The 65,558-nt window shown below is 34.9% G+C and overlaps 1 long non-coding RNA gene across 1 annotated transcript; it reads left to right on the top strand.

The window, feature by feature from the left end:
* The first annotated feature begins 31,648 nt into the window (after positions 1-31,648).
* Positions 31,649-57,872, top strand: LOC126753793 (uncharacterized). The gene is made up of 3 exons (XR_007666212.1): positions 31,649-32,057; positions 52,066-52,912; positions 56,213-57,872. It is a non-coding gene; the product is annotated as an uncharacterized LOC126753793 (long non-coding RNA).
* The last annotated feature ends 7,686 nt before the right edge of the window (positions 57,873-65,558 follow it).

Consider the following 65,558-nt stretch of genomic DNA (forward strand, 5'->3'; position numbering starts at 1 on the left):
GTGAAAATGTTTCTTTATAATTTACGTCTAATTGCTGATTACAACCTTTAGCAACTAATCTGCATTTAAACCGTTCTATAGCCCCATCAACTTGGCGTTTTACACTAAACACCCACCTACATCCGATCGCGCGTTGCCCTTCTGGCAAATTCTCAAGGCTCCAGGTTTTATTTTTAATTAAAGCTGCATGCTCTTCTCTGATTGCATTTTCCCACTCTTTAGCGTATCTACAATTTAATGCTTCTGCAACCGTTTGAGGAATGTCAATATTTGTTGAGCTTTCAATTACGTTTAATAAATGTCGAGCTTTCTTCGGCCTACCTCGCATACCAGTTCGTACAAACCTTGGTCTGCCACGACCGAAACGCACCTGCTCCTCCTCCTCAAACTCGGCTTCATTACCAACATAATCATCGTCAGTATCATCGTCTTCACGATTACGTTTTTGATTGCTTACAACGTCTTCTTTAGCATCACGTTCATCTAATGACTGGTCAAATATGAAACTTTTTTGAGTATAGTTTACTAAATCTCTAACAGAATTCTCTTCGCCTTTAACTATCTCAGAAAACATAACATCTCGTGCCTCAATAACCCTTCGGCAATCCGGGTCGTAAAGTCGATATGCCTTTGAGGTAAGTGAGTAACCAACCATCTTAAGCTCTTTACCTTTTGCTTGTAATTTATTGCTAGATCGCTATCGCTTACGACGGCTGCCTGTCCACACTTCATAGGGAGTCATACCAGTTAATGCTTTTGTTGGCGATCTATTTCTTATATACACAGCTGTAGCAATCGCCTCTGCCCACAGCATTTCAGAAATATTCGCATATGCCATCATCGTTCTCGCCATCTCCACTATCGTTCTATTCATGCGCTCCGCTACTCCGTTTTGTTGCGGGGAGTACGGAACAGTGAGTTGTCTCTTTATACCACACTCTTTAAACAAATTATCAAACCTCTTATTGACAAACTCAAGCCCGTTGTCACTTCTCATGCATTTAATTTTTCTTTCTGTCTGTCTTTCAACTAGGTTCTTAAATGTTACAAATTTATCGAAAGCTTCGTCTTTGCTTTTAATAAAGTATATAAATACACGGCGAGATTTATCATCAATAAAACTTATATAGTATTTCGCACCGCCTAGTGAAGTTGTTCTAAATGGACCACAAACGTCTGTGTAAATCACATCAAGTAAACCTTTTGCCCGCTCACTAACTTTCTGTGGGAACGGCTGTGTGTAGATTTTACACTTCATACATGTTGTGCAATTCATAAATTTTGGAAATCTAACATCTTCCAAACCATGAACCATTTTTTTGGAAGCAAGTTCTTGTAAACTTCCATAATTCAAGTGACCGTATCTTGCATGCCACTTCTCACAATTATCTCCATTTATATAAAAGCATTTATTGTTCGCTTTACTAATAACAAATAAACCACCACTTTGTTTCGCTTTTAATATAATTCTTCCGATATTATCGCATACGATAGCATGTTCATGCGCAAACTTTACAACAAAACCTCGCTGTATGATTTTGCTAACTGATATAAAATTTCCACCTAGCTCAGGTACATATAAAGCATCGGTCAGTAATACATCACCTTCATTTGTCGTTAACAACACGTCGCCTATTCCTTCAGCATACATATAATTACTTCCAGCGAGTGTAACTCTCTCTCTGCGCTCTTTCGTAAACATCTTACGATCGCTGCACATGTGCGCTGTAGCTCCACTGTCCACGCACCACTCAGAGGAATTGAAGAACGATATATTTGTTGCTGCTAACATGGTATATGATTTCTGTTCTCTATCAGCGTGTTTCTTCTTTGCTTTGCACTTTGATGCAAAATGCCCTGGTCGCCCACATGCATAACATTTCAACTCTCTGTTGCCTTTGCTGTTGTTGTTGTTTCTGCTTGCATTCACCTGTGCATATACATGGATACCGCTTGACTCGCCTGATTCGCCTCGCTTACGTTCACCTTCTTCTATGATTTTAGAGTTCACAAAACTGAATGATGGTAAATTGTCTCTAGTTTCCATAGCTACTACGAAATTATCAAAACTTTTAGGCAAATTTGACAATAACATAATTACCAACACCTCATCAGGTAATGCTATATCCATCTCAGCGAGCTTGTCTGCTACCTTGCTAAAATCATTCAGGTACTTCAAAATATCATCATTTTCCTCCATTTTCATGTTGATCAGCTTTCTATATAATGACACCTTACGTACGGGACCAGTAGCTTTGTACAAAGTATCCAGTGCTTTCCATGCCTCCAACGACGATTTGCATTTCCTTATATGCATAAGCTGCGACGTCTTTACGCCAAGTGTAATGGTAGCTAGAGCCTTCTCGTCAAGCTCATCCCACTTATCTGCAACAGCTATATTTCGCACGAACTTTCCGCTGACGATTTTCCACAATTCCGTGTGTATAAGGATGCTCTTCATTTGGGTACACCAACTGTCGTAGTTATGGCCATCCAGCTTATCTATTTGCATCAGAGCCGCTGAACTCATTTTACTTGATGTTGAATTTTGTCTTTACAAAATAAGTCTTTCACTTTCACTAACTATAGTTATATCGCAATTATATATGTCGTTTTAAATCAAATATTAGATTAGTTCCCCGATCTCTCATTTGTCTCTTAGCAATTCTTTAACTGCACGTGTCTTTGCGAATTCTTTTTGTCTAAAAATCCACGTGGCTCTGGGCCCATAACCTATGTTGGACAATGTGTAAGCACTTAATTCTATGTGCAAGCAATACATAAGCGTTGCCATATGTTTTTATTTTCAACACTTTTATTAATACAACCAAGTTGAAATACGGTCTCCTTATTTACGGATGGAGTAATAATGCCAACATAAAAAATTCAATTCCTCTATCACGTTGCTACCACCACTATACCAACAAAATGTATTCTCGCAATAGCAGGATTACCATCAATAGAGGATAGATTGTTTGAAACAACTGAAAATTTAATCCCAAAACTTAACAGCGCTCCGAAACTACGACTTTATATGTAAATGTTTCACAAATGCAATCAAATCAATGCGCACTTATAAAGTTTCATCCACTGCTTGTCGCTTTGCATCAATGCATAAACAACTTAATCTACAGTTGCCTATATTAATAAGAAGAAACCCCTGTTTTCGGCCAAGGGTATTGCAAGACAAGTCTATAAACTTGAATCTTCATATACTTGTACATAAAAAAACAACACTAAAACTACGCAATCTATTTTTGGAAGAAAGATATAAATAATATTCAATATTCACCGCGAAGGCTTTTAGCCATACCAAAGGCATACTCGTTTGCATACAATAACACAGGAATTTACGTAATATGTTCTGAAAGTCTATCAACAATATCTGCTGTAAAAAACCTAAACTGTCGTAACAACTTAATTGTTCAATTTTCGACTTCGTCGGAAAAGTACCTCCAATACTATATATCTGAATACATACAACAAAAAATGGCAGCTAATTGGAAAAATTTCCGCCACACGAATGCGGTAATACTCTAACAACCGAACATATCTTAGATCACTGCCCGAGCTTGGCGAGAATTAGAGCAATCTACTTCAACCAAATCTACCCTACACATTGTCTAAAGCAGACTAACTAAAAAAAATATTAATGTAATGTACTTACTCATAAAATAGGTGTCAAAGGCCGCTGCAGTTAGTACGCCATTCTACGTTAGTTATATAATTTAATAATGTGTATAATAATAAAAATAATAATTAAATAAATATATTATTTTCATTAGCTGTAATATTATTGTATCTTCTTTAGTTTTTTACGAAAATAATTGCTCACCACTTAAGGATGTTATGGCATATTGATATTTTTTAAATCGTTTAGAATAAAAAATTGAAAAGAAAGTGGGAGAAAAAGCCAAAAGATCATGTTAAGTTTCTTAAAAGACAGAAGAAATAAAATTAAATCTTAATATTTAACTAAATCAAATTATATTAATATAATAATATCCTATAATGTAACCACATAAATATGAAAAATTTATGATAATTAACACACTACTATTCAGAAGTTATATGCAGCTTTGTATATTTTGAATCAGCATTTCACAACTTGGAAATAATATAATCCTAAATTAATTGGTCTTAGAGACCAAATTTATTGCAATTATAAACAACGACTTCTTAGACATGCGGAAATATGTGACGGCAAGGAAAGAAATTAAGTGCATATATGTATATATACCTAAATTCATTACTGCCAATATGCCAAAATATATAATTTATTTAAGGTGCATTTTGGTCTTTTATATCAATTATTCAATATTTAATTGATTGATTATAACATAAACACATGTATATAAGCTAAAGTACAAACGCACACACTGAAAACTCACTATCATTGGAGCTACTGAGTGCCCTGCGATTCTCTGAAACTACAGCATTTGTACCACATTAATTATCATTAAATTGAGTGCTCTCCTCAAAACTCAAACTTAAAGCATAAATATACCATATATGTTATACAAAATTATGCCCGTGCGAGTTGGAGTTATTCAATTCGTCATATACATTTTCGTTCATTTATTGACAAATTTAAGTGTTCAAAGGTGGTGCTGCCCAATAATTAGAATTAAATTATTCATATTCATTATTCTTGTTGTTGTCAAATATCAATGTCGAAAAATTGGCTCTTCACTAATTATGAGTGCATAGAATCGTAGGTTTGTCCTCTATACCGCGTTACTCATACGTACTGTACATCCCGCGTGTGTTACGTAAATAATCATATTTTGTATATATTAGAACAAAAATTATGTGTTACCACAGAATATGCATATGGGTCACATAAAATATATTATGTAATAAATAAATTAACAAAATTATGCAAAATTATTTGCTTCGTATCTTGCTGTAGTTTATCTGCCTTAATAAATTAATAATAGATCTTAGCTTACACGCATATATGGGTACTAATTCCCAATATTAATAGTTTTGTTTTTAGGCTGAGTTCTGTTTTTATGGTCCATGGACATGTTCACGTTTGGATAAATATTTTGTGCCGTCGTCTGATTGAAATTGTGGCATGCAATTCACACAATATGAAAATAAGTTTTATTACTTTTTTAGGTATACATTGTGTAGTTTAATTTTACTTACAGAAAAGTTCACATATGCGGCTACAGAAGACTTTATATACATTATGTAAATAATATTATTGGTACTGATTTCCACCTTTAGTCTAAGAGTTCAGTATTTTGTGCTAACATGGGAAATTTATAGCCATATTCGAAGAATAAAAAGAAAAAGCATTCTAGGTCACTTGTCTACTAAACGGGATAATGTAATATTTTAGGAAAGACCCTGTATCAGTGAGAATATCTATCTTAAACAATTTTGTTAGACACCATTGCGAAGATTAACTTCCTTCTTCTTAATTGGCGTAGACACCGTTTACGCGTTTATAGCCGAGTTAACAACAGCGCGAAAGTCCTTTCTTCTTTTCGCTACGTAAGTGGATATTCCAAGCAAAGCCAGGTCCTTCTCCACTTGGTCCTTCCAACCGAGTGAAGGTCTTCCTCTTCCTCTGCTTCCCCCGGCGGGTACTGCGTTGAATACTTTCAGAGCTGGAGTGTTTTCGTCCATTCGGACAACATGACCTAGCAAGCGTAGCCGCTGTGTTTTAATTCGCTGAACTATGTCAATCTCGTCGTATATCTCGTACAGCTCATAGTTCCATCGAATGCGATATTCGCCGTGTCTAACGCGCAAAGGACCATAAATCCTTCGCAGAACTTTTCTCTCGAAAACTCGTAACGTCATCTCATCAGTTGTTGTCATCGTCCAAGCCTTTGCACCATATAGCAGGACGGGAATTACACTGTGGAACATTTTTGGGATTATTGTCTGGGGGTGAGAAATTCCAAGTCAGGGTGATGGTACTAGGTCAGTATAGTAAAACCCGCAAAGGGTTTGGCGTTCGTATGTGTCAGCTTTTTTATGACCTTTTAAATTTTTTCCTTATCTTGATGTTTTTTCGCTTAGTAGTAACATTTGGGCAAAAACGTTTTTTTTTTTTTTTGTTTTTGCCAAAATGTCATTTTTTATAAATTTTCCCCAATAACTCCAGACTTCTGGCCATAAACTACTAAAAAAATAAAGTAAACATTTTTATAATTTTTTATTTTTATTTTATTTATTTTAATAAATATTGCCTAGACTTTTTTTCTACTAAGCGATAAAACATCAAGATAAGGAAAAAATTTAAAAGGTCATAAAAAAAACTGACACATACGAACGCCAAACCCTTTGAGGGTTTTACTATACTGACCTAGTACCATCACTCTGACTTGGAATTTCTCACCTCCCAGATTAGCTGTTGTACTGTGTTATGAGTGACTTATAGAGTTTGGTTTTTGTTCGCCGAGAGAGGACTCTCTTAGGATTAATCGGTTCTATATTATAAGCAAAATCTTTAGTACGTACTACATTGAGACGAAATACTGAAGCTTAACGTTAAAAAGCTTTTTCTCGTGGCTTCCACCTACTCATGTTATGTATATTGTATGCGAAGTATCAAAATACGAGCAAATATTAGACTAGAAAGGTGCTTTGTAATTTTCTAATTGCTTTCCTACTCAATAAATTTACTTCACTTTCTCGCCTGGTTTTCACTCATTTCGACGGGATAGAAAGCTTTCATGGAAGCCAAACATCGAAAATAGAGAAAAATTGCTCGGCTTATACTGCTGTAGATAAGCAGTATGATTTATTCTAAACTGTTGGTCCACAACTCGAGTACAGCATAAAAATAGCGAAAGTGGCAAACGACCTATTCATTGATACATATGTATGTGTTAACCGTTTACAAATTTGAAGTGGCTGTCAAAATTTTCAGCTATGTATGAGTGAATTTGTACATACACATAACATCTAACAATCTGTTCAAAGCACATACAAGTATCAGTAGTTTGTAGAGGGCATTACTAGAATTTTTCCACATGATTTTCGTTCAGTACTAACCTTCAGAATAGGGGTATAACTTTGACAGCGCTCTGACTATTGATTCGTTAGATATTGCATTTTGGGTAAAGAAAATTTTTTGTGGTTAACAGACGAACAAAAAAAAAACAACGAATTGATGCTTAAGATGAATGCTTGACACTGTTTAATCGCAATAAATTGGTCGGCGTGTAACAATGAACGAAACATGGTAGTCCACAGACCGAGACTAAAGCAAGCAGAGACGCAACTGTTGGTCGGTAAGAGGATGTATATTTTGCAATTCAAACGGAATAATATTCATCGACAATATCTGTCAACAGCGGTTATTATTTTGCACTTATTAAGAGTTTTTTACTCCGTAGAAAACAATAATTTGCTCGAGTGAGTTTTTTTTACCTTACCTTTGATATTTTCAGTATCTAATAATTGAAAACTAAACTAGCGTGAAGCTCATTCGAATGCGGTCCAACCGCTCTCCTCTGATGCTTAAAATAATTCTGAGTCTTCAGTTGAATGCGTATATGTATGTGCAAGTGCTTTAGTATGAACAATTTACTCCTGCCATTAAAAAACCCCAAATACGAGATTTTGGAACCAATTTTGCACAAAAATTTCTAAAGAAAACGTGGTATTGATCGAAAACAATTTTCATGGCACAGAACATTTTGACAAATGACAGGAATATTAAACGTTGGCAGCCTCACAGTTGCAGCGAAAAGCGAAGGTATCACTAATCTTCACCGAAATTATAAAGAGGGCAAGACGAAATATCTCCAGTCATCAAACAAACTATCGTCGCTCTCGCGACTGGCACGTCACTGCTGAGAGTCATAACTTCGAAATCGCATATAATTCCGTCTATCTTGAAACCAGTATCAACACCACCAACAACGTCAACCTCGAAATTCAACGCAAAATAACTCTTGCCAAGAGGTGCTACTTCGAACTGAGCAGGCAATTGAGAAGTAAAGTCTTCTCTTCACGAACAAAAACCAAACTCTAAAAGTCACTCATAATTCCCGTCCTGCTATATGGTGCAGAGGTGACAACATCTGCCAATACGTTACGAGTTTTCTAGAGGAAGATTCTGCGGAAGATTTATGGTCCTTTGCGCATTGGCCACGGCGAATACCGCATTCCATGGAACGATAATCTGTATGAGATATACGATGACAATGACATAGTTCAGCGAGTTAAAAGACAGCGGCGAAAACTTTCAGAGCTGGAGCAAGTTATGACTGTCAACAGTGACGTGGGAGCCAGTCGCGAGGGCGACGACAGTTTGTTTGATGACAGAAGATATTTCGTCTTGCCCTTGTTCACTACCAAACCCATTTGCTTTGATTCTTTGTCCCATCTGGAGAAAACAGCACAAACGGCGCGGTTTTTGAGGCCAATGATATAGAGGTATTTAGTTCTGCAGCTCAAATTATTTTCTCCAAAATCAGATTGACGAGTAGCACGATAGCAAATCGCCTTGTCTAAATCGCTGTTTGGTATCGGACGGCTCGAGGACGTTCTTCCCGGTCATGACGGAGTTTTTGGTATTACTCAATTTTGAGGGGATACCAAATTCAGTCATAGCAGCATACAGGCAGGTCATTTTCGTGCTATGAGAGGTGGAGTGTGTCGATCCCCAATTGTAGATTTTCCAGGCTTAAAGGCACACTGATAAGATCCAATAAGTTTGTTGACAGTGAGCTTTAATTTTTCACAAAATACGCTCGATAGAACCTCCTACGCGATGTTGAAGAGGCTTATCCCACGGTAGTTGGCGCAAATTGTGGCATCTGCCTTTTTGTGTCTCTGTTGTTCCTTAGACGGGTTTTCTTCAGAGCATCCAATTATTTTAATTTTCATATCTTGAATGTTAGCTCAGTTAGTGTTTTGTAGGGTTCGTGCCCATTATTGAGTAAATTCAATACTAGGGTGGGTCGATTCCGGACTTTTTTCGATTCGCGATTTCTAATCGTGCGGAAAAGTTGCCTTCGTACTTCCTGATTCCAATGCAACTTTTTGTTTTGAGATCGGATTGCATCTTCAACCCCAACTGCGGCCTTGAAATTTCGGAAATTCGCCTAAAATCGTGAAATTGTCTACCTAGCGCCTGAAATACGCATCTCATGGCAAAATGTATAAAACAAAAGTTATTTGTCACGTCATTTGCTACCGAAGCGAGCGAAAATGCAGGGCCACAGCGCAAGGTGAAAATCGGTTTGCGGCCACACTTCTTGACGTTGATTTCGCCGAGTACTATCACTCACATTCATTCACCTACGCCAAAGGATATGTTCGGGTAGGTCTCCACATAAATATTTTTTCATCGAGTTCCTTCACTCTTGTCGTTGATTTCGCCGAGTGCTATCACTGCGAATTTGCGGCCGGAGTTGGGGTTGAAGATGCAATCCGATCTTAAAACAAAAGTTGCATTGGAATAAAGAAGTACTAAGGCAACTTTTCCGCACTATTAGAAATCCCGAATCGAAAAAAGTCCGGAATCGACCCACTCTAGTGCTCTCACCAAAATGCACGCCAGTTAAGAAATTATTATACCATGCCACCATGCGTAATGCGAAATTACGCCTCTGCGAGTTGGAGTTATCCAACTTACATTTATTTTTCTTGTTATTAGTGTTTGCACTTATTGAATTACAAGTAATCCGATTAATTAATGCCGAACATTTGTTTCTTCATTAGTAGTCTCAACTATTGAACTACCGCATTACTCATACGCCCTGTAGCATATGCGTTTACGTAAACAATACTATTTTTTTATATTAGAACATAAATCACGTGTTATCGAAGGATATACTTCACTTCAGATATGTATATTACGGAATAAAAAATTTATTAAAATTATGTTATGATTATTTTGTGCCGTACCTTGTCTTTTTGTTTATCTGCTATCATAAGTTCGTATCCTTGTATGTATTTCAATATATTTCAGCACATCATTCAAATAAATCTTTCTAACTAACAAGCACATATGGGTACTTATTTCGGCATTATATTATTCAATTTTTACACTGAGTTTTGTAAACCTTGGTTTTCTAGCCAACAGGTTTGTATCTATTTGGTTAGACCGTCGCCTGAGTGAAATTGTGGTATGCAATATGCACACTATGAGACCATAATTAATTATCTTCATTCTTTTGCATTGCCCAATTTATTTAACTTACAAAAAAGTTAACTCATATGGTTTTTTATTTCCCTCATGTTGTCTCTGGCTTTGTTGGTACTTTGTTAAACAATTATAAGTGGTCTCGAATATCGAGTGCTCTAGTCTGCCAAATATTAAAATAGACAGCAGCACGATTTTACGGCAGTAGGTTTACAGTTGTTGAAGGTTTGTCTGCCGACGTTCACGGGCAGCTGTAGTGCTGCCACCAATATTTGAAAATATTCGAAACTCTAAGTCAGTTGTTGTTTAACCAACCGAAGTATAAAAGAGCTTTGGTATAGTTTGGTGATAATAATTGTATGGCCGAACACACACAAAGCACACATATCATGTATAATTTCCTGTAACGGCAACACACACACCGAAAAACTCTGAATAAACAAGTCGCACTCGTTGCATAACAACTACTGCCTTGTATACTCTGAGCCAAATGTTACATCGAAATAATCAGTGGTGTTTATTATACGATTGTCTCTCTGAAGTACTATATGCGAAAGTGTAATTTAGTTCAACTTATTGAATATTTTTTTTTTAATACAACTTTTTGTAAAATGCTGCTTAAGAGGTTATATTAAGACATCACATAGAGCTGCGGGTTACCCTATGATAAATGAAACCATTTTTTTTAATACGCATAAAATAATAGTCATATGTATAGGGGTATTCAAACCAGATTTTTTAATTTATGAATTTTTAACTTAACATATTACCGTTTTACCGAGTAAGTAAGCATGATAGTTTTTTCGTTACTTGGTAACATCACCCGGCTGTTTGGTTTTCGCTGTTGCCTCAAAAATTAACTTGATTCATTGCGAAAAAATACAATTGCTGCCCACAACAAAGTAGTTTTTGACAAATTTTTCAAAAGTAAGTTTTTAATAAAATTTAAGCAGTTTGCGTTATGCATTTTCACAGAAGTATCAACTAACGAATTACCAGATTAACAACTTCGGTCTTAATACCCGTTATATAAAAATAAATTATCACAATTCTAACAGCAATTCTTCCTGATTATTTATGTGTTTTTCGTTTCTTCACACAATAACGTACAATTCGTGTACAATGTTCTACAAGGTGCGTTCTAAAGTAAAGAGGACTTTTTGCATCTAGCGCCCCCTTGTGTGTTAGAATCTGCTATTTTTATCGATTGTCCAGTAAGAATTTCAAGGCATTTTATTGATTGGAAGTGAAGTTATTGCGTTTAAAGTGTCAGTATGTTTGTGTTATCGGTGCGAAAATGAGTTTCGAACCAAGAGTGAACATTAAATTTTGTTTTAAAATTGATAAAATTGATGAAACAAGTTTATGGCGATGATTGCCTATCCCGTAGCAGAGTGCACGAGTGGTTTCGACGTTTTCAAAGTGGTCGTGAGGACATAAATGACGATCAACATGTGGGCAAATCAAAATCCGTAATCACCGGAAACTGAATCCATCAAAAATTAGCCGAAATTATCATTAAAATTCATGGAAATGGAATTGAACATCTCCAGAACATCGATTTATCGCATTTTGACCGAACGTTTGGGCTTACGAAAGGTGTTTGCACGGTTTGTTCCACACAAATTGACAGACGACCAAAAATTGCTCGGATCGATCTATGTTTGTGACCGATTATTTCACCAAAAATCACATTTCAACCATTAACCACTCCCCATATTCACCTGATATGGCACCGTGCGACTTCTTCCTTTTCTGAAAAATGCATTTGCTCATGAAAGGAAAGCCTTATGCCGACGTAGAGGCCATTCAAAAGGCTTGCACCGGCATACTGGCGGCCATACCAGCCAACGAGCTAAAACACTCGTTCGACATACTTTTGAACCGTGCAAAAAGCTGTATTGAAGCAGAAGGAGACTATTTTGAATAAAAAAAATTGATTTTGCCGAAAAACCATTTGTTCTGTTTTTTTAAGTCCTGTTTACTTTGGAACGCACATTGTATGTACTATATCCAACATCTCCATTTACCACTGCGACCGCCATTTTCCTGCGCAAGTTAAATTCGAGAAACGTCAAGGGAAGTACGCACCGTTTGCCTGCCGGATGCTTTTATTATGTTAGGCAAACACCATTCTGACGCCTGTTGACTGTCATTTCCTGTTGCTTACGTTCAGTTGGCTAGCCTGTTCGAGTAGGCTGCCTTCTATTAATTGTAATAATTTCTACTTTAGCTAAAATGGTTAACATAAGCGTCAAATGTTGTTCTCTTACTTGCTCTCAATTGTTTGTATTTGTTTGCTATTTTGTGGTTTACCAATTACCCTGGTAGTTATGTGTACTAAAGTGTGGATGTCTGAATGTACGAAAATACTATATGTAAACTATAATATAACAAATTGTTCATAGAGGATAGGAGTTTGGCGAAAAGCAATTATGCTGATGATTTCGTGTTTATAAAATAACACGGTTATTCTAAATAATCTGAAAATAAAAATCGAGAAATTACTCTCTGAAAGGCGCGCTAAGTTTAATAGTAATTGTTGACCTTACGTTTTTGATAATATGAAAATGTCATACTAACTCTACTTAACCTTTTACTAATTCAATTTTCATTTGGATACATTTTGTTGCAAATCCTTCATTATAAGCATTTTTATGAGCAATGGGTAAATTACACAAAAAAAATTTTAATTTAGAGTTACACTGCATAAGACATTTTAATAAATTTTATTAAATGAAATGTAGAAATTTGAATACAAAAATCGTTTCCTTCGGGTTTGATGTAGGTTGATTTCTCATTGTGGTGTACGTATAAATAGCAGCAAAAGGCATATGAATCGATACAATGCCTAGTATTAATAATAATAGAGTAATAATGTAAATTAAAATAGATGTATGGTTGTAGCAAATTTTAATGAAGAGCAAAACAAACGAATGCGACAATAGAGGTGAGAAGTGTAACTTCACAAGCAATTTATTATGTTTTAATTACTGTTGACAAACGGACGTTGAAATATCTTACCCAAAATGTTGCTTAAACCATTTTAATAATTTATGAAGCCAATAATAGGGGTGCCTTGCAGAATATTTAACTAAAACTGTGTATCAGATTTTGTAACGTAAATATGTTTATACACAAATAACTGCATTTATGTTACACCCCATATTCCGAGCTCATTTTCAGTTTCTGAAAGGCATACATAGATATCTCACATATGTTAATAAGTGTGTGCAAATTGTCAGCAACAGATGTTTTCTTTTATTAACCGAATAATTTCATGGCAGTTTAGGAGTGAAATATTAAAAAATGTGGCTGAATAAATAAGTGAAATGATTAATATTACAGTAATATATTAGGCAATTTTTGAAAATTTGCTAAATATATCTTGCTGGTTGGTGTGCTTTCATTCAAATACGTTTTTCCTTAAAGTTTAAAGTGTTTTAAAAGTTCGGCTTGTTTAGGTTGAAAATTTAAGTGAGTATAACCAGTTCAATATGTTCTGAACAAATTATGTAATTTTCTCTTAGAACTGGATTAGCTTTTGCCAAAAATTTTTAAGTGTAACATAATTCCACTGAAATATAACGATTAACAAGAGTTTATTTTCAGTGGGCTGGTGCGTATGAGTAACATTTTCGCTCTATATACGAATAACAGAAATATTTTCACAAAATAGAAAGACTTTAATTTATGAATGTTTGACTTTTATTGGTAAATTATATTGGAATCAATTTACCTAATTTTTAATATATACTTACAGTATTTTTTAGTAATTTCCTAATTAATTTTCATTTCCTTTTACTGTACTTTTCTAAAAATTTAAAAACTCAAAACAATTTCTTATATAATACACATATTATGCTAAAAACTTAAACATTTTTATAAAAACTAAAAAAAATTTACTCCAGCTACATTATTAACATGTATAATTACCATTAAAATTCTACCCATGGTATTTTCCGCCGTGAGCGTGCTGGAAAATAAATTTATTTACGAAATTGCCAATTCTATTTGCTGACTTGCGTAAATATTTTTCGTTTTCTTAGGCGACCAAAGAAAAATAATGGAAAAATACCACCCAGACAGGTGAGTCCGTAACGAGGGTAACTCAGTGCGGCAATACTTGCAAGTAGTCATACAAGAAAATAAATATTAGTAAAAAGTAATGTGGCAGATGCTGTAAAAAATTACCTAACTCTTATAGGCCATGTGGTTACTAATTTTTTGACAATTTCGTGTTTGGCGGCATTGGAGAAGTGGTGCTGCGAAGTGTAAGTGAAAATATTTACTTATATGTTGAATGTATGAAAGAGTTCTGCGTTAAATACAAATAACTGTCTAATTATTTAAAAGATTTAACATTTAAGCTCATATGTATTACTGGTAAATAATGTGTTGTTGTGATAATGAGTCGCCAACTCTTTACTAGCCAAAACAACTTTACGCTGTACTTGTATTGTGGACAAGCATTGCGCTTTCAACAACACGTAAATCCAAAGGCTCCAGAGGTAGTAATAGCTTATTTACAGAGTAAATAAAACGGACACATATGACGATATTTACCAGAAACATTGGTAATAGGCTTTTCTTTTCACTTTGCGCTGAAGTGATAAGTCGACATGCGCTACTGGTTAAATTTCCAACTTATTTTCTGAATTCTTCAAATCAAATTATGTACGTGATGAGCCTGGAATTACTTTAACTTTTTCTGCTAATAACTTTCTATTTTTCTTTCCTTCCTTCAAAATTGACATTGATTGGCTACCGCTTGTACTTATAAAAAATTGCTCTGGCTTTGTATATCCTCCCATGCTTAATTTCTATAAATGTCTGTCATCTGGTAACTTCATTTCAGACTGGAAATTGATATTCACTATATCTATCCTTAGGGGTGGTAGAAAGGATGTAGTCTCAGATTATAAGCATATTACTAAACTCTCTACCATTTTCAAAATTTTTGAGGGCTCAGTTGAAAATAAATTCTTTTTTGCAATTAAGTCAGTATGACTGTCGAGAGTGGATTGAACCCGTTCTAAAGATTCTTCATAAATTTGCCTTCTGCTTGTTAAAGTTTTTCGACCCCATACCGTCTTATAAATCTCGTTTATGCCATTACAGTCACTTGAAAATCAACGATTCATTCTCTGCTTTTCATTTGTTTTTGATGTTATTTGGAGGTATTGACTGCCCTTATTTGTTAAGAAAAATAAATTTCGATATTCCTCAGTGTTGTCTCAGATCTATTTCCCCATTTTATTGTAAAAATAAGAAAAACAAATTCTCAATATAGTTTAACTCGATTTCTGAGATAGTTCTACTTGATTTTTCTCTCTTTAGGGGTTTCTTTATTAATACTCTTAATTATGTTTTTTAGCTAACTTACCTCTTCGTTGAACTGTAATTTTAAATTTTTTGAATTCTAATTTAAGTCATAATTTGCTAATAGTCTGTAAGAACTAATGTTCGTAAACTTAAGTAACTAAATAAATATGTAAATAAATATATTGCTCATATAGGAGCATTTTCGATTTTTGGACAAAATCAATATTACTAATGAAGTAGTTACTATATCAGATATAATAACAAGATATCTAATAAAAGTTACAAAAGTTACGTGAGACCTCTAACAGCAGAAGTTGAATACATGTGACCTGGTTATTAGTTAGTTCATCAAGGCTTTTATTTGAAACAATTACTAACGATTTGCATACTGAAGCTGCCCTGATTAAATATTAAAATTTCGCTGTCATAAATGCTAAAAAAACCAAATGACTTTCCTATTCCTATTCGAATATGTTGTTGCTTAAATTAAAGTAAATAATATAGAGATAGGATCTTCTAAAAAAAATAGTAGCCCAAAAAGATCATGTCTTCAGCATCATTAATGGCAATCCCATAATCTTAAAAAAAAATGTTTAAAACCATTGGAAATCTTTACAAAAGACAGGGAATATAAATAAGCTAATTGTAATGAGAATAAGATTTTATTTAAAACTAGAGGACCCGTCCACGCTTCACTGTGACTGATGCATAGATAATACTACTCCTACCGTCTATATGATCTCTATTATTTGGATTAGAACTAGTAGTTAATAAGATATAGCATTTTTGTGAAGCAACTTGTGGTAGTTTACAAAAAAAATGATCATAAAACATTTCGTGTGTTAATAAAGCATTGCTTTTTTTGGGAAAATACTGTTGAATTTTGGCTTAGGGAAATCCACCTTTGAAACGATTTTGCTAAGCTGAAAACAGGCGAATTGAGCACCGAGGACAATGATGCTCTAAAGAGGCGAAAGCTACGTGCAAAGTGGGTGCCTCGCAGGTTTATAATCCAATAAAACAACGAATAACTGATTCTGAGAAGTGCTTGAGTGCTCTTTAATCGTAATAAAACCGAATTTTTGCGTCGGTGTGTGACAATAGAAACACCATTTGCCACTGGAGTCCAATCGTCTGTCATTCTAGAGAACTGCACGTGATGAACCGGTTCTCAGGCGTAGAAAGACGAAAAAATCGGATGGTAAGGTTATGGATGCACGTGGTATAATACATACTCAACGACTGATTACTGATCCAGTTATAATCAATTTCACTGTGTATTTGGTTGCAGTTCTTTTCTACTATTCCAAATACTTAGCAATTGTATTATTTTTGAAGAAGAATCTGTTTAAAATTGTACGCATATATTCAAATGATTCCTACAAACATGAATTTTGAACAAATACTTATTATTTGAAACATAAATTTTGTATTTATGAGTTGTATTAAATTTTGACATAAAGAGATAAAAGGTATCCTATGTCCTTACCCTGGTTCTAAGCTACCTCTCCACCAATTTTCAACCAAATCGGTTAAGCCGTTCTTGAGGTTTAATGGTGTAACTAACAACAACTTTCTTTTATATATATAGCTGTTGTAGGAAGCAGTAAAGTAGATGTCTCCTCATTGTGAAAATAAAAAATAAGTTTTCATATTCATAAGACAAAAATATAAATAAATTAGAAAAAACGACTAAATATCCATTTTATTTGGTAAGTCAAATGAAATCTCATCATGAAAAAAATGACAAAGTGATTTCTCATTTAAAAGACATATTTTTTTCTGCATGCCTTGGAGGCAACACAGGTAAATTTTTTTGTAGTTTTTCCAAATACGCCTTTTTATTCAGCGCATTAAGAACCTAAAAGTGAATTTAATAGTAGCATACCTGCCATTGAGTATACCGCAGTGGACAATTTATTGTATAGATGGACAACAACAAAACAAGCTAAAATCGAATTAATAAACCCCCTACTCGGTGCAATTGATTGCAACAAAAACCTGACAAATCCAGCAACAACGCAAGGCCTGCGTGGTAAAAAAAGACCAAAATATTGATTCTATATGTTGAATGAGTATTCTTCCTCTTTTGGAAAGCGCTGAAATATTGTAATAAATATTGCACGAAGAAAAAATGTTTCTATAGACATGCGTGATGTGTATGCACAAAATTTGAAAGCGTTCAAGTTACTAGTAATTGCAATGCCTCCTTCCTCAGTTTATGAGCCCAAAACAGCAAACAAGCTGCAGATATTCTGTTATACACATATGCTCAAAATTATACACAGACATAATTTTTCAATCATAAATATGCCACATGAATCAAACTGACATATATACTTTCACAGTTGGCAGCTTTACACTCCAATATGTATGTATATTTAAGAATAAGCGCATAAATAAGTGTATGAAGTGAATAAATGAAACTTAAAAAATTTATGTAGCATTTACACTGTTTGTTGTGACCTGCAATAATATATGAATGCACAAATTTGAAAACGCTTTCTTGTGAACGTAAATGTATTCGGATGCTTATGGGAAAGCTTACTCTGAGTCTCTGCTCTATTGAGAAGCTACTCTGTAGGAAAGTACGTTTCTCAAAATTATTACACTAAAATATTTTCAATAGTTTGTGCTTTTACTATTTTTTTAGCGTTTCACACTCAAGTGCATCAATTTTTTACACAGTGAATGCTTTTCTTTTTTCAAAGTGTTAAATTGTTTAACTTAACACCCAAAAACCAATACTCTTAATCCATATTAAACCTTTTAATAGGCTATCTTTAATACACATAATAGATTAAATTGTTAGTTTCAACGCAATGTCACAAAATAAAAGTTCAAAAGCTACTTATTGATCACTCTGCAAAGAATTTCAATCTCTTCAGGGTTATATGGCCTACGCAGTTATTTATTCTAGTATATGCAACATTAAACGCAAGTCATGTTCACTTTAACAGTGAGATTATGAACAAAGAATATGGCATAGAGTAAGCCTCCATTTATTTTATATTATGCAGTAATCAACGTCGCTGCATTTACATGATTTTTGTCAGAAATGATTGTCAGTTACAAAGGAGTGTGCAATACAAGACACGCATACAATAGCTGTTTCCACCAAGCTTTACTCTTCAGCGAATCGTACAAACTATTGTATATCACCTCAAAGAAATGGGCACCATTTGTTGTACAACACTGTGCTAACATGTCTTCTGATATGAAAAATTCTGTTTTTCGTTTCAAAAAAAGTTTTGCTAACCCTTTAGTTTTATTCTTTCTTTAAATTATTTAAATTGATTACAAACTAAAAAAAAAAAACAAGAAAAAACGTTAACTTCGGTTGCACCGAAGCTAAATACCCTTCACAGTGTTCATGCTATATGCTATAGTAATCCGTTCTAAACAAGTTTTTTAAAGATTACATTGTTGCCTTAAAAAATAACATATACCAAATTTCGTGAATATATCTTGTCAAATGTGAAAGTTGTCCATACAAGAACTTGATTCCGATCGTTCAGTTTGTATGGCAGCTATATGCTATAGTTAACCGATCTGAACAATTTCTTCGAAGATTACATTGTTGCCTTAGAAAATAACATATATCAAGTTTCGTGAATATATCTTGTCAAATGTGAAAGTTGTCCATACAAGAACTTGATTCCGATCGTTCAGGTTGTATGGCAGCTATATGCTATAGTTAACCGATCTGAACAATTTCTTCGGAGATTATATTGTTGCCTTAGAAAATAACATATACCAAATTTCGTGAATATATCTTGTCAAATGTGAAAGTTTTCCATACAAGCATTTGATTCCGATCGTTCAGTTTCAGTTAAAATTGCTAAATATTGGGAATGGTAAAAAAGAACTGCAACCAAATACGCAATTCAATGAATTAAAACTGGCTCAATAATCCTTCGATCAATAACCAACCACGTGCATCCCAAAAGACTGGTCCCATTATCTTGCCAGCCGATTTTTTTGTCTTTCCGCGCTTAAAAACCGTTTCATAATATGCAGTCCACTAGGCTGACTGTCGATTGGACTCGGTTGATTTCACTGGTGCACAGCCCAAATTCAACAGTATTTTCTCCCCAAAAACCAATGCTTTATTAACGCACGAAATGCTTTTTGATTCGGTTTTTTTAAACTAACACAAATTGGTTCACCAAAAATAGTAAATCTCTTTAACCAATAGTCATAATGTAAATAATAGAAATCATATGGATGGTATTAGTAGTACTCTTTATATGCGGCTAGGTCAAATTTTCGCCCAATTTTATCCATTTTTGGCACAAAGCCTGAAAGATGCAAAATAAAGCTGTGGAGCAAGGGACAACGCATAAACAACGTACCGGTATACAAAATTATTGAAAATAATAATGAAAGAGAATTCACCTAGTTGACACCCAAACATCGACAGCTACTTGTCGCATATTTATCACAAAATTTGATCGAAGAATTATAAACATGGCGTCAACCACATGAATACAAACAAGAGGACCGAAAATAAAAAAAGCTTTATAATAATTACGATATTTTCAATTCGTGTACACGAACCTACATATCTTTTTGACACACATCAAGTTGAGAATTTCGCAAATTCTTCACCTGTATATACAAGTTTATTTTCTTCTTTGCATTTATATATTACTCTTTCTTGTCTACCCGTGAACTTCTAAATTGCTTTATTAATTTTATACGTGTTTGTGCTGTTCCGCTTCCAGAAGGATCCTGCGGTACCGGAAAGATCACAAATGAGCGGTAGACAGACGGCGGAAACACCATAGCGGTGGGTTCAAGGTGCTGAATACACCAAAAAAGTGTTATGTTGACCAATTATGACTTTTCTCGTACTCTGATGAAATGTTATCGACAAAATAAAATATAAGGTCTTAAATATGTTCCGCTTTTTTCGTTTGGATTAAACTTATTCTTCATAAACGTATGCCAGCGCTTTATAAAGCTAACTTTATCACATTTTCATTACGCTGATACACAATATTTAATTTTATTGAGATGTGCTGATGCTGCAAAATTTAGTACATTAATATAACCCTCTTTCATAGAATTACAAAACAATTTAAAATACATGAGAAGTGCGTTATTTATACTTAAGATATTTAAAAGCTATTTATATCTGTATGATATCGGGTGATTTTTTAAGAGCTTGATAACTTTTTTAAAAAAAAACGCATAAAATTTGCAAAATCTCATCGGTTCTTTATTTGAAACGTTAGATTGGTTCATGACATTTACTTTTTGAAGATAATTTCATTTAAATGTTGACCGCGGCTGCGTCTTAGGTGGTCCATTCGGAAAGTCCAATTTTGGGCAACTTTTTCGAGCATTTCGGCCGGAATAGCCCGAATTTCTTCGGAAATGTTGTCTTCCAAAGCTGGAATAGTTGCTGGCTTATTTCTGTAGACTTTAGACTTGACGTAGCCCCACAAAAAATAGTCTAAAGGCGTTAAATCGCATGATCTTGGTGGCCAACTTACGGGTCCATTTCTTGAGATGAATTGTTCTCCGAAGTTTTCCCTCAAAATGGCCATAGAATCGCGAGCTGTGTGGCATGTAGCGCCATCTTGTTGAAACCACATGTCAACCAAGTTCAGTTCTTCCATTTTTGGCAACAAAAAGTTTGTTAGCATCGAACGATAGCGATCGCCATTCACCGTAACGTTGCGTCCAACAGCATCTTTGAAAAATACGGTCCAATGATTCCACCAGCGTACAAACCACACCAAACAGTGCATTTTTCGGGATGCATGGGCAGTTGGCCACCAAGATCATGCGATTTAACGCCTTTAGACTTTTTTTTGTGGGGCTACGTCAAGTCTAAAGTCTACAGAAATAAGCCAGCAACTATTCCAGCTTTGGAAGACAACATTTCCGAAGAAATTCGGGCTATTCCGGCCGAAATGCTCGAACAAGTTGCCCAACATTGGACTTTCCGAATGGACCACCTAAGACGCAGCCGCGGTCAACATTTAAATGAAATTATCTTCAAAAAGTAAATGTCATGAACCAATCTAACGTTTCAAATAAAGAACCGATGAGATTTTGCAAATTTTATGCGTTTTTTTTTTTTTAAAGTTATCAAGCTCTTAAAAAATCACCCGATATATGTATATAGATGATTTTTCTATCATAAAAATAACACTTAAATCATATCGACATATAGAGGGCATCAATGATTGTCGTCGGATCTTTGAGCTTCGTCAGCCGAACAGATGGAAACAGAAATATCTAGACGAATGCATAAATGACCAAATGATATGGTTGAAAGAAACGTGACAAAAGCAGTGTATAAAAAAATTTTTGAAGACTGTGTTATGATACACAATTTCCTAAGACAATCCGCTAAACATAACCTACTAACAACTTCAGATTTTCCCACGGAATCACCTGATTAAGTATTACTTCGTGGAAATGGTACGACATTTAAATCTCCTCTATGCTCTATATGTGTCATTTTTGTCATGATTGAGGCTGCCGCTTCGCTGACAACTTTCCAGTTCTCTATGGACTGACACATGAGTGTCCTCAAATTTTCCACCGTAAAACTAGAATTAGTATAGTTTTAAGTTTTTCTCTTGTATTTAAAAATCGAAGGCAATAAAAGAGTACAGAGTCAAACTCTTCAGAGCTCTATATACACGTCGCACAATTTGGTCTAAAGTCTTGCTCAATCAAATGGTCCAATTTTCGACTACTTTTTACAGCACTTGGGTGCATATATTAACAATATTATTTTCCAAGGCGTTAATCGCCTCGAACTTTTCCACGTAGACAAGCAATTTCAAATAACCCTACATGAATAAATAAATAGTCATGCGATGTTAAGTGCATGATCTTGGAGGCCACGGCGCAGTCCAAGAGTTAATGAGTTTACCAAGAGCTTCCCTCAATAAATTGACTCTTTCGTTGACTGTATGGCATGTAGCGCCGTCTTGTTGGAACCGAAGGTCCACATCAAGATCCTATAACTTAAGAAAGAAAACGTCATTAATCAATGCTTTACAGCGTTCCTTCGAAGAAATATGGACCAGTGATTCCCTCTGAGGATAATGAGGACATAACGGTATCTCAACATCGCTTGTGAATTGTCCACACTCCAAAAGCAAGCATTTTTTTTATTAACGTGTCAACCAAAAGTGAACATCACCGAATATTGAAATGCCACATTTAGTCTAAAATCTAGTGATATTGGACGGAAACTTGACCTAGCCCCATAAAACTAATATCTGGATTTTCGAACATCCGGCTGACTTTACTATATATAATTAAGTTACTAAGAATTATACATAATATTGCTTGCAAAATGTTCGATTGCAATCGTACTTGCCCTTTCCTTATTTGTTTTTAAATTACTCTCTCTTGATGTTTTCCGTCTTCTCGTTGGTGGGGTTGCAGCATATGCTGATGACTATTTATTTGGCTAACTTCATGGCTCTTAGTGTTTATGTTGATGCTATTAACTAGTGCTTTATAAAGAACGATAAAAAAGAAAAAAAATCCACTTTACATTCAAGGAAAAAAAATAAGTAGGAAAGCGAGTTAAAGTAAATATCTACATGCTAGCGCGGAAGTTTTCGTTCAGTTGACATGGCGGCGTGTGAAATTTTTCACATTTCTCTTCTCAGAAAAAAACTAGCAAACGTGCAAGCTTTTTGAAACCACCGTAGGAAACTCAAAATTGAGTTTCTCTACATACATATACATTCATATATAGATGTTATGTGTGTATATTTGTGCTGAGTTCATGTTTTAATTAGTGAAAAATTATTTCGCACACGTGGCAATTTAATTTCCAACAGCATAGTTGCGTAATTATTGTCATGGAAGTTCCTACTATTTAGGAACGTGTGAATTTGTAAGGGGTACTGTTAATTTGACTGTTAATTTTTATACCCTCATTTTGAGATACTTATTTTATCTCAATTAAACTTTTACTTCGCTCCATCCTTTTTTTCAAAATCTTTGGTTTGTCATTTCTTTACCAAATTTTTTACAGAATCAGGGGCAATTAGCATCGGCAAGCATACAACTTCACGCTGTCTAATATTTTTTTCCACCAAAGTTTTCTACACGTCGTCGGAATTTCAACAAAGCTGATTCATGTACGTCTTCTTCTTCTTTGCCTCTTGTCGTTACTCTCTCCTATTGAAATGACTTTGAGCACCACTGTGCTAAACTTCTTTAGCTGTCACACAATTCGTCAAGTAAAGTATTGCTGCGGTAGCGTAGCGTAGCAGCAGGCGGCAAAACTGTCAAGCTTTAACACCACATCTATAACAACAACTGGAATAATGACTGTAGCAAACAAGTATAACTGAGACTTGTCGTAAATGTTTTCCTGTTGTCGTTTAATATTTGATTGCTGAAACTATATGTATGAACGTTGATCATATTAAAATGTTTTAAAAAAATATAATAATAACAATACAATTTAATAAACAATTTATAATATATTTTAAGCTCAAAATAAGATTGTTAATGAATAAAAATTTTTGGTTGCAATTTGATTTGAATATAAACACCTATAGTACGTAAGGTGAGGTTAGTCTGGTAGGGCAATGAGCTACGCATAAACCAGTTTTGGTCTTTTGCAATACCAGACGGAGTTCAGTTACTAGGTCCATGAAGAGTAGTAATCTTTTAGGATACCAGCGCTTGACGCGAATTTCAGCAGACTCTGTGGCTACCTTCTTTCCTCCTTCAGTTTGTCATACCATAGGGACCCCTGATGCTTACAGCGTAGTCTTGCCAATGTGAGACAATTGAACAAGAGATTGTTTCCCTGGTGCCTTGTTATAGACGTTTCCTGTAGTCTTTTCGATCTGTCAGCCCCATTCTGCGGACGTGTGTCGCCACAAGACAGTGACCAGTTAGTATTCTTAGCAATCTCGTCCACTATTTCATTTGTAGGTGCTAACTCTGGAATTGCCTGTGTAGATAAAGAAAAAAGAGTCTTAATGAATTTTCAAGCTTTGAAGGTTTTTATACAAGTGACTCCTATTTCCGCAAAATGTACTGCGGGGGGCAATAATAGTAAGACTTTTTAATTTAAATTACGCGTGAAAAACAATTCGTCGAAATGTTTTTTTCCACGTTGATATGACTGTCAGTGCCATCTGAACCAAATGTCACATAAGAACAATCATTAGTGCGTTCAGTGATTTTTACAATGAGTGAAATTATGCAATAAAGAAGAAAAGACTTCCGGTAATAATTGTTTGTCGCGAGCAAGTGTTTTGTACTCAAAGAGAGTCGAGAACGCGTTGATGACGAATCGCGTCCAGGACGGCCCTCAACATCAACTGATGCTCAACACGTCAATAAAATTAAGGAACGGGTGCTTGAGAATCAAAGACTAATAATCAAAGCTCTTACTGCCATCATTGGAATATCACAAGGATCAGTGAAAACCACTTTGAAAGATCATTTGGTTCTAAGAAAAGTGAAAACAGCATTGGTTCCAAAATTACTAAATTTTTTCGAAAAACAGTTTTCTTTGATTATTGGGGTATGGTGTACAATGAATTCCTTCCATGCACATTCGCGTACTGGGGCCAAAGTGGATTATTTTGAAGATGAAGAAGTAGATTTTGAAGAATAAATTAAGAAGTTTAAATTAAGAAGTTTAAAAATATGAACTGAGTCCTACTATTGTTTGCGCAAAGTGATAGTTGATAACTTAATAACGTCATATAATAACCTTGTAATCAATAATTTATGAAGTACGCAAAGCTCATCAAATCTTAAATAATTATAGTACATCTCGAAACAACGTGCTTAAAAGTTCAAGGCTGATTGTACTACGTAAAAATCTACACAAAATACGTAGATATATTTGCCAACGTAGATACATTTAATATTCAGCACGTTTCAAAAATGAGTGCACCAACGACGTCACATACCTTCATTGTTACAAGTAAATCGTTCGAAAAGCGGTGTGTGCAAAAAAAGGTGAACTGCGATAGCAATGAATGCACGTACGAAAGGCATAAAAAATTTTGTGCGAGTCTTCCAAGACTGAATCTCTTCATAATAATTGCACACATATATACATATGCTTGGGTCTGTAAGTGCGTATATGAGTAAAGTGTACATGCGCCAATAAATTGGGGTCTTAAGTAAGTTTGACCATAATTTTGCCGCCTTGCATTTTAGTTTTCTCTTTTATTGAGCATTGCAAAAGCGCAGAAAATTGTCAAAAAAAGAAAACCCAAATTGCGTTTCTTGGTGCGTGCTTGCAAACAAAGCAAAATTAAATATTCAGCTTAAGTAAATACAACAATTTGGAAAAAGTGAAAAAATGATTATGTAAGTACATTTTAGTACAAAAATGGGTGTAATTTGGCTTTTTGGGAGAGTATTGTGAATAATTCCTGCAATATGCAAGTACTAATCCATTTTGTCTGTGAAAGGCAGCACAATCTTCTTGTATTATTATGTTATTATTTTGCACAGGCGCTTAAGTTTTTTATTCCATTACAATTTCCATTTGTAACAGTATGCTTTCACAGCCGACAGCGAAATTAATATAATACAAATGTAGAAAATAAAAACGTTTTACATCACATTTTGAATTTTTTTAAAATCATGGTGCGCGTGCAAATGGAATGGAACTTTAGCGTAGAACTATTTTAATTTGTACGCAGGTGAGGAAAAAATAAAGGAAAAATTAGACACAAACTTGTGGAAACCTAAAATCTAGTATAAATTTGTTTACTACCTAAGAAACCCAATTTTTGAAAATTGGTGTTTCAGTTTCATTTAGAATAAAAAAGTGCATTTTTCGAATAAAAAAGTAATTTATCAAATGTTATTTTTAATTGTATTCAATCAAGTGCATACACAATATTAAATGTTATCCTTGAATATAAAATAAGTATATAATTATTTTCTACCTTGAACTACCCATTGATTGCATGTATCCCCAAATCGTTTCAGTCAAACTGCCACCAACAAATGAAAATTACCACTTGATTTGAACTAACGATATATGAGCAATCAAATTTACAGTTTTTGAATAGCTGCCATTCAAACTAGTCTCGAAATGTTTACGATTGCACGCTTAATTTTTAGCAATTATACTCGTAGTATGCCTTTGGGCGCTTAGACACGGACATTTCAATACATTTTAAATTCGTAGTGTTCACGAAAACAGGAATGCAATGCTCACTTTGCCCAAACTTTCGTAATTGTAAAATTATGAAAAAATATTTAAGAAAAATATTTAAATTTTAGTACAATCTTCTACAATTATAAAAAGTTAATCGTTAAACTTCTTATGTGTGCCAATATTTTGAGAATAATATATCAACGCTCCAGGCTGGTGGCGGAAATATCTATCAAAAATTAACAGAATCTTATAGAGTGTCACTGTCAACAAATGGTATTTAGCTTTTCGCATACCGCAATGATTTCTAGTAATTGACTGGGTGCCTAGGTTGAAGAGCTTAAGGAGCATATATGTACATACAAGTAGGCCCCAATAGAATATACACTGCGCATCATCAGGTTAGCACACCCACTATCAGCTTTATATAATTGCTCTTGTAGTTGTTTTTGTTAAGATGCAGCAAAATTATTTTACTCTATTTTTTTGATCTTCGTATACACCATCACTGGCAAAGAGAACATGTGAAAGAAAGATCCCGTTATTTGGTTTTTGCTATTTTCTATTATTTTTGATGGAGAAATGTTGTAGTTTTGCGTCATCAGGTTAGCACATGCAAATTCTTTTCAGTTTATCTTCAACAGTTGAATGCGTATTGCAACCAATTTTTTTGTACTGCTAAAGTAAACTATTCGCTTTAATATGGGTAAAGGAAAATCGCTATCTGTTGAGGAGAGATCCAAAATTGAAGCTTAAAAGGAAGCAGGGATGTCAATAAGTTCAATATCCAAAAAATGGGCAGAAGTCGTAAAGTTATATCAGCATTCCTCAGCAATAAGTTGAATTATGGCAAAAATAACAAAGGAGGGAATAATAGAGTGATATCCGCTGCTGTTAAGAGAGTAATTTTGAGAGAAGCCTTAAATTCTCCCGCCTCGACCGCAAAGATTAGGGCAAATGTTAATGTTAAAGCGAGCTTATCTACAATTCAAAGAGTGATACTTAGTGCTCCACATTTAAAAAACTGAAATTAAAGAAAAAACCCCCACTAAACGTTGCTAGAAAGGAAGTGCGCTTGAATTTTGCGAGGAAGCACATGACATGGAATTCTGATTGGCGCTACGTTGTCTTCTCGGATGAAAAAAAATTTTAATTTGGAAGGTCCGGACGGATACAACTACTACTTCCATGATCTTCGCAAAGAGGAACATCAGTTGGATCGCCTTTATAGTAGGGTGGGGGGTGTGATGGTGTGGTGCGCCATCTCCTATTACGGTACGTGCGAGTTACAGTTTTTAACTACAAATATGAATGCAAACACTTACAAAAACGTACTTGAAATAGCTTTTCCCCATTTCCAAAACGTGTTCGGAGATCTGCCGTGGACTTTCCAACACACGACAATGCCCCGATCCACACTGCCCGGGTGGTTAAGTCATGGATTGAGGACCAAAATGTCCGTCTAATGCAGTGGCCGCCTTATTCACCCGACATCAATATAATAGAAAACGTATGGGGATGGCTGGCTCGTAAAGTTTACGAGTCTGGGAAACAATATTTATTCACTTAATTATATTGGAAAATTATATGAATCGCTTCCCAATCGAATCTATGAGGTAATTCTCAACAAGGGAGGATCGACACATTATTAATTTTTGTATAAAAATGTTAAAATTACTATACGTAACACTTTATAAAAAATTTCATGGTTAAAAAACTTTTCAACAATGAAAAAAATGATGTGTGCTAACCTGATGACCAAATTTGAATTGTTAAGTTTTATGTTATTTTTCGCAAACACAAAAAAATATATTACAAAAATCAAAAACCAGTATTTTTTGTTTTATTTAACTCGGAATTGAATGGGCCATAAACAAAAATAACTTTTATTAATTTTAAAAACATTAGCGCTTTATGTTTCGAACCTAAAGCACTTACACGAGGGTATGTGCTAACCTGATGATGCGCAGTACTTATACTTATATTAATAGGAAGAATTGTTTCCTAAAATACTTTTACGAGCATGAAGTGAACTCAAATAAGAAGCTGGCAAAACTAAAATCTGTAATTTATCTCAATATGAAGATATCATGCCATTCTCAAGTTGAATTTTACTGATACTTACATCAAAGAGCTCAATTACTTTTGGTAGACATATCTCACCACACTGAAAACATAATTTCTGTCTTAGCCATAAAATAGGCTCATGAGTTGCACTTAAGCAATTTATAGCCTAACCGCAGAGATGCATAGAAGCATTTGCCAACTTGTTCTGTTTAACTGCAAAGCACAAAAACATTCATTTGCTCTGCAGCAAAAATGATTTATCTGCCACTTTTGAGACAGGAGTGACATTTATATGCGTATCTATGAGTCTATAGTATTCTGTCGAAAATACGCTCAAAAGAGACTTTTAACGATAAAAAATCAGGCAAACGGTTTGTTTTCTTCGCAAAACTCGTTTTCATGTCTGGACTTTGCGTATGTTCATCCATGTGTTTGTTACGAGTGACATACCGACAATCTTTTGGTAGGACAGCCCTACCACTACACAACACTATTAATTGTAAAGTTATTGCAATCACATCCATAGTTGTTTTATTGTCTCATATATTTAGAGCCAATTTCCTCTATAGTCCAGCCATTTAAGCTTAAATTAACTTTTGAGACAACTTTAGGGTGTCAATATACAATTATTTACAGACATATAAATGGGTATATCGAATTCCGAGGTGAACTTACTATGATGACTGGACTATAATTTATTTTTTAGTTGCACTCAGTTCCTCATTCAGTCATTTACACACCCATAAGTATTGAGTTGAAGAGTACATTTTATCAACTCGACCACTTAGGAAATTATTTCCTTGAGAGAAATACTTATTTTGAGCTGAATTCGAATTTCGTACTACACAACTCGCATTATTTACGGCGAATTTTGTTAATCACACTCTCATTGAATGTAACTCACTCAGACAGGTGGTAAACAAAACTGACCTACATTAAGCTCACTTACTTTAACATAGGTACTTTGGTGAGTAGGTTTTTCATACGTAAACTCAACAGAGGCTTCACAGAACCGGCTTTTGCCTTGCCTTACATTTTATTACTCCATTTACGTGTTTAGAAGCTTATTTAATGGAAGATGCGATAGTCTCGATACCTAATAGCAATGTCGAATTAAACAGTCTAGTTAGAATAGTAATATACTAGCATTAATGGACTTATTACAATATCTGGAGCATAACTGTAGCAATGTACGAGAGTTTCATATACCACTTCGAACTATTCATTAACAGTAAGAGCTTCTGTTATCCGGTAGACTTGAAAAGAGTGACTAAATTGAAGGGAACATGCATGGAAACAAATTATATTCTCTCCAAAATTTGTTTGATTTTTTCGTTGCTTCACGAACCTGATAATTATGATTATTCATTTCAAATGATTTTATAGCAAAAATAGCAAATGAGCCTGTTTGAGCTTCTCAATATGTACATAAATACTGGACGCTGAAGATAAAATTTCTGAAGTGTAGAAGAATGTATTTCTCAAAGTAGTCAGCACCTGCACCTGTTTCGTTATGCACTGCACTCTTTCTTCTTTACTGGCGTAAACACCGCTTATCTCGTCTATTTGGTCTTTTTTCGTCAAAAGAGGGCTTTACCCTGCAGGTGCTGAACAATATTTATGTTGAGCAGAGAAGAGAAGTTGTTGTTCTACAAATTCGGTTTAAGTTTATACTCAGTTATGTCAAAAAGTCTTCATGCTAATGCATTTAAACTACAGCATATAAGAACATTTCGAAATTTCTCTTCATACATGCTTCATAAATGTAGCATCCTTATACAAAATCGGTTTAGGTTTATGTTCGATTTTGTTAAAAATCTTTACAAGCTCATGCTGTTTAACATCAAAATTTAGTGTCTTTCGAAATTAATCTTCATACATTTATTTATGGCTAGAAAAGTTTATTCTAATAAAAAATCAGTTAAAGTTAAACTATCTTCTGTTAAAAACATATTCCGATTCTCTTTAAGTTCATGCTGTTAAGATTAAAAATTTTAGCATCTTTCGAAGCTACTCCCCAAACATGTATATGGTAAAAGTAACCCTTACTCATATACAAAATCAGCTTATGTTAATCTCACCTCTGTTAAAATTCTCTACGAACTCCCTGGCGCTCTTTGTTAAAATGAGCATCTTTCGAAAAAACTCCCATATATTTATATATCGATAGTAACTTTTACTCTTATACAAAATCAGTTAATGGTTAACACGCTAATGTTCAAAATCTCTACAAACTCTCTGCAAGCTTATATTTAAATCTCCAAAATATAAGTGTCATTCGTATTTCCTCTCCATACATCTACTTACCGCAAGTAACTTTTACTGTGATACTAAATCGGTTCAAGTTAACTCTCTTATGTTAAAAATCTAACCCTCACGCTGTTAACCATCAAAATTAAAGCATTTCTGTCAAAAGGTATAGATATTTTTAGCAATATTTACTGTAACGCAAACTCAGTTAAAGTTTAATTCACTCACTCAACATTTATAGACATTTTGAAATTTTTCTTCAAACATTTATTTATTACTATTACCGTTGTGTCTTACTTTTACTTGTAGTCGATTCAAGTTTATACTCACTTACGTTAAAAACCTCTAAACAAAAACGTTAAAAACTTCTAAAACAAGATTCACCTTAACTAACATTAACAACTTAACTAACTAAAACACTATTATTCTAAAGAAGCGAATTCAACAAGCGGTTGCCATTTGCCGAGAACTTGTCAGCTAACAAAGAGCTGATTTCGTGATTCGGATTTGCTAAACGTTTCTCCGACAAATTTCAGTCGCCGTTGGTTAGCTGCCGAAACTGAATTGTTCCCGCACACATTTAACTACACAGTTGTAAATACAATTCAGACTTCGTGCGCTCAAATTGATGCTTCGTTTAAGCCTTTCGAGGTTTCGTTAAGCAGCGCCGTCGTTAGTAGTTTCCGCACTTCGTTGGTTGGCCGATAGGACGACTTCGCCAATATAATTTGGTCGTAACATTAGTGCATGTCGTTTGCAATTTAGTTTAGTTTTTCTTTGGATTTCGGCGTTAATGTTTGTATAACGGTGCTGAATATTTTACCGATAGCGCGCACAACTTTGCGTTAGTTTACTATATGTACATATAATATATAAGTCTGTTACTTATAATACATATGTATATGAAAGCATAAAGCCAGCGGAATTGCCGCAGTTCAAAGTTGAAGGTGGAAATAACTTTGCGGTGGAGTTTAAAGCTGAATTCGATATTACTGCACGAATACGCTTGAGCAGCTGTACCGCAATCGTGTTCGTTTGTTATTGTTAAGTTGTGTGAAGAAAGAAGAATTAAAATTTAAATAATTGTGATGTTATTTTTGCACAAAATGTGAAGTATTACAAAATAAAATTTTAATCTGCCAAGGAATCGAAAAATTTTGAATGGTAATACGAATGTGAATGAAAATTTATGAAGTGCAAATAGCTTAATAAATTAGCTGACTAACAGTTAGTTAGTAATTAAGAAAACGAATAATTTTAGAAAAAAGGAAATTAATATATGTTATAAAAAAGTAAAATAAAATCAAACAAAATCACATAAAAAATTATAATATGTTGAATAAATTAATAAAACATAATAAGAATGATTAAAATAAAAAATAAACAAAATAAAAATAAAATAAAAAAATAGAATAAATTAAAAAAAAAACCATAAATTATAATAAAATAGAAAACTCCAAAAAAGTGTAACATTTATATTCGAAAGTTGAATAAATTAATAACTACAGCATAATAAAATTATTAACATCAGTAATATAAAAAAATGAAATACGAAAAACAAAAAGACAAATATTATATAATAAAGTAAAAAAAAAAATAAAAAAGTGAAATAAAATAAATATAAATTAAACAATCAAAACAAAAAAAATTAGAAAGAAATTATAAAATTAAAAGAAATTATAACTAATTTTTTAAAAAGTTGAAGAATTGGGTATACATATTTTAAGTTCACTTTAACAAAAAACCTTGATATGATACAAAGCAGAAATTTATAAAATAATATAAATTACATGTTAAAAAAAAATCAAGATTTTTTAAAAGCAAAGTTAGAAATTTTTGATCAGAACTTAAAGGAAAGCAAGTTAGCAAATTTTTTGATAAATAAATCATGCCAAATAACTCTTAATATTTTTTATAAGAGCAACATAAGATTAATTTCAAATTTTCATTAACAGCTAGCCGAAAATGAGTTTAACGAAGTCAAAAAATTGTTTGCCCGATCAAATCAAAAGAGATTGAAACAACTAACTCTTTAAATTCAGTTTGTCAAACTGGTGGCAATTGCAAAAAATATTTTCATAGAAGGCAAGAAAAATGTCTTAACAGAGTAATATACCAATTAATTAAAAATTCCGTATTCATGTTATTAAATATATTATACTCGACAAATCTCAAATACATTATTAAAGTTTATTGAACTAAATTGAAAGAGAATTGTGTTGTGAGCTCAAATCTGCATAATACTGGTTTAATTCCGTCGCATAAAGTTAAATATCTGAAAAAGTATCGTATTCAATAAATCTAATAAACTTAATATTGTTGGAAAATTTTTCTCCATAATTAAAATAACAAATTGATGAACAAATTGCTGAAGTGAAGACCAGAAGCACCGATTCCATTGCTAATAAAAAATTAAATTGAGCAAACAAAGGGGAAAAAAATAAACCAAAATAAACCAAAATAAACAAATAAGTAAGGGCTAAATTTGGGTGCTAACTAAAATTTTGTACGTGCAACTTACCGGAATCAAATAGTGTAATATTTTAAGGTGTAAAATATCTAAAAATATTATAGGACTCCAAGAAATTTTCTATTTAACTACATACATCGTGACAAAAACACCCGGATACTGTATTTAAATTCCCCATGTAACTGATATTTCAAGAAATTGTTTTTGCCAAGTTGGTTCATAATTACTCTGCCAAATATGAGCGTCATCTATTAACCAGTTTGTTTACAGCAACTGCTTTAGTCAGTACACCTCAGTAGTGCGTTGCAATTTTTACAATAGATGAAAATATCGAACGAAGAATTTTTCTCAAATTTTGTATTTTTAACACACAAACGAGTCGAAAATAATCGGAATGGAGTAAAAAAAAGCAAGCCGAAACCAAAACAACCACGCCAAAGTCGCTCACAAGTCAATATGATACACTCTTTTTCGTTCGATATTCGTGGTTCGGTGCATCATGAATTTATTCCGGAGGAACAGACGGTCAATAGAGAATTCAATGTGGCGTTTGCGCAAGAAAATCCGTCGAAATCGGCCGGAATTTTGGAAAAACAATTCATAGATTTTAAACAATGCAACATTGCATTGGGCCAACGATTAACCACCCAATTCACCAGATTTTGTTTCGTGTGTTTTTTTTTTTTTGTGTTCCCCAAATAGAATTTTCCGCTCCGTAGAATCTATTTTCAGTCAATTGTAGAGATGAAATAAGATTCGTTAAAGGAGCTGAGGGCCATCCCAAAAATGTTTATGGAAAGAGTTTCGCGGACTGGAAAAATCATTGGAATAAGTGTATTATATAGGAGAGATTACTTGAAAGGCAATATCTAAATATTTTACGTTTTATTTACAATTTCCGACTACTTATCTGCCACAATACATGTCTAGAGTATTGCTTGATTCAATTAAAAAGCATATAGTGCAAAGGACGAATATCAGGCCAAGTGTGACCCATAGATTTATGATCAACCCTACAACCCAACCTAATGCTTCGTTAATAATATCCGCAACAAACCTTAATATTTGGCGTCGATTTTTTTTCCAGATATTGGAACGGTCAGGATTTTACAGCAACTTCAATTTCTTGTATATTCAACTAACTTTAGATATTTATTTAAAAACTAAAAACTGAATTGTTAATATAAAATATCATTTATAAATCCCTATATGTATAAAAGTGAGTGAATACTTCAACGAAAAGATAGAAAATTGCATTCAAAGTTTCCCAGTAGTATACTATACTCCGTGATTAAATAGTAAACTGAATTATTTTATACGAATTTTATATTTTACAAAATGTGAAATCTTTATTTATTCTATCAAATTAACTAACAACGAAGTCTCTAATTATCAATCAAGGATCAAGCAGTTTGATGTGCGTTAATACCGCGTTCTCGAACCACTTTGAACTTGTTGTTATAGTAAATGCCTTTTTGGACCATAGTTTGAAAAACTCACTTTTCGGTTATTTACAAAATATTTGCAACTCGGAGATAATTAAAACTAAAAATTGAAAAATATTATTGAATGTTACATGTGTTACCTTCCTGCTCCCCGAGAGTTTTAAATGACATTTTCCCTTTACTTTATCGCCGTAGTATTAACATAATTAAACGAAAATTCGTCGTCTCAATTAAACTGAAATTTATTACTAAAACTGAATAAAATAACTTCAAGCAAAATTATGCTGTGTAATTAGAAATATTACATGTTTGTACGTAACTTTGAATAAATTCCGTCGCATAAATTTAGATATCTGGTTTTTGGTATCTGCTGTTAATTAAATCTAATTCATTTCATTACTGTTGGAAATTCTTTCATCGAAAATAACAATTCTTTGAAAATAATGACTATCAAAAAGCAATAGATTAAGGTATAAAATAAAATAAAAGAAATTAAACAATTAAATTGTGTACAAACACAAGGATCACAGTGAATGCGCATTAAAAAACGACCAACAACAGTTAGTGAATTGAAGAATATTATTTGAGCAAAGTTTGTAAAATAATAACGTGTTTTAGTGCGCCACATTTGCCGTTAGCACTTGCGGAAGGGCCATGGCGTATACGTAATAAATTGCTTTCCTGTGTACAAAAAGGCACAGCGTACATCCCTACAAGGTGTGCATAAACAAATCCCAGTGATGCAGTTCCTGCACTATCAGCCTCGCTGCAACTTTATTGTTTTGTCTACTCTTCCTTGCGCGTTAGAAAATCAGTGTTCCTTTTAATATGCTTTGCAAGTTTAGTGTTTGGCTAACGCTCACATTAGTTCGTTAAGCAAACTTACGTACCTACTTCAAAGTTGCTATCTGCAAAGAGTAGTGTCTTGTTGTTATTTTGCTTTCCTTGTGTTTGCGTATGTGCTTGAGTTTGTAATGTTTTTACTATAAAATGCTACGGCTTCACTATCTCTTGTTGACAACTGTGCGTATCGTCCGTATTAAATTAATATAAGCTATCCGGAGAGGTCATGCTTTTCTGCTCTGTTAGGGTTGTAGCTGCAGCATAATGCAAAGCAAAGACGAGAATAGCTTACCATATTTGCTTGCAACACCAAAAAGTGACAAAAAAGTTTCGCTGAGATCTTGCAGTTAGCTCTCTACCCACAAATCGTTAAACGCATAAGTTTTCGAATGTGATCGATATCTCAAAACCAGAGAAACTAGTTCACGTGTGCAGACAGGCGGATGACAGACGGGCAGGCAGACAAACACGACTTGTTCGACTCAGTTCATCATACTGATCATTTATATAGTATATATCTCAAAAAATCCCGACTTTTCATTCTGGGTGATACAAACCTCGTAGAAAAACGCGTTTCATACTTAAAATGAAATATAATGTTAAATCACTTTTCATAAGTTTACAGGCGAGGAAAAGACGTTTATAATAAAAACCACTGATATTCAAAAAAAATTGAGTTGTGGTTAAAAAATTATTACATATTATTTACTATATATCTGACAGCGGAAGCTGAAAATTTTATGCTACATATACAATATTTACCATGATGTAGTTAACTATAAACAATATAAAACTCAATATCGATTTTTTAATAATATGTTGTTTGGCAATTTAGGTGACGATATTTGCTGATTGTTTTTCAAAATATTTTCCATGAAGATGCTTTTGCATGCGTTTGAAGTAATTTTCGAAGCACTTTACCCACTCTGATAGAGGAATGTCCAAAAGATGTGTTCTGAACGCATTAACCGCCTCTTCAGATGTCGAAAAACGTTTATCTATTAGTTTATCTTTTACGTACGGGAATTGAAAGAATATATATTTTGTGTGTTTAAAATTGCAGTTGTTTAAGTCGATGAGTAAGAGCTCGCAAGATGGTGGTTAAGAGTGATTAGTTTTCCTAATTTCTTGAAAGACAACTGGGAAACATACGGCTGTGTTTTACTTAGAATTTGCTTTATTCTAGTGGAATGGTTGCAATATATTCAGTACATTCGCTTGGAAATGCTTCGCACATGAGCAACTTTTGTTGGATTCGCCTAATTTTAAATTTGTAGTCGACTGCGCATAGGGACGCATACGCATAATCTCACGTTTCATAGACGTTTTTATACTCTCGCAACAAAGTTGCTAAGGAGAGTATTATAGTTTTGCTCACATAACGGTTGTTTGTTTATGTATACCAAGGTGATCAGGGTGACGAGTAAAGTTGAAATCCGGATGTCTGTCTGTCCGTCTGTCCGTCCGTCTGTCCGTCCGTCTGTCCGTCCGTCCTGTCCGTCTGTCCGTCCGTCCGTCCGTGCAAGCTGTAAGTTGAGTAAAAATAGAGATATCATGATGACACTTGGTATACGTATTTCTTGGCTCCATAAGAAGGTTAAGTTCGAAGATGGGCAAAATCGGCCCACTGCCACGCCCACAAAATGGCGGAAATCGACAACCTATAAAGTGTCATAACTAAGCCATAAATAAAGATGTTAAAGTGAAATTTGGCACAAAGGATCGCATTAGGGTGGGGCATATTTGGCCGCAGTTTTTTTTGGAAAAGTGGGCGTGGCCCCGCCCCCTACTTACATATCTCGGAAACTATATGTCAACCAAACTCTACAGAGTCGTTTTCTTCAGGTATTTCCATATACAGTTCAAAAATGGAAGAAATCAGATAATAACCACGCCCACCTCCCATACAAATGTTATGTTGAAAATCACTAAAAGTGCGTTAACCGACTAACAAAAAACGTCAGAAACACTAAATTTTACGGAAAAAATGGCAGAAGGAAGCTGCACCCAGGCTTTTTTTTAAAATTGAAAATGGGCGTGGCCTCGCCCATTTATGGACCAAAAACCATATCTCAGGAACTACTAGACCGATTTCAATGAAATTCGGTATATAATATTTTCTTAACACCCTGATGACATGTACGAAATATGGGTGAAATCGGTTAACAACCATGCCTTCTTCCAATAGAACGCTATTTTGAATTCCATCTGATGCCTTCTCTGTATAATATATGCACTAGGAAACAATTATGATATCGGAATAAAACTTTACACAAATACGGTATTTGAAAAATATGTAAATGACGGATAATGAAATCTCGATTATCACTTATCGTGCGAGAGTATAAAATGTTCGATGACACCCGAACTTAGCCCTTCCTTATTTGTTTTTAAGATGCATTACATCGTTTAGTCTCCTTTCTAACAAATTTTTGTATAAACCAGAAATTTTAGCCCGCTGATGGCTATGGTTTTAGAGGCGTAACTTAAGATTGTCATTTGAATTATTTTTAGCTACAATGTCATTATTTATAAGTTTCAATATCAATGCATATAATCTAACGAATATGGGCTTAATAAAATAGTTAACATTTCTGTCAAACTGTTGAAACTAAGAGAACCTATAGCTCAGTCCCACTGCAAGTGCTTTTTTGTTAACATATTCTGGTTTTAGGGAAATATAGTATCAGGAATAATGTGTTTCTTGTTATGACACATTCATCAATTGTCTGATTGTCTTAAAAATAATATATATGTTTAAGTCAGATTAACTCACTAATGCTAGATTCCGATTTAATTAGGATTAGGGAAGTGAAATATTTAATAAAAATTCGTATAGTCGATTTTATTTAATTTAAAAATTGTATATGCAATAAAGAGCAAAATTTAGTATAGGAACATAATCGAAACTATCGGTAGAGGGTGTCTTCCCTATATTTCGGAGGTTACACAGATAAAACTTATCGTGCTGATGCACCTAATCATAAGCACAAGCTTGTTCAAAGATGAGACAATAACGTTAGGGGATTTTGGTGACTTTTAAACAATGGGCCTCGTCAGATGGGCACTCCAGCTACCTACCTAAAAGTTGTAAAAAATAAATTTTATTATACATTAATAATTCAAAAATTTACTAATTGTCCGATTCATAATTAAATGTATACTACTATTTTTTTATTTTGTTCTTAGATTTAAATTATATTTATTCATTGCAACATATAGGAAGGAAATAGTAACCAAAATTGTTGCAATTTTTATGACAGAAACGTTAAATGTACAGAGCGGAAACAAACACATTTAATTAAAGCTAAATGGCAGCGTTTAGTTACAGGCACAAAACACACGTAGGTTTTAGTGCAGCCACACATATGTATGTATAAGAAGTAGAAGTAGAAGTTTAAATAGTGAAATGCTAATTTGCATATCATTGTATGTGCTCAAATTCAGACCGCTACCGCTAATAGATACCGCAAATGAATGCGGTTTTGCATTCATAAATACACTCTACCAACGGTATGCATACGCAACACATCTGGTTGGAAATTGAGAGCGTGTAGATGATGATCACCGGTGCGTATGGGTAACATTTTCGACGAAATTGGCTAAGCATTAGAGAGCATTCACTCTAATTTCTTCCTAAATTATGCATTTAGAAGCAAGTACTTACTATAACGAAATATATATAAATAAAAAGTTATTAAGTCCCTTGTAGCTTTCAATAAGTAAATTTTCATACCATAACAGTAAGTTGTTCCAAAAGGGTTGATATGATTTCGGTCATTTTTAATATGTCATGATCTGAAGTTTCTTTCATTTTGTTCATTATTATTTACGATTTCATCAAGGAAAGATATACGTAAGAATAGCGTTTACAAATTGCTTAATTGTATTATCAAAACTATCGTTTTCCAATTGCAAATTTTCGTGTGCTTTTATGGTCGTCTCATTTTCATCTGTGTAATGTGGTAAATCAACAAAACTGTCGATTCTGGTGCGAAGAAAATTCTCAAGTTATTCATGAGCAACCATTATATTCACCAAAGTTGACAGTATGGTATGGTTTTTTGTCTGCGGGAATGATCGGTCTATACTTTTTTCGAAATGAAGCTGGTAACACCCTTACGGTCAATGGAAAGCAGTATACATAGATCGATGATAATCAACTTTGTATGTCCGCAATTGGAAGAAGTTAAGTTGGTTTTAAATTATATTATATCATTCATATATCATAAAACTCTGTATAGAGCAATTTTTTGTTCTCGAAAATTGAAGCGCATTCGATTTTGTTATAGTAAAGAGTAAAAGGAGGATGGAGTCATGTGTAGAAGTTCACGCAAGTGAGGAAAGTTATCTGATCGCCATTCACTTGGGAGTGGCCAGAAACGATTCTTTTACACATGGCAGCTCACGGCTTCCGGTCTTTGACCAAGTATTCTCTGGGTAGCCTAAGAACATCCGTTCGAAGGCGAGCTAATGTGAGAAGGCGAAACATCCCCTACATAGGGTTGTGCGCTGGGTTTGGGACCCGCCACGTAAAAATCAGTACCAATGACAAAGAAAACACAGCCTCGGATGAGAGACCCCCCTTTTGATGACGATGGAGCAGACGTTCCATTGCCCGACCATGAAGAAGTTCGAATAGCAATCGCCCGCCTGAAGAACAACAAAGCGGCAGGGGCCGACGGATTGCCGGCCGAACTATTCAAACACGGCGGCGAAGAACTGATAAGGAGCATGCATCAGCTTCTTTGTAAAATATGGTCGGACGAAAGCATGCCCAACGATTGGAATTTAAGTGTGCTATGCCCAATCCATAAAAAAGGAGACCCCACAATCTGTGCCAACTACCGTGGAATTAGCCTCCTCAACATCGCATATAAGGTTCTATCGAGCGTATTGTGTGAAAGATTAAAGCCCACCGTCAACAAACTGATTGGACCTTATCAGTGTGGCTTCAGACCTGGAAAATCAACAACCGACCAGATATTCACCATGCGCCAAATCTTGGAAAAGACCCGTGAAAGGAGAATCGACACACCACCTCTTTGTCGATTTCAAAGCTGCTTTCGACAGCACGAAAAGGAGCTGCCTTTATGCCGCGATGTCTGAATTTGGTATCCCCGCAAAACTAATACGTCTGTGTAAACAAACGTTGAGCAACACCAAAAGCTCTTCTCTATAAGAGTGTGCAGCTGCTGGCGTATGCCGATGATATTGATGTCATCGGCCTCAACACCCGCGCCATTAGTGGCAGTGTACGAGGGCAAGACGAAATATCTCCTGCCATCAAACAAACAGTCGTCGCACTCGCGACTTGGCTCTCACATCACTGTTGACAGTCATAACTTTGAAGTTGTAGATAATTTCGATTTAGGAACCAGCTTAACACCACCAACAATGTCAGCTGCTTGGTAATCCAACGATAGGATTGCATTGATAAAAGTAAAGTCCTCTCTCGACGAACAAAAGCCAAACTCTATAAGTCGCTCATAATTCCCGTCCTGCTATATGGTGCAGAGGCTTGGGCGATGACAGCAACCGATGAGTCGACGTTACGAGTTTTCGAGAGAAAAATTCTGCGAAAGATTTATGGTCCTTTGCGCATTAGCCACGGCGAATATCGCATTCGATGGAACGATGAGCTGTACGAGATATACGACGACATTGACATAGTTCATCGAATTAAAAGACAGCGGCTACCCTGTCTAGGTCATGTTGTCCGGACGGATGAAAACACTCCAGCTCTGAAAGTATTCGACGCAGTACCCGCCGGGGGAAGCAGAGGAAGAGGAAGACCTCCACTCCGTTGGAAGGACCAAGTGGAGAAGGACCTTGGAATATCCAATTGGCGCCACATAGCGAAAAGAAGAAACGACTGGCGCGCTGTTGTTAACTCGGCTATAATCGCGGAAGCGGTTTCTACGCCAATTAAGAAGAAGAAGAGAAAAGACCTTGTAAGCATAAATAAAAAATATTATTGCGTTTGTATAATGACAGGCATCAACTTCATAACGAAGATAGTATATGAACTTTTGTACCGTGTAAATAGAGAATGTTGTCAGAAGCTCGAGTTTATCTAGTTAATAAAACATTAATATATCTATAACATATCACTATTTATTATCCCAAAAAAATATAATTCTACTAATTTTCTTGCTTCTGTCGTTTCTTTTTTAAGCAGCGTAATAAATTTTTATTTTTCTCCTTTTCAATTCTAATGAAACCATTTAATTAATAAATTATATTGACTGCTCTCACTGCTGAAATCTTGAAACTAAGCGTTATTTAGCCACATAGATCACGGACTGACGGATTCTCTTTGGTTAAATTTTCAACTATTTTTATTTTAATCTCTTGGTCATTTCATGAGTTATGTTCCACAGCTGGTGGTTTAGTTTTCGTAAAGCAACTTTCGAGATTTTCAGAAGGTTTTTTCAAGAGTCTTCAATGACTTCAAAAAACACAAATTGTGATGGTATCAATTTTTAAACATGATACTATACATTGGAATCATGGCTTACTAAAGAATGTCACGATGAACAAACAAATATAAAATGGTGGCGCCTTATCTTTTATCGTAATTTTAAGTTGAGCGCTCAGTAATGCTATTTTTAGTGCATAATTCGCCCTCGCCATACACCTGACTTGGTGCATGGTGACTGGAGTTTGACATTTGAATTTTCATTTTTTAACTCAATCTAAAGCTCAAATAGTTCTCGATAGTCGTTGTTCCAAGGCACCTTTGCCTGTTCTCTTCTCCGTTCGACTTTTCATTTAAAAGAATTTATAGCAAGCAATAACTTTCCATCAAAGTAATAAAAAATAATTTATATTAAGAGATTCCGCACGCTCTTTCGGTGCCAATTCCCTGAATTGAGAATTTGTTTAAAGGAAATTCATCAGCATTGTGTCCAAGTAGCTCAATAGTAGCCACAATAGAATAAGGAAAAATATATGTACTTTTAACCGCTACTACTAAATGAATGAAGACTTTTCCGTCGTTTTATCTTCAAAAATTGATTAATTTTTCGACACCGACATTGGATCACATACTTATATTCTTTACAAACTGAAACTTTTTTATTTGAAGAAATATCTTCATGAAATTGGCATTGAAAATGATTTAAAGCAACTGCAGAATTTGGAGAAACTCGTTCAGATCGAGCTACTATAAGATATAGTTACCATACAAAATGACCAATAAAAATATAGTTATTCCTTCGTTGTACCCAAAGCTTTCTATTTATTTCTTTTTTTCAGTTTCAATATAATTACCACATATGGTGGTAAATTTCTAAAACTAAAAATCTATATAAAATATACTAACGAATCTCACCGTAGAGAGTTTTTGCCGTAAGCTTGTTAAAGTTAAGTTTTCATAAACAGATGTTCATATTTGCTGCTATGTGGAGCTTCTGCATATTTAATTTTTAAGCTGTCCAATTGTAACATACATACATATGTATGTTTATTTGGTGGTGATGCGGTGCTAAGCGAGTCGTAGTGAACACTTTGCTGGTCGTTGATGAACTATCTTTTTATTTTGTGATTTCGATCTAACATTGTTGCATTCGTTAAGTTTTCAGATAAATTGTATAGAATGGAAAACTTAAAAAGTAGGGTACGAATTGCTCTTATGTACAGCACAAATAAAAATTATGGGTAATTTTTTTAATTATTGTAGAGTGGTGATCTCCACATATACATATACGAAGTGTGTTCTAAGAATAACGGTAAATTTTGTTTTAAATTGTTTATTCATTCGTCTTTATAAATTAATGTTTTCAACTTTCGATATTATGCGCTTATGCCAGCTCTTCCATTGTTGAAACACTTCTCAACTCGAGTTTTGAAATGATCGGTAGAACATTTCCCACATACGCAATTATATAAGAAATCTCGCTTTAATATACAAACATTGACTTTTTCAAAGATTTCAACGATTTGACTCTCCGAACTCCCGACATTTTTAATTCACAATTTCCCTATTCTTTCTCAACACACCTCGCATATATACGAGTTTTAATACCCACCTTTTAGCGCTTAACACAATTTTATGTGGTTAATAACATTCCTTAAGATATTTGAAAGTAATTTTATATATCTATATACATATATATAACCTTGTTTTCCTTATCTAATTTATTAGGTGATAATAAGACAATACCATTCCGTAGATCTTTTTAGATGTCAGCATATCATGAGTTAAATTCATATTCGTATATGCAAGTCTAATTTTCAATGCCATCATTTATCATAAGCGCCGCACCCAGGCAACCGAAAAGTCACACAATCCAAACAATAAGCATTCTGTCAAAGCAAAGGTTTTACAAATAGTGGATTTAGCACAATATCGTCTCATACCTTCAAACTTTTTGAATGGATTTTTACTATTGAGATTTTTAACTGCACCATAATGAACACAACTAAAAAAATAGCGGATAAAACGAAAAAAGTTCGTGAAAGGAAATGCCAAAGAACTGCGAGTCACATGGCATTCCAAACGTCAATCGGTTACCGTATCGCGTGTGATTTATTTGTTGTGAAAATTCTCCCAAATGAATTAGTTATATTTGCTTGTCTGGTGTATGTATTTACTTATCTATTGACAGCAAATCAGCTGCATTTATTTTAAAGTGACAGTTTTGTTCTTCTAGCAAACTTATTACTGAGTTGTTATTTTCTTTTTTCACAATAACTGTCTAAAATTTTGAAGAGGAGTTCTTTTATTTTCTATATTTATACGCCCTTCAAAATTCGAATGGAAATTTTAAATATTTTCTAATTCCACTGCTCTCCATGTTTGAAAGTCAATTATATTGAGCGAATATGTTTAAATTTATAATTTGTGATCTTAAAAACACAAGACCGAGCTATAATATAAATAAAAAAAAAACCCAAATCATCTGATTATTTATATGATTAGTTTTTATAAATTCGTATACATTATTTTAAGAGTATAAAGAAATACCATGCGAAAAATACATTATAATAATAATAAACGTCACGCAAACAACTAAAAAAACTCTTAAACGCTCCGAAAAGCGCTCACTACAACAACCATTACTGAGCAACAAAAATTCCACACCAATAATTTCTCAGCACTAATGATTCTCGTCAGGCAACACACTGCCTAGCCGATATGCAAGTTATTTCAGTTTTCGCCATTATTTATGTATATGAACTGCCGACTAGCTTCAACACCTTTTTTTTTGTCACTGTGTGTGTCTTAAACACCGTTTAAGTCAAAGAATTAACACATTTTATTCATTTTGTTGGGATTACAGTTTTCTGAATTCTGCATCAGATTATATACATTTAGTAACTAAATGACCGCTAATGTAATATTAATGTTGTTTGGAATAGGACAGTTAGATCGCAATGAAAAGCAAAGGAATTAGAAAAAAATTTAAAAGACTTATACACTTAGTTTTAATGTTGAATATTTTCAGCAAGCTTATGCAAATGCTTTTTGAGGACAGGTACAAAATTTCAGATATATAACGTAAAAAATAAAAATATTGTCGATTACATTAAATGTTGCTCAATTGTGAAATTTCTTCCAGTGCATTCTGTGCATTCATTAACGCATCACAACATCAACGCATCAGTGAATTCACTTAACGGTAGTTTTTAATTCTGACAATATTTCGAAACGTAGTTAGAAGTTACAAAAAAAGGAAATTTAAAGCAAGTAACTGGTTGAGCGTCGATTCCCTTTTACCGCTTCTACGCGAATGCCGCTTACTGTACTGCTCGCTTGGAACTAAGGCTAAGCATTCAGGCTTTAAATTAACTCTTTCAAAAGCAAAACAGCAAAACTGTTCAGAGTTGGAATATAAGTAGTCGCAAAGTTAGCCGCTAAGCAGCTTTCTCTACTTTAATACCACGTTTTAGTAAGTTAAAAAAGCGTATGAATGCTTAAATATATGAACAAATATATATGTTTGTGCAATGAGCTTGTACGCTTTCCCTCTTCTTCTTCTTTTCTTCTTGGAAGCTACTTCTTGCAATGTTTTTTCTAATTAAATAAACTTTAATAAAACCTTCACGCTACTTAACAAGTATTAGGCCTCAGTTTCATCGATCACCTCTTCATTCGAAATTTCTTCCCAGCGATGATTCTTTTGAGATTTGAGAACAGATAATAATGGAAGGGTAGTAGATCTGAGAAATACAGTCGACGCGGAAGCATTTCGAAGCCCAATCATCGATTTTTCCCATCGTTTTCACTGACTTGTGACGTGGTACGTGGTCCATCGCGTGCAGGTCACTCGGATGACTGTCGATTGGTCTTCGAAGTGAAACCTTGGAACCATGTTTCATGCATTGTCACATATCAACGCAAAAACTCGGGTTTATTACGCTTCAATATCTCGAAACACTGCTTCGGACCATTAATTCGTCATTCGTTTTGATCAAAAGTGAGCTTGCGAGGCACCCGCTATCATGCCTAAATATTAATAAATGATGCTCATTTTACCGCGTCTAACTTAGCCTACCAATCTTTAATGGCCAGTTATCCTGGGGCTGTGTTCGAAAACTCTTCATCAAGCTGAGTGTTTGCTTCAACTGTATTTTCACCTTCAAAAAACAACATTTTATCAATAAGCGAATTTCCTTTTTATCTATTTTTTTCTTAACAACAAAAATTGATTCACTCAAAATGTTATATTAAGCGTACACATGGGTTTACGGGTTTGAAAAGATCGATATTTTTATACTCTTATTTAATTTTTCCATACCTTTAGAATATTGTCCCGCATTTTCAAGTTGATCCAAGTGATAGTTTCAGAGATACAGCCTTGAGAACTTGTGCGCTTGAGGCTAGCAAAGCAAACTGTGTTTTTGAAGTCGGTTGACAAGATTTCTCAAGAACTACTCAACTCATCTTAAGGAAATTTTACACAGGGTTTTGAGATGTAATTTTTAAATACTTGGATGGAGGACTTCTTTTTTTCGATTTCATCTGTATGAAAAAAATTTTACGAAATTTTCATTTCTTTGTAAAAATTTTTGCCAAAATTCCAATTTTCAATTTTTTTCTTCCTCATGCTATCAGTAAAGGTTTAAACCAAAACACGTATTTTTTTAGTTTAGATGATCCTGCAAGAATCTTGTTTTCGAGAGGTCACCAAAAATGACGTCGCATTGATTAAGTTTAAAATATTTTTTTTGCAAAAATTTCAGAATTTCTTCTTTGTTAATAATGTATGTTTGTAATAATAAAAAATTTTAACAGAACACTTCATTTTTATATGAGAAAAAATTGTTAAAAAAATGCTGTTTTTTATCCGAGGAAACCCATGCCACCTCTTAAACAATGTAGTTATCCGGCTTTATACTCGCGTCATTTGAAGTTTGGGTCTAACTAAAAATGATATGGATTTGATTCTAGTGGCGCCATCTATGGCCACTTTTCAATTGATTAATTTTCCCAGCTAACCTCATCCTTAACTTGGATCTCTTTAATTTTTCTGTATGTTCCCATTCTCTAGAAATTTAGCTTCCATAAAAACATGTCAGCAACCAACTCTTTCCAAATTTAATACACAATCTTTTGTCTACTTTTCACTTAACCTAAATTTTTGTTGTTGTCCATTCGGTCCTTATCTCTATTTCTCTCTACTTGTTTTTTTTTTTTTGCCACTGTTTGGCTTTTGTCGCTTTTAGTTTGGAGTTGCATTCATTGTTAACTATTCTACAGTTATATTCTATGCTAAAATGTTCATTTCGTGTCCATTTAATTGTGGTTTCCTTTGTTCCTTTTTTGTGACGAGATTATATTATCTTGATTGCCCAAACTGTATAATGTATGTAGTTTCTTTAGGTAGTGACAGCAAAGAAGTGATGACAATTGCCGATATAGCTGTTCTGTTGGGTCACACAAATTCAACTAGCATAACTGTCATGATTAATAATATAAAAATAATTATTCATATACCTAACTAAGTAACTTGAAAATGAAACAGCAGATTGAGGAAGGAAGAGTGTCCCTGTGTGAGTCTTAATAATGTTTTAATTCCAAAGTCCAATTGTGTAAAATATCTCGGATTACATTCAGATAAACGGCTTACTTGGTGTGAACATATTAGAGCCAAGAGAACGCAGCTCAAAATTAAAAGTAGAAGAATGTATTTGTTGCTTGGCCCTAAGTCTAAACTTAGTTTACAAAACAAAATTCTTCTCTATAAAACTCTGTTGAAACCCGTATGGTCTTATGGCATTCAAATCTGGGATACAGCAAGTAGATCCAACATAGACATACTTAATTCAAAGGTTCCAGTCAAAAACCCTTAGACTTCTCACTAACGCTCCGTGGTACATTAAAAATATTCATCTCCATAAGGATCTGAGAATGCCTATGGTAATTGCTGAAACAAAAAGATACAGCTCAAAGTACATAAAAAGATTAAACTGGCACCCTAACCCATACGCTATAAACTTATTAGACAACAGCGATGACACACGACGATTGAAAAGACTACATCCTCTAGACCTGCCATTTAGATCGTAAGAACTATCTAAGTATAAAATAATACACATTGTAATAATATTGATACACATTTTACACATTCATTTAGCTTAATAAATACTAGTTACTAAATAACCTTATATTAAGGCCAAATTGCACTTAATGCATCAATGTGAATCACATTAATCAATTACATTTACTTATTGTCTTACGACAGATTAAATGTTATGAATGTTAACAAAACAAAAAAAAACAAGTAAGGAAGGGCTAAGTTCGGGTGTCACCGAACATTTTATACTCTCGCATGATAAAGTGATAATCGAGATTTCATTATCAGTCATTTACATATTTTTCAAATACCGTATTTGTGTAAAGTTTTATTCCGCTATCATCATTGGTTCGTAATATATGTATATATTATGCAGAGAAGGCATCACATGGAATTCAAAATAGCGTTATATTGGAAGAAGGGGTGGTTGTGAACCGATTTCACCCATATTTTGTACATGTCATCAAAGTGTTAAGGAAATATTACATACCGAATTTCATTGAAATCGGTAGCGTAGTTCCTGAGATATGGTTTTTGGTCCATAAGTGGGCGACGCCACGCCCATTTTCAATTTAAAAAAAAAAAAGCCTGAGTGCAGCTTCCTTCTGCCATTTCTTCCGTAAAATTTAGTGTTTCTGACGTTTTTTGTTAACGCACTTTTAGTGATTTTCAACATAACCTTTGTATGGGAGGTGGGCGAAGTTATTATCCGATTTCTTCCTTTTTGAACTGTATATAGAAATGCTTGAAGGAAACGACTCTATAGAATTTGGTTAACATAGCTATAGTAGTTTCCGAGATAAGTACAAAAAACTTAGTAGGGGGCGGGGCCACGCCCACTTTTCCAAAAAAATTACTTCCAACTATGCCCCTCCCTAATGCGATCCTTTGTGCCAAATTTCATTTTAATATCTTTATTTATGGCGTAGTTATGACACTTTATAAGTTTTCGGTTTCCGCCATTTTGTGGGCGTGGCAGTGGGCCAAGATTTTTCTCAATTTTTACAGACGGACGGACAGACGGACGGACAGACAGACATCCGGATTTCAACTCTACTCGTCACCCTGATCACTTTGGTATATATAACTCTATATCTGACTCTTTTAGTTTTAGGACTTACAAACAACCGTTATGTGAACAAAACTATAATACTCTCCTTAGCAACTTTGTTGCGAGAGTATAAAAAAAAGATATCAGATTGAATACAACAAAATAAACCATATGATAGAAACAAAAGAATTCGTGACTGTTTAAATTGTAACTTGCATAGAATGATCCAATTTATAGTTGGTAGGAATAAGAATCGCTTTATTTACAGCTATGTTGAGAAAAATCAAAAAAAGTTAGTATCCTTTGGAACAAGTATCGGTTAGGAACGATCACTTAACCTAACCTGATAGCATCGATGTTTGATATTTCTAGCTACACGTTGCATTATTTTAAGGACACTGTTTTGAATGAAGATGAAGCTAAAAAAATGTATAATGATTACACAGGTCTACAGTAATTTTGTTGTTCTAGATATATGATCGTTTTGAGATATATTTTAGCCTTCATTAACACTGAGTTTGTAAGATTAGATTTCGGTCATTTTTAAATCTTTATTTTCATTTTGCATCACAAAAATTACAAAACATGAAAAAATTACAGACAAATTTATAATTTGAGTTCTCTGTAAACATGCGTCGAAGTAAACAGGGAGACAAATGTTGAAAATATATTTTATAACTCAATTAAACTTATTTTGTTAGCTTTTTTTATAATTTCCCAGTTGACAATCTCTGTATGAGGATCAACAATATTCTGCCATAATTTGTCAATCCCATCGACCTTGAAACTTTTCTTCCATCAAGTTTAGATCCCAGCAGAGCCGTTCTCCTTTTACAATTTTCCAAAATTATACAAAAATTTATTCAGATTATTGCGAAAATAGTCTAAATTGATACTCAATTTTACTTTTATAGTCCAAACTGTCAGCTTGCGTATTTTGGTCAATTTCTTTATAGTTTGGTTCGTAATATTGAGTTACCTAGAAAATTTTTGACCATAAACACAAACCCTTTTCAAGCATCAAATTCCGGAACAATTATAACCTTGATGTAATGTTTATTTTTCATAAATTACTTCGTCGTATTTGAGGACTATCAAATATTCAACCTTTCAACTTTTCCACAGTAAGTTCGGGAATCGTTTACAAATATCATTACAACAATATCGCTTCACATCCAACGGTTTGCCAACTTGCTTCCATTCATAACTTCATCTATTTCTAACTAAATCACTGGGCTTATTTTAAGAAAAAAACTTCGGTGAACATAATTCATACTCAAATTCAGATCTATTGGTAGATTGCACGGTTATTTGCATTTTTGGCGACATCATTGTTTCTGAGTAGTCCGTGCGAATTACTTTTGAAACGAAAGCGAGATTTTATTTGAGTAAAATAAGACACTTTATAGACTGTAATTCTAGATATCTCAACGTATGAGTTTTAGTAAATCCTTAACATCTTAAGGTTAATTTTCCGCATATTTTTGGTAAGAAGCCTGAGAGTAAAGAACACTTTATGTTTACATGCGCGTAAAGGTCCACCCTAATCATGACTGCATAATAAGTTATTAAATACTATCAAGTCACTATTTATTAAAATATTCGAAATGAAATTATCTCAAAAATAAGAGCAATATATTTTCTTGAATGAGTTCGAAATCGAGGCATATGAAAGCATCAAAATTTGCTTAGGTATTCAGTACAACAAAAAATTATGTTTTCCAATTTGCTTAGAGCAGCACTTCAGTATTTAGTTGCAACTTTTACAATGGTTAAAATATAAAAGAAAGAATTTGTCTGAAGTTTTGCATTTCTAAAAAAATTTCGTGTGCGGAGTCACTGCAAATGTTGGAAAAGGTTTACGGTGATTCAATTTTATCAAAAACACAAGCCTACGAGCGGTTCAAAGCTTTCATAGACTGTCGAGAGATCGCCTAAGACATGCCTCGTCCTGGACGACCTTGGACCCCTTCAACTGATGAAAATATTAAAAAATTGGATGATATGGTGATTAAAAATCGTCAGGCAAGTGTTAAAGATATGCCAAGAGAAATGACAAAAGAGCTCGACAACTCTCGCGAGTTCGTTTGAATGATTTTGATTTATATTTTGAGTATGAAACGCGTTCTTGCTCGATTCGTACCGATAAAACTGAATTTTTTTCTAAAAGAATACCGTGAAACCGTCTCTCTGAATATAATTGATCTTGCGAATTCCGATACCCATCCGCGGAGAACAATGTATCTACCGATGAGACATGGGTATATGAGGTTGACATGAAAACGAGTCAACAATCGTCGGAATGGATTCCAAAAAGTGCTTATGAAAAGTGTTTCAAGGGTTGGAAAAATCGTTGGCATAAGTATATTACATCTGGTTAGAATTACTTTGAAGGCGAATAATTAAGTAATGATGAGTAATTAAATATTTTATTTTTTTTATTTACAACTTTTTTGTCAATGTATTATGCATTCAAGAAAGATGAAGAAAAATTCAAAAAAGTTTTAGAAAAATCTGCTCCCATATAGTATACAGAAAAATTGTAACTGGTATATGTTGGCAAAGTTCACTTGTTGTTCAGCAATAGCTGAAAGAAAGAATGGTGAACGTCTAACTGCGACCTTAGTGAAAGACTTTCACTCAGCAATCACACCTAAGATGTGAACCTTAAAATTTCTCGAAAAGTTCAAACGATTTCAAATATTTTTTAGTAAAATTATTTATATTATCGATTTACTATGGTAAATTTATATAAATAGCAAAAATATATTTATTATGTAATTACTAAACAAAATTTTATGTATAAGCTTTCATCATATTTTTCTGTATCTGCTTTCAGATTTCGAGAGATATCATCAAAAAGTGGTAAAAGTTATAGAGAATTTGTGAGCAAATATGTAGCCTGAAAATTTGAAAATGAAATAACAAAAGCTACTCACAGCAAGATGTGGTACTAATTGTCATAATCTATTCGTCTATTAATTTCTGATGATTCCAAAAAGAAAAACTAAAATATACAAGCCAAGCGAACGTCACAGCTGTTTTAGCATACATTACTCTCAGTGGATGTAAATAAATGTACATAAATGTTATAATTGCCGCAATAATAAAATTAAGGCGCCAAATATCGTGAAAACATTGTGACATCGGCAAACGCGTAACGTGACAAACTCTGAAACGGTCCAAGTAAAACTGCCTGCGACGCGAACAACAAAACCGGCGAACATGATTGCCTTTGCACAGCATAGAATGCGAACGATGCATGCTAAAGCGGCAAGAACGATTCAACAAATATAGTACCGCAGCCAACGTGTTTAATGAAAATGAAACGGGAAAGTAAAATAAAAAAATTTTTGTTGTTGATTACCGCAATTTGTATTAACAGCTTCTGGTAGTGCCGTGGCGATGGCGGAGATGCTAGTGGTAGTTTTCTGCCGCTTGCTTATGGCACGCATAAGACCGTCACTGCTGATGATGCCATCGCACACACGTTCACCATCGAAATGCGTGGCCAAAACCACTATCACGATGGTGGTGAAGGGGGTGGGGGAGACAGTAGTGGCAGTTTGGAAAATATGGATTTGAAGAATATGGATATGCATGCCTTTGATCATGATGCTGGCATTAGTGGTGTACCAGTGTACCAGAGGAGTCGGAGGAGCGCGATCATATAGCGCATCATTTTGGTAAGATATTTTGTCCACAAATAAAATTATAAATTTTTCACAAACTCTATTTATAAAGTATTCCTTAAATTCCTGTAGTTATATAAGGCGGCCTTGAGGCCAATACAAATCTACTTAGACATTTAATTTATTTTACCACCAGCTCGCTGCCGAGTGACCTCAGAAGAGTTTAAGCCTTAATCTCGCAAAGGCTGGACAATGAAGAAGTAAGTGTTGAGATATTTCAACCTCGTCTTCCTCCAAATGGTTTCTGCAGTTAAGATACCAAAACTCTCAACCTTACAAGGTGGTCGCCTTTAGGGGAATGACCTATTATGACGTCCAATACTGAGAAAAAATCACTGAAATTGCGACAAAGAGGGAACCGATTATAGCAAATGGTATCTAAGCACAGCGCTGGGCAAGCTCCCACAAAGTGGAAAACACGAAGAGTGCTAAGCAGCCATTCCTGTTCCCTGATAGCGGGGCTACGATGTATTTTATTATTAGCTCAGCAAGTTTGCAGTTACCTATTATTTGGCTGTGGACTCGCCTCCATACAGTAGTGACTTTTGTGAAAAAGGCTGCACTTCATAGTAGTAAATCTATCGCCATAATACCCATCCACCAGCCGCTCCCAAACTTTGGTCAATCCGTAAAAAAGAACAATTTTGCTCTCCTCCAGTAGATATACAACATCTTTTGTATACGCGCAGAGAAAATGCCACCAGCGCTTGGTTTGGTGACTCCATAATGAGATCCAATATGAAATCATAGTCTGCTAGGATTACCGACTATTCAAACTTGCAGAAACCTATATTCTAGTAACAATTTTCATGCCCAAACACTTTTCAGATATATCTATGGACTGTAACTACTCTCGCGTTTTCAAGTGTGATCTTTTTTATGGTCTCCATCCACCCAAAAACCCCTACAATATAATGGGCTTGACTGTGGTGTCATAGTGGAAAAGAACTACTGTTGGTGAGAGACCTTACTTGTTACCACAGCTCTTCTGCAATAGTACAAGGCTAAGTTATCAATGGGTTCCTAGCTTTGCCCTCGATATTGGGAATGAAAATTTGGAGAGTGCAGACGGATGCTTCCGATCCATTCAGGAACATTCCCTTGACTTTAAGTACAACATCGTCTGCAAAGCAAAGTTTTTCGAGCACTGACGCTCCTTGGGAAAGGAGAAGGAACATCACCTTGAGGAGTGGCCGCATTTCTTCAGTGGTATACGCTTATATCTCGGAAAGTAAACATTACGAATCTTCAGCATATATATATATATATTATATGCTGTTTAGGGCCTACTTTCCACTTGTGTCCTTAAATTATCGTATGTGGATTCTTCCTGAGGACGCCCTGAAGCTTCATAACAGCCCTCCATTTTTTCGCAGAAGCCCTTCCTTATCTCGAACTTGTATTTTGCAAGTTTCGCGTTATACGTCGCTCAATCGGCAATTAATTCATTTCAGCGGGCTTTGCTGAATAACCATCCGTATGATGACTTTATTTTCGACAGTTCGGTATTAACAAGAGTGGTTCTTCCAACACTTTTTTATCGTATTCACTAAATATAACTCTTTCACGTAACTCTTTCCAAATTTGCATTATATATCCGGGCTATCTCCACAGTAGTTGACCAGAAGCAAAAAGTGCGACAATGAAATGATTACAATTACGAATTCTACTGCCAAGAAGACGCTTTGGTCAGTATATATGTATTTATATACCTACAACAAGCGTGATTATTTTGCTAGAATATACACCCCAAATATAAAATTGTGATGATTTTTTTTACTTTCTAAAAAAAGAAAGATTTTCATTAAAATAACAATGCTTGTTGTTAGGCGTTCAAAAAAAATATTAAATAGTGGCGATCAGTAATTAGTGCCTTTCTTCCTTAATTTCTACATTTGAGTGGAACTGTTTCTGTCTATAATTATCTACATTTTCAAAAATTTATTTATCTAACACTGCTTATATTTTCTGCTAAAATCTTAAAGTTTGGACGAATATTATGCAAATTTCCTTCATAATTTAGTGCTTTATGCGAAATATTGGACTATCAACAAAAACGTTTCCCAAACTTAATTTTCCATTTCAGGACTCACCTTCCAACTTTTCTATCTTTGGAAAATTTCTATAATTATGACTAAAACAATATCAATCCATGTCCAACACTTTGACAAATTGCTTTACCATTCCGAAATGGATCGAGTTTAAAATCCCTAGATTAATTTTGACAAAATAAATTTAGTTTAGTTTTTGCATCCTATCTTTCACTTCCCACTCATCAATTGATGATTTGATTTGAAATGTCAAAATTATTTATCGTTTCGTATATGAAAGAGTGAGCAGTAAACAAGATTATGTAAAATTTTTCGCTTTTTGTAAATTAACGTTGTGCTCTTAATTGTCCTTTTGAAAATAATAATGTTTTGTCAATGGATTATTTCTACTAGCATATACATTTATAAAAACTAAAGCCAAAAATTCTATTCGCTTGATAAACCGTGTCCGCGATTCCTTGAGAAGAAAAAATTATTATTAAAACTGGTACAAACTTCTCCAATAGTACAATAGCGACCTGTTTGCTCATGTATTTCTATTTACATACTTTTTCACAAATGTATCTTAAGATATCGATAGATTTTAGAAACTGCGTGGCAGCGATGACTCGAACTTGAAGAGAAGAACTTTTCTACATGGACAAAGGACAAGTAACTATAATACCATTGTAATGCCTCACGACTTGTCTTAACAGAAGTTTTTGTTACAAATTTTTCCAACAAATATTGTTAGTTCTAGCGCGAATATAATTGCAATTGGGAAGTGAAAATGCTTCAGTTGGGTGCATATAGTAAGTGAAGAAACAAGGGAATTGAAGTGTGGGTTTTAAGTGGGTTAGTTGTTTAAATAACATATTAAATATTGCATGGCTATAAAAAAAATTGGAGCCCGGCGACATTCAAACTAAGTGGTTACAGTTAACAGATCTTATAGTATGTAATTTTTATTAAAAAAAAATTGATATACAAGAGTACAAATGTATTTAACAAATATCGATCTAATTTGTAACAAAATCTCTTTAATATAAACATAGTGACTATAATTGCAAGTTACGTATTCGCCATGTATTATGCCAATGTGAAGATTTTTATACAATTAACTTGTTTTTTATTACCTTTCACATACTCCTAATAACCTTAAAGCAATAAAATATTTCTCAAAAATTAATGTAATTTACCCTTTCGTCATGTCGGTAATAACGGGTGATCTGATGTACTTTTTTCAATAACCTTTTTTTGACAGATCACGCGTGACTCGTGTCAAGTTGTCAAGCTAATTTTGTTTAGTATATTTGGCATTTGGAAAGACCTACGAACAATGTTTACGTTCGTTCAACTTTATTATAAAAATTCATGTTCTGCAAGGAACTTTTTCGGCGAACCTCGATCAACGTATGGTCAATGTAATCGGCCTTCTGATCGTACTATTCGCAACATCATCACCTATCTTGAGACCCACCACATATTATTGGATAACATTTGACCGAATAGACAAAGTCCAGCACGCAGTGAAGAAAACAGAGCAGATGTAGCTGAGAATGTACATGAAGATCATGGAGAGTCGATCCGACACCGTTCGCAGCAACTCGGACTGACATATGGAACGACTTGGCGCATTTTACGTCGAGAACTTAAATTAAAATTATACAAAACACAGCTTCTGCAAGAACTGAAGCCGCTGGACCATCCTAAACGACATCGTTTCGCTCTTGAAAAGTTCTAAGAAGATCCGACAATTTCAAAACAAATTTTCTTTGGCGCTAAGGCCCATTTCTGGCTCAATGGGTACGTAAACAAGCAAACTTGTCGCATTTGGGACAAAGAGCAACTTGAAGAGATTCCATTCATCCAAAAAAAAAAAACGGTTTGGTGTGGTTTGTAGGCCGCTGGAATCATCGATTCATATTTCTTCAAACATGATGCCGTTAAGATAGTAACCGTAAATGGCGACCGTTGTCACGCCAATATAATCGACTATTTGATAACTGATATTGAAGCTCCTGATCTCGGCGAGATTTGTTTCAACAAGGCGGCGCCACTTCCCACACATCGCATATTGAGAGAATAATTCGATGAGCAGATAATTTAACGTTTTGGGCTATTCGATTGGCCAACAAGATCGGGTGATATTACACCATTGGGTTTTTTTCTGTGGAGATGTGTAAAGTCCAAAGTCTATGAGGACAATGCCGCTTCATTTCAAGCTTTGGAGGAAAACATCACGCATGTAATTTGCCAGTTACCAGTCAAGATGCTCGAATGGGAAATCAAAAAATTAATTCAACCGATGGACCAGTAGCAACAGCCAACTTTTAAAAGAGAGTATCTTCAAAAACTAAATGTCCCTTGGATGGTAACAAACATTCTTAATTAAATTTGTAGTTTCTGTATTTTTTTTTTAAGTAGGAAACCTCAAAATGGATGACCCTTTATAGCCCATAAGTAAAATTACAAAATATTTAAGTATTAAAAACAAGTCTGATTTTTACGCTGTTTGAATTTATACCCTAATTAGTATTTAGAAATCATCATTAATTTTGTATGATTATATTCGCAGTTTAAAATTAACAAGTTAAGCCACTTAAATGAGTTAATGTATTTACCTAAAATATAAGTTTAACATTTTATCTATGTATGTACTTAACGCAGTCGCACACCGGCAGAGTAGATATTTATTATTCATGCCTGAATTGCTTCTAAACGATTATAATCTAATATGAGTACACAAATGAATACATTTATCGTGTAAATAAACATATTATTGTGTTCGTAATTTCCCAAGTTTAAATTATTTTTGCGAATGTTTCTGTTTTTGCACTAAAAACAAGCTTCCAATGTTAAAAACTCTTAACTTTCAATTTAAACAAGTGAAACAAGTATTTCGAAAGATACTCCACCTTTCATATTCGTTTATTTGTATATATAAGTATACTGCTATTCATACTTATAAATAAATGTGTTATTTTCTTAAATAAATTTCGTGTTTATGTTTTTGGGAGCATAGCATATGTCGAGAGAAATTACAGTAATTTCAATTAGAAGCGAAATTTTATTAAAGCTGACAACGACGAATTGCATTTGTAGGGGTAATAAAATGAATGCATAAAATAGATTTCTACATTTAATATATCTATATTATTATATCAAATGCACGGACTTATATACTTAATATACAGGGTTTTGCAATAAGAGTGATCTTAATTCTTTAAATAATCGCTACAAATAAAATCTGAATATAATATCATTCAAATGGCCTCCACTACTTTTCAGACAGAAGAAATAGTCTTATAGTGTTAATTTATAACTTCTTGAAGGCCAGTTAATTTCTCTGGCAGTAATTTGTTTCTTGCACGGGCTATGCAGCACGTAGCCCGGTCTTTGTAGAAACCAAAATGTTCCCAAGATTAACATCTTTCAATTGTGGCTATAAAAAGTTGGTTATCATCGATCTACATATACCGCTCTTCATTGGCAGTAACGCTCTCCCCAGCTCCTTTTCGAAAGAAGTACGGACCGATGATTCCATAAGATCAAACGTCACACCAGACTGCCAATTTAGGTAATGTAATGTTCATGAATTGTTTGTGGATTTGTTTCGTACCAGAAACGACATATTCTTTTATTTACCGCACTGCTCAGAAGGAAGTCCGCCCCATTGAAGAAGATGATTATTTAAAAAAATTGCTATCGTTTTCAAGTAGTCCTAAGGCAAAACAATTGTATACGGATGCAGTGCCAATTCTAAAATACGTCTCTGACTCGACAAATTGCGGTCCTCAGCAACACTTGGAAAACTATTGGAAAACCCGGTATTTTTTGCGATGTACTACTTGAAGTCACGTATCCGTCATACATGTGTTTTGGTCGCTCATGTTGGAGTAAAGTTAAGTTAAATACCAGAAGGACCGGTAGCAACTAGTACTCTGTGTTATCAGCATATGTGTTTTTAGTTACTTTACATTTTTATTCACTTCCAGTTCGTAAAATCGTGATTTAAAAAACAAACTTTTGTTGATTATTGAGTACTTTGAGTGCGCTATAATTTTGAAGCCACCTTATTCACGCATTTTCTACAAATGTAAGCTTATATTTACTCTTAACGTCAAAGTTAGATGTCGTTATATCCACTCTCCGAAAATTTTCAGCCAACACATTCTCCTTATTACAGTGATCTCTCATACCTAATGTCAAAGCATTACAATTAATAATTATTTTAGTAGTTAAAATATATCAAACAAGATAAAACTCGTTCCTGCCAAGACTCTAGCCATTGATATTCAATATAAGAAGAAAACAAACTATTATATTTGCTTTTCAGATTCTGTACCAAAATAAATAGGTTACTATTGAAATGAAAAATCGATTGATGCGAGATCTTCAAGTATCATTATCATTAATATAATGCTAGACCACATTATGTCTCTTTTGAAATAAGATCGTCGATCCTTGCAATATCGGACCGATTAATAAAAACCATTTTGAAAGATCATTTGGGACTAAGAACACGATTGGTTCCAAAATCGCTAAATTTTTTCGAAAAACAGCGTCGCGTTAACGTCTGTGAAACAAATCGTTTCGACTACCAGGATGTCATGAAACTTAATGTCATCATTTCATTTAGTAGGAAGGTTTAACGTAGACATGCCAAATGCACTCATACTCAGCACACATATTTGCTTTGCTCTTCAACTGTTATCAACATTTGATGTTGCACAATTTTGACTGCAGAAGCTTCTGTTCCTTTTATGATAACACAAAGTGTATGTTTGAACGCCTTAGTATATGCTATGATTCGCTTGCTTATCTATGTGTATGCAAACGATTTGCAAAGGATTTGATTCCTTGAATGTGACTGAAGCTGAGTGCGTATGTGGACAACATATCGTCAATAATGTTTACTTCCTGCCTTAACTGCCAAAACAATAACAGCAATGAATGAAAATAGAGCAAGGAGGATACTGAAGGAAGCAATCTTTAGACAAACGAAAGCTTCATTCGGTTGTGCCTGGTAAATTTGTTTGGTTTGTTTTCAAAAATACGACAACCGAGCTGTACTTTCTGTCTCCTTGCCAATAGTAGCATTCGAATGGTGCAATGAAAAATGTTTACGGGCATTGTTTCTGTATATATTATACTTGTATACTTATATGTTTGGGTTGCAAACAAAAAGAAAAGAAAACTCGTAAAATTTTAACCAAATCCAGCTTTTGTCATTTATCACAATAATGAGCTTAATTTGTGTAGAAGTTCACGCAAGTGAGGAAAGTTCTCTGATCGCCATTCACTTGGGAGTGGCCAGAAACGATTCTTTACACATGGCTCAAGCAGCTCACTATTTCCGGTCTTTGACCAAGTATCCTCTGGGTAGCCTAAGAACATCCGTTCGAAGGCGAGCTAAAGTGAGAAGGCGAAACATTCCCCACAAGGGTTGTGCGCTGGGCTTGGGACCCGCCACGTAAAAAAACAATACCAATGAAAATGTTAAAACAGCCTCGGATGAGAGACCCCCCTTTTGATGACGACCATGGCAAACGGAATAAGGACTACGATTTAAGGGCATGCACCTGGAATGTCCGGACCCTTAATTGGGAAGGTACCGCTGCCCAGCTGGTTGATGTCCTCGCAAAATAAAGGCTGACATCACCGCCGTCCAAGAAATGCGATGGACGGGACAAGGACAGAGACGAGTAGGTCCTTGTGACATTTACTACAGTGGCCATATAAAGGAGCGCAAGTTTGGTGTTGATTCGTGGTGGGAGAGAGACTCCGTCGCCGAGTACTATCATTCACCCGGTGAATGAACGTCTAGCCACAATCCGCATCAAAGCGAGGTTCTTCAACATATCGCTGATTTGCGCCCACGCCCCGACGGAAGAGAAGGACGATGTGACCAAAGATGCCTTCTATGAGCGCTTGGAGCGCGCTTATGAGAGCTGCCCCCGCCACGATGTCAAAATCGTGCTTGGCGACTTTAACGCCAGGGTGGGCAAAGAAGGTATATTTGGCACTACGGTCGGTAAATTCAGCCTCCACGACGAAACATCCCCAAATGGGTTGAGGCTGATTGACTTCGCCGGGGCCCGAAATATGGTTATCTGTAGTACTAGATTCCAGCACAAGAAGATTCATCAAGCTACCTGGCTGTCTCCGGGTCGAAAAACTACCAACCAGATCGATCATGTTGTGATAGATGGAAGACACGTCTCCAGTGTTTTAGATGTGCGTGCGCTCCGAGGTCCTAACATCGACTCGGACCACTATCTTGTTGCAGCTAAGATTCGCACTCGCCTCTGTGCAGCAAAAAACGCACGCCAACAAACACAAGGAAGGTTCGACGTCGAAAAGCTGCAATCACAACAGACAGCCGAACGATTCTCTACTCGGCTTGCACTCCTGCTCTCTGAGAGCACTCGTCAACAACTCGGTATAAGGGAACTGTGGGACGGCATTTCAAACTCCTTACGTACAGCTGCAACCGAAACCATTGGTTTTCGGAAAGTGCAAAAGAACAGCTGGTACGACGAAGAGTGCCGTGTCGCAGCGGAGAGAAAACAGGCTGCCTACCTCGCAACGTTACGATCGACCACTACACGTGCGGGATGGGATAGATACCGAGAGTTGAAGAGGGAAGCGAGACGCATTTGCAGACAGAAGAAGAAAGAGGCCGAAATGCGTGAGTACGAAGAGCTTGATAAGCTGGCCGACAGGGGTAATGCTCGAAAATTCTACGAAAAAATGCGGCGGCTTACAGAAGGTTTCAAGACCGGAGCATACTCTTGTAGGACCCCCAAAGGTGATCTAGTCACTGATGCCCAGAGCATAGTTAAATTATGGAGGGAACACTTCTCCAGCCTGCTGAATGGCAGTGAACGCACAACACCAGGAGAAGGAGAACCCGATTCCCCAATCGATGACGATGGAGCAGACGTTCCATTACCCGACCATGAAGAAGTTCGAATAGCAATTGCCCGCCTCAAGAACAACAAAGCGGCAGGGGCCGACGGACTACCGGCCGAGCTATTCAAACACGGCGGCGAAGAACTAATAGGGAGCATGCATCAGCTTCTTTGTAAAATATGGTCGGACGAGAGCATGCCCAACGATTGGAATTTAAGTGTGCTATGCCCAATCCATAAAAAAGGAGACCCCACAATCTGCGCCAACTACCGTGGGATTAGCCTCCTCAACATCGCATATAAGGTTCTATCGAGCGTATTGTGTGAAAGATTAAAGCCCACCGTCAACAAACTGATTGGACCTTATCAGTGTGGCTTCAGACCTGGAAAATCAACAACCGACCAGATATTCACCATGCGCCAAATCTTGAAAAGACCCGTGAAAGGAGAATCGACACACACCACCTCTTCGTCGATTTCAAAGCTGCTTTCGACAGCACGAAAAGGAGCTGCCTTTATGCCGCGATGTCTGAATTTGGTATCCCCGCAAAACTAATACGGCTGTGTAAACTGACGTTGAACAACACGAAAAGCTCCGTCAGGATCGGGAAGGACCTCTCCGAGCCGTTCGATACCAAACGAGGTTTCAGACAAGGCGACTCCCTATCGTGCGACTTCTTCAACCTGCTCCTGGAGAAAATAGTTCGAGCTGCAGAACTAAACAGAGAAGGTACCATCTTCTATAAGAGTGTACAGCTGCTGTCGTATGCCGACGATATTGATATCATCGGCCTCAACACCCGCGCCGTTAGTTCTGCTTTCTCCAGGCTGGACAAGGAAGCACAGAAAATGGGTCTGGTAGTGAACGAGGGCAAAACGAAATATCTCCTGTCATCAAACAAACAGTCGTCGCACTCGCGACTTGGCTCTCACGTCACTGTTGACAGTCATAACTTTGAAGTTGTAGATAATTTCGTCTATTTAGGAACCAGCATTAACACCACTAATAATGTCAGCCTGGAAATCCAACGCAGGATTGCTGTTGCCAACAGGTGCTACTTCGGACTGAGTAGGCAATTGAAAAGTAAAGTCCTCTCTCGACGAACAAAAGCAAAACTCTATAAGTCGCTCATAATTCCCGTCCTGCTATATGGTGCAGAGGCTTGGGCGATGACAGCAACCGATGAGTCGACGTTACGAGTTTTCGAGGGAAAAATTCTGCGAAAGATTTAGGGTCCTTTGCGCATTGGCCAAGCGAATATCGCATCCGATGGAACGATGAGCTGTACGAGATATATGACGACATTGACATAGTTCAGCGAATTAAAAGACAGCGGCTACGCTGGCTAGGTCATGTTGTCCGGATGGATGAAAACAGTCCAGCTCTGAAAGTTTCGAAGATAAAGAAGGACCTCTTCGCTTGGACATATTGACCAGCGAAAAAAGAAATGACCAACTCATAATCAAGAAGTTAAGAAAAGAAGAAGAAGACCAAAAATATGTGGGGTATAAATATAAACTCCTTACAAGAGACTGCTTTTAAAAATTAAATACGTACTTGTACATATACACTAGAGTTAATAAAAATGTTAAATATTCTGAATAATATAAGTCAAAAAGTTCTAATTATATGAGATACTTTATGACCCTTATTACACAGTACTGAACAAAAATGATGGTATGAAATCATGAAAACCCTCAAAGGGTTTTTTGTGTCAGTTTTTTATGATTCTTGTGTTATAGTGAACAAAAATTGGGCACCAAATATAGTGTATAAAAGCTGCTACAACCGTCAAATGGATTGGAAAACTAGACAATAGTGGTTCGCGAGTTATTTTAAACTACGTTTTTGCCAAAATGTTTAACTAAGCGCACAATTAAAAAAATTTAAAATTCTTAGCATTAAGAGAGTAAAATCCTGATTATAGTAAGCCCTTACCCATTTATTCATGACCCCTAGAAATTGTTTTGGCTTCAGATATATTTCTCGATTGAGAAGCAGGTCGTGTCTCATTAGGTTGCAGCAAAGGTTAATTAATATTATATATATGTAAAGTCGTATTATAATTTCACTAATTTCTTTTCTTTTACATTTGATCTACTTTCATTAGTTGATCAACATCCACTTGAAACCGGTGTGTTTGTCACAAATTACCTATGATATTTCAACTATGCTGCTGTCATCCCTTAATATGTGTGATAGTTTTTCGCTGATGCGCTTTTGGGGACATCGTCGTCGACATGATATTGCTATAACTTTACTGAATTCAATTTATCGCTCCTTGCTTATCCATCGTAGAGATGAAAAATCATGAAGAGTTGCTCGAGGATATTAGAGATGACGCATCTACGAATTTATTACCTGATAAAGGTGAGTATAAAACGTAATATAAGATGAATAAGAGCGAAAATCATATTTAAATAGAGGTAATAAACTTTTATTCTTATAGTTGTAAGTCAGTCCGAATAGTAGCTATATGGTACACAAAAGGGTCTAAGTCTGGGCTATAAAGTAACATAAGGCCGAGGATTGCCATGGTGGAAAATTGCTGCCTCGTGCATTTTTTGGCATATGGCTCGCTTCAATTCAATGAGTTGTTGTTGGTAGTATTCCTCATCAATGGTTTCATCGGTTTTATAAACTCTTTTAATCTAATCAAATACAGAGCATTCCCTTGACGTCATGGATGTTTGGTTTTACCGTAGATTTGGTTTATCTGCTGTTGTCACTTATGATTTTTGATGTTCAGAATTGTCGTAATAGATCCATTTTTTACAACCAGTCCCAATACAATGCAAATATGATTTTTTTGTAGCATTCAAGCCGAATTTCTGACAATTTTCAATATACATTGAAGTATTCAGGTAAATAAATTTGAAAAAGTCAGTACCCTTACTCAAATCATTCGTATCTTCAGCGGTATTGTGTCTAGTGAAATTCCTAAACTTGGTAATCCATTGATATGTGGGCTAATATGGCCGTCATCGACTATAGCAATCAGTATTTATAGCAAACTTTATTGATACTACATCGATTGAAATACCTAATATTTAGATATACCGAACAGGGAGAAACAAGTAAGAAAGGGTCAAACTCGGGTGTATCCGAAAATTTGATACACTTGCAACTTGCCAGGATAAATGCTGGGAAAATGCTTTCCAAGTTTCGATTAAGTACCTCACAGTTATACCCGCATGAGGACTAAGACAAGTTTTCTCCCGATTTGATACATTTTGTGCACAAAGACATTTAAAAAAAACAGCTTCCTCAATGTCATTTTAATACTCTCATTTGGCCAAAATACGTACATAGACGTTATGTGTACATGCTATAATGGAAAGCTATTGTCTAGCTGCAAAATACCAAACTAGATATACCGAAAATGGAGAGAGAACAACAATACAAACTTTCAAAGAAGAAAAGAAAACATGGTGTTTATTACCATTTACTCGCCGTCTCACAAGTGGCGTAGTAAAAAAAATTCGACATGAACACACAAGTATACATATAGGCATAGAAATGCATCAAATATCTACAGAACCACATAAATTAGTAAAATATATCATTTGTTTACAAAATTAAGGGTAATCATTTGAAATATGTACATTTTTATACTCTCGCAACTAAGTTGCCAAAGAGAGTATTATAGTTTTGTTCACATAACGGTTGTTTGTAAGGGGCCATCCATAAAT

The sequence above is a fragment of the Bactrocera neohumeralis genome, chromosome 3 (genome assembly GCF_024586455.1).
Source record: "Bactrocera neohumeralis isolate Rockhampton chromosome 3, APGP_CSIRO_Bneo_wtdbg2-racon-allhic-juicebox.fasta_v2, whole genome shotgun sequence".
In the NCBI taxonomy this organism is placed as follows: domain Eukaryota; kingdom Metazoa; phylum Arthropoda; class Insecta; order Diptera; family Tephritidae; genus Bactrocera; species Bactrocera neohumeralis.